General features: G+C 47.7%; 2 protein-coding genes and 1 pseudogene across 2 annotated transcripts; 1 reads left to right on the forward strand and 2 right to left on the reverse strand.

The window, feature by feature from the left end:
* Nucleotides 1–19,777: 19,777 nt before the first annotated feature.
* Nucleotides 19,778–39,535, reverse strand: LOC144100435 (protein argonaute-2-like). The gene is made up of 6 exons (XM_077633395.1): nt 39,416–39,535; nt 34,840–35,255; nt 27,732–29,765; nt 23,219–23,446; nt 21,891–22,243; nt 19,778–19,911 (listed from the first exon to the last, which is right to left on the reverse strand). The coding sequence occupies exons 1-5, from the start codon at nt 39,471–39,473 to the stop codon at nt 21,929–21,931; spliced, it is 3,051 nt and encodes a 1,016-aa protein (XP_077489521.1). The 5' UTR covers nt 39,474–39,535; the 3' UTR covers nt 19,778–19,911; nt 21,891–21,928.
* On the reverse strand, nt 37,259–37,401 carry LOC144116827 (U2 spliceosomal RNA; annotated as a pseudogene).
* A 2,697-nt stretch (nt 39,536–42,232) lies between the features above and the next one.
* Nucleotides 42,233–56,409, forward strand: LOC144100445 (uncharacterized). Its single transcript, XM_077633403.1, has 5 exons — nt 42,233–42,533; nt 44,337–44,466; nt 50,023–50,086; nt 50,678–50,846; nt 56,083–56,409. Exons 1-5 carry the CDS (start codon nt 42,448–42,450, stop codon nt 56,222–56,224), a joined length of 591 nt encoding a protein of 196 aa, XP_077489529.1. The 5' UTR covers nt 42,233–42,447; the 3' UTR covers nt 56,225–56,409.
* Nucleotides 56,410–63,391: the final 6,982 nt, after the last annotated feature.

The following is a 63,391-nucleotide window of genomic DNA, read 5'->3' on the forward strand; positions in this document are numbered from 1 at the left end:
AGCAGGAATCAGGTTTACCCTGGTTTTCATGGTTTCTGCTTCGGGTGCACAAACTAGATAATATCGTGCTTTAACTGCTAATGAAAGGCCCTAAATATTGCTAAATTTGATTTATAGTCTTCTCTTACTGTTGTGACCTATCTTTCCTCAAGCAGAACAGTGACCTGAGCTAGGTCGCTGAGTGGATTTGCATCACCTGTTAAAGTCAGATTAATTTTTTTCTTGTTCTAACTTTCTCAGCTGCTGAGGGCCATTATTGCCAGTGAGGTGCGTACTGTATACAGACGGGGAAATCGCTTAATTCAAACCTGCGGTATTCACAAACTGGCACTTCGCTCCCGCCAAAATCGCGTATTTCAGTGCGAAAAAGCTGCCGGCAATATGAGCGTACGCAACGGCCGTACAGCTTACCTGTCCTGACTGATGAAGAATCGCAGTGCAGCATGCTGCATACGGCCATCGTGGAGAACCACTCGTCTACTACCCCCAGTCACACGGTGCTTTCGAAGTCCAGTTTCTCTCCCCAGCTGCACTCCTGTTCCTGTCACGACGTGGGACCAGTTTATTTTAGCACATGCGGGGTCGATAGAGTGGAATCTATGAGGCGCTACTATTAATGCTATCAGTGCTAATGAGCGGTCGCATGAGAATCAATAGAACCTTACCAACCTCTCTGGTCGGGCTCTCTTTATTCTGAACTCGGCATAAAAGAACTATTTTTCGGTCCCCTTAACCTTCGTTTCTAATCAGCATAGTTTGAACAAATTTTCGGTCGCTTAATAGTTTCAAGTATCGAGACGTCGAATGCCTGATCATTGATACGTGGCCATATATATATTTCCCATCCATGGCGCACGCATAATTTGTCCCTAAACGTAATGAGCGTTGGATATATTGTCTTCATCTTCAAAAGACTTGCCGCAAATCTCAAAAGTCTATTATAGCGACAAATTTATATATAAGACTGCTCAAAGGGAGCACGGCTACAAAACCACCGCCGCACACACGCGTCCACTATCTTGGCGCTCTTAATTCAGTTCCAATAGATTGACCGAAAGTTTGAGCTATAAAAGCGAGCACGAAACAACGAGAGTTCATTGTGTGAGCGTGTGTTTGAGGAAGGATTGCGCATAAAAGGTTTTACCACAAAACGCACTGATCATGGTGCTTGCATGCGGCACAGCGAAACGGCGATATCGATACGAGATAAAATTCCGCAGCTGGCGCTTCTAGCCCTCGCAATGAAAAGAGGCAGGATTGATTTTTCCCTTTGCAAAACAAACATCCAGTAGACCTCCGCTGTTACATTCGCGGTTGATGCCTTTTTCCCGGTGCTACGTTTTTTTTCTCCATATGAGCCAGGTAGTCCAGCTGCCACAGAAACCCCTGCAACTGAAATTCGATCGCCTATATCTGTTAAAGATCCCCAGGTAGTCGAAAATATTCCGGAGCCCTCCACTACGGCACCTCCTTATTCCTTTCTTCTTTCACTCCCTTCCTTATCCCTTCTCTTACGGCGCGGTTCAGGTGTCCAACGATATATGAGACATACTGCGCCATTTCCTTTCTCCAAAAACCAATTATTATTATTATTATTATTATTATTATTATTATTATTATTATTATTATTATTATTATTATTATTTTTATTGTCGGGGCCTATAGACATACAGCGGGGGCTTAAGCAAGGATGTCCTCTGTCTGCTTTTTCCATTTTCCATTGCAATAACGGACACTTGGGCGATTTCGCGCCTTCGTTCTCCATTTTCTTTCTGTTACTCTCCTCTCTCAGTTTCTAGGAAGGAGCCTTCTTTTTGTCTCCGCGACGGAACGCGGGGCGGAGGCGCCCTTCTGACGCAAGGCAGCGCGGAGACATTTGCGCTTTGCAGCGCCCGGCTGCTGGATCGGGTTTCTGCTGTGCGCTTGGCCGGCCGCACCGCCGCCGTAACTTACATTTTAACTGTTAACAGCCGCACCCGCGGGGAGCGCATCGCGCTCTGAGGCATATGCGCTCAGTGTTGTTTTCCGTTCCTTTGTTCTTTTCTTGCTGTTTTCTTGTTTATGATATTTTCATTCCTCGTGTTCGAACCTCTCGCTTCCGCCGAAGGAAGCTTCCCCCCCATAATAATTCATGTCGGCGCCCCCCCCCCCCCCCCTATTTCCCATGCGGACAATTCACCCCTCTCCGCGCCCGCTGTCTCTAACCTCTGCTTTCTATTCCCCCCCCCCCCCCCCTTTCTTTTTTCGTCTGCTCCTTTGACCACCCTACTCCTTTCCCTCAGTCGAAGAGAGGAGTCTGGCCGCTCGCTGTTTGTCTCTTGTGTGATCTGTTTGTTTGCTCGAAGGAGAGCGTTTTTCAAAGGAGAAAGAGAAATAAAGAGAAAAAGAAAAACGCGCTGTCGCCCCCCTGAACCGCGCCGTAAGGGAAGGGATAAAGGAGGGAGTGAAAGAAAGGAAGGAGGAGGTGCCGTAGTGGAGGGCTCCGGAATAGTTTAGACCACCTGGGGATCTTTAACGTGCACTGACATCGCACAGTACACGCGGTTCAGGTGTCCAACGATATGTGAGACAGATACTGCGCCATTTCCTTTCCCCCAAAACCAATTATTATTATTATTATTATTATTATTATTATTATTATTATTATTATTATTATTATTATTATTATTATTATTATTATTATTATTATTATTGTCGCCCCCTGTCCACGGAGCAGCCGCGGTGAACGGGCAGAAAAAAAGAGAAATAAAAAAAGGCAAACGAGGAGCAGGAGGGGAGAATAGACGCCCTCAAGGCAGAGCGGCGGCTAGTACAGTAACAGACGGTGGCGGATTCGCGGAACAGATAAGAATTATAGATGCATGTACTCGCGTGCCGCTGGCCAAGACGAGTAAACAAATAAACAGAATCAAACGCAGACAGGGCAGACTTCTCTGGAGCCTCTTCGGCAGGAATAGTCGATGCGGAATCAGCGGCGCACTTAGCTTAACTAGAGGCACGTGCACACGTGCAAGATGCGCTTTTTTTTATCCTGCGCGCGTTGGAAAACGTGGGGAATTCCGAGTGAGTGAGTGAAAAACTTTTATTGAAGATTTGCGTAGTTCGGCGGCAGCAGGATTCGCGTCGTCTTCATATCAGGCGATCCCGGATCCCGTCTTCGCAAGGTCGGGCCCTCATTCCAGGGCTCCGCTGAGCCGCACTGCCTCGTAAGCGTGCTGCACTAGGGTCCTTTGGACCGTGAGCTCGCTGCTGACGAGCCGGCTCTCCCATTGCTCCGCACTTGTGTGTTTGTGTTGGGGGAATTTTATGTTTCGCTCACACTCCCATGTGATGTGGTACAGCGTTGGTACCGCCCCGCTCCACGGGCATGTGGCTCTGTATTGTGTCGGAAACATCTTGTTTAGTATGTGTAAATTTGGAAAAATACCCGACTGCAGTCTGCGCCACCCGGTAGCCTCTTCCTTTGTTAGTGCCTTGTGTGGCGGAGGATATTTATACCTTAAGCCCCTGTATAGGGCCAGGTGCTCTGCATACCCCCCGTCGCAGGCTAGGGTGCAAAAGTCGTCCGGTAATCCCGCTCGGAAACTCATTACTCGAGCATGGCCGTCCGCTCTTTCATTTCCCTTAATACCTGCATGTCCGGGTATCCAAACCAGGCTGTGTATGTGTTTTGTATCTGAGACACGCGCTTTTCTGAGTATGTTCATGGCTGCGGCACCTATCCTTCCCCTAGTGTAGTTTCTACATGCCTCTTTCGAGTCTGTAAGTATGTTTAGAGATTTGTTTCCCTGGGAGCCGCAAGCGACCGCTAGAGCTATGGCAACCTCCTCGGCTTCTGTTGCGTCCGCAGCCTCTGCCGCTGCACAGGTGATCAGTTCTCCCTGGTGGTCGACTACTACAGCCACGGCCATGCGCTTCCTATCCATCAGGTACAGCGCCGCGTCCGTGAAGACCGTGTTTTCCAGATTGGCTAAGCCACGCTCGATATACTCGGCTCTTGCTTTCCGTCTTCCTTCGTGCAGGTTCGGATCCATGTTCCTGGGCACGGGTGCGACCCGAATGGCTTTTCTAATTCCATCCGGGACGTCCCTGTACCTGTCAAGGCGCTCTTGTGTTTCCACCCATATTCTTTTCGGCAGTTCTCGGCCTGTTGGCGTGCCTCGGTGTCTCGTATACTGTGCCCTGATTTGGGCCTCCCTCAGCTCTTGGAAGGTGTTACTAATCCCTAGCTGGAGTAGTTTCTCTTTCGGTGTGTTCCTAGGTAGATGCAGGGCGGTCTTATATGCCTTCCTTAATATTACATCTATCTGTTCCATGTCGGCTTTGGTTGGTATCTGGTAGGGCAGTGAATAGGTGACTCGGCTGACTATCAGGCTGCTCACGAGTCTGAGCGTGTCTTCCTCTTTCATGCCGTACCGCCTATGCGAGACTCTGCTGATCATTCTTCCTACCTGCTCTGCTGCTTTACTTATTAGGCTGATGGTGTGGCTGCATTTCCTGCTTCTTTGCAGCCACATACCTAGCACCCTTATCATGTCTTTCTCTGGGATCCTCTGCCCTTCCAGGTAGACTTCCAGCTCCGCTTTAGTGGGATGTCTTCCGACTCTCAGCAGCTCCGATTTCTCGGTTGAGCATCTGAGGCCTCTTTCTCTGGTGTACTTCTCCACGCACGCGGCTGCTTCCTGTAGTCTGTCCTCCTTCTCCCCCAGAGAGCCCTGGGTGACCCATACCGTGGCATCGTCGGCATACATTGCGTGTTTTATCCCTGGTATCCTCTCGAGTTGCCGCGCAAGCCCGATCATCGCAACGTTGAATAATATCGGTGAGATGACCGATCCCTGGGGAGTTCCCTTGCATGGTGTGCCGAAAGGGTCGCTTCTAAGGTCTCCAAGCCCGACTGTCGCAGTTCTATCGCTTAAGAAGGCCCTGACATAATTATGGACTCTTCTTCCGCAGTTGGTGTTATTGATTCCCTCCATGATGGCGTTGTGGCTGACGTTGTCGAAGGCCCCCTTTAAATTCCGAGAAAAACCTAGGGAAAATGTGTCCCCAACAGGACATGACGTCATTAGAAGTCACGTGACCATGACGTTCAAACGTGACGTCACGGGTGACGTCACATTTTTAAAACCAATCAGCGTTTCCAGCCTAGCGACCCGCAAACGCTTGTGAGAAAACGTGTCTGTCTCCAGCCGGACATGACGTCATTAAACGTCACGTGACCATGACGTTACAAACGTGACGTCACATTTTTTTGACCAATCAATCAGCGTTTCCAGCCTACCGACCCGCAAACGCTTGTGAGAAGATGAGAAACGCGACGTTCTTCTGTAGGTCGTTTTCACCTGCCTCGCTGGCCACAGCTACTCCCTAAGCAGAATTCTTTTCGTCAATCTGTCTCGAAAACGAACACGGAACAGCTGGCGACACCTTTTGTGTGCTGCGGAAATCAAGAAACAGCGCGAACTTGGGAATCGAAATTGCATTGAGGAGAACAATGCTTTATCTTAGGACATTGCAACGGAAGAAGGCGCTTGTTGATGTAAACTGCGTGGAGAGCGGAGTAAGCCGGTGGGATGGTAAGTTGATTACATATATGTTTGTTTGAAAAGTGAGAGCTGCGAATGACCGGAAACGTTTTCGAAATGCCACTACATTAAACGTGTAGTTGTTATTCCTGTGGATGACGCTCGAATGGAGTTCAAAAATGGCGTTCGGTAGGGATGGGCGAGTAGCGTCTGTTTAGTTCCGGTGTTCCAGCGGGAACCTTCCGTGGTCCAGGCTTCAATTGTACAAGGCAGTACTAGAGCACCGCCATATTGAGTTCTTCTGATGAACTTTGTTCATTACCTTGTGCATTTCTGACGGCTGTCTAGGGTTAAAGCTCTACGACGATAAAAGCAACGCATCCGCTGCAGCAGTGGCGAAATACCCCGCGCTCTGCCAGGCAACGTCTCGTGAGCTAAGAGAAATTTTTCATGCCTAAAAATTTGTCCACAGTTTCATGAAACAACGCTACCAGTTGTACTTGATTAGGAAAGATCTGCTCCACGATAAAGCCTAAGGAAGGATCTGTGGTGGAGCTAGTCGAGGTGAAAACCGTTGCTACAAGTGTACAGTCGCGAGGTTGAGCATCCGCCTCGCATGCAGGAGGTGTGAGGTTCGATCTCCAGTGTCGCTGGGTGCCGAGCGGTGATACAAAGGGTACAAGCTTTCTCTGGCCTGCTGCTCGGCTTAAACAGGGTGAAATGCTAGGAAAAATGGGGCTTTGATCCCATCTTGAGCAAACGAAAATACCTTGTGCCATGGCGACAGGCAACGTTACTCTTGAACTATACTCGGATGCAACTCAATAACAAAGCGACAGATGCCCCTCAGAGGAGTCACTCCGGCCAATGGTGTCGACCGATTCTCCCCTTGACCGTTTACTTCTAAGCTGCCAGCGTGAAATAGCAGATGGTGGCAGAAGGATGGGAAATAACCACGGCCAAATCGGATTAACTGTGGCGTCATGAAAAACCGGTCAACGCCATTGCCTCGAGGGTCTCCTTTGACGGGCGTCTGTCGCTTCGTTCTTGAGTTGTATCCGACTATAGCTGGCGTCACCGGCGTCAGGTCAGTTCAGCAAACCTTGTCTTGAGACCCGATCTCGGAGGCCTTAGCTTAGTACAAATGCTACTCGTTTCATGCTTTGAAGTGTGGCTCTAATTCATTGTCTTTCGTCGCTAAAATTTTGATACGTATAATTTGACGGTCATAAAGATAATACATTGACTTCGCGTTGAGATGACCTCTTAGTGGAGACAAGTGTTTCTACTTTTAACAGCTGTAGAATTCCTGAATGTTTACAAACAACCGAGGTGGCGCTACAATCGCTATCGGGCTCGAGGTAGGAAAGGGGCCGGGGCGTCATCATGGGGTAGCCCTGAGCACCAGTTTTTCAAGGCTTGAAGGTGCGTTTTCAATCAATGGGAATCACAACAGTGGTAGATGTTTTGCATGGGTTCGTGTTGACCCCCCCCCCTCCCTCACCCCCGGCCCTCACCCCCGGCCTTCCTCATGTAATAGTTCGCATCCATTTCATGCGGCACGAACCACAACAGCGCAGCTATAAACGGGCTAATTTCGTATGCAGCGAAGTACAACGGGGATAGCAGGGATTTATATAGAAGAGAACTTATACGAGATATACTCTGTCCTCTTATGATTGCACACTATCTTCACGAGATAACTAAAAATATTCCTTGACAGTGTCACATATACTAATGAGTCTAGAATAAAATTATGAAGGAAAGAGGTGTGAAGAAGACGGCGTGGTTTAAACGAAGAATAAAGAAGATGAAGAAGCATTCGGTGAGATGGAGAGAGATGACTGGTGGAGAAGCATTCGGTGAGGTGGAGAGAGATGATTGGTGGAGAAGAGAAGAAGGAGAAGACGACAAGGATTACGTGGACGATCCCGAAGGCTATAAAAGGGCGAGGGAGAGCGAGGCACGGTGGGGAAGAACGGAGATGCAGAGGCTGCGGCGGGTCATGGATGCTTCGGCTGGAAGAGAGCGACGCCAGCCACTGCTCCGGTGAGCTCGCGTTCTACGGCTTCGCATCGTGGACACCCTGCCGTTCCTGAGCCCGTTACGGGGAGTTAACTGAGGACGCTACCACCTGCTACGGTAAAGGATGTCTCCGGCCCTGTTGCCACCCATCCGGGTGGTGCCCCCAACGCCAACAGCACCGGCATCAGCTCCAAGGGCGGTTGGACCGGGAGCTTGTACGACGCCGCCAGCGACGCCAGCCGCAGCATGTCGAAAGCCTACTCGACGCCGACTACTGGATCCATACAACGCCGCAGCCGTACCGAACCAACCGTGAGCACGAACGCCGACCGCTAACAGTAGAACGCTAGTAGTAGACGCTGGTAGCAGTGTGCCCGTGTCGTGTGTATTTTTTATCTTTGTGTTTTGTGTTAGTTTTGTGTGCTAGTGTGTGTGTCAGGTAGGGTGTATTAAATGTGCATTTGTGTGGGTACACCTGTCACCTAGTCCATTCTTTCGGTCCTAGTGTTCTCCGGGGAGATCCGTGACAGACAGCACTGTGCCTTTACATCCGTTTAAAATGCGCAGTGTCTTCTTGTGATGCGCACTCCGTTGCGTTCGAGCACCCGTTCCTCAACTCCCTCGTACGTGCTCTTTTACTACGCGATCACGTGTCTTTCTACACTGGGGGACAGTGCCCGCGTTCGTTCTTTCGCGTGAGCGATTTTTTGTGGGTCTGGTTGGCTCGTCGGGTGCACAAAATGGCTGTAAATGTGCTTGTGTCTGCAATAGCGTACTGGCTCTTTGAATCCTCCAGGTCTACCTCACCTAGTGCGCGTGACAGCATTGGAAAGAAAATGAACTTTAAAAAAATGGTGGATGATTTAGTGGGATTAGGCCAAATGCGAATTAAGTCTGCTAGAACTTTGGCTTTCACTTCGATTTAGGTTCCAGGCTCGGTTATCAAGGTCAAGCATTCGCCTCAGACAAAGATGGGCGAAATCGGACTTAAGTTCCGCCTTAAGGATGTGACGCGCTGGCATTAATGGGCTGATGCCCATGTATGTGGAATTGGTCACTCTCCACTTTTCATTCATAGATCGCTAGTAGTCCTTGCACCACTGCTGGCGCAGTGGTGCAGCTGTTAAGCGATGCGCTTCAGCCCTGCGATGGCAGGTGCTGCCACCTGTGAGGTTTGCGCGACCCAGGTTTCTCTTACCGAAAAAACTCAAGGTTTCGGTCAGACAAGCGTCGGTGAAATCTGAGATTGGGGGTATTAGTGCTGGCGTACCAAAAAGATGCTTGCGCCGAGCCGCCGATAACAGGCGATAATTCCAAGCGGACATATCGTACACCCTACGTCATCGCTGAATGCTTACAAGCGACGTAACATCCAAAGAAGTGCAAAAATTGTAAATGCAAACCAAAGTTGACCAATACAAAGATTCTAGGCAGAAGTCGTCACACTGTGGCACGGTAACTACTGGTAGCGTTTATCAGAATAAAAGGCTGATACGTGTATGAGCGACACTTCAGTGCGTTTGAAACGAAAAATCATTTCTCGTGGAGTCGTGCGTAATATTGTGAAGATTTTGATATGATGGATGACTTCATGACTGTATATTTGCACGCGCGTTCTTTGTGAATAAAGAGTTGTGAGTTAGCGCGCCTGTATTGTCCCCTTCGTGTGTTGCGCTAAAAGTAGTCCCACCTTGATAACGATACAAGTGCATAAAGATTTCTACGCTGACAATCTTTCTTGTGTTGTTGCTTGCGTGTGGATGAGATCAAAACAATGAACAGTAGGCATGAATTCCTGCAGTGGGGTAATATAGGTGTAGCACGGATTATCCTGCAATTTTTTAATCGACCAGCGTCGGCCGCATTAGGATCAAGCTGAAGGATCAGAGTCACATAAGCTCGCACTCCCGTACAGCTTTTCTTCAGGGTTCCCCTCTGCTTCCTGCTGCTGCCCACCCACCCCTCGCCGTATTTCACTCATCCGCATGGAACGACAGCCGAAAAAGCGTGTTGGCGTGGTGCTCACGTCACAATGAGACAAGGCTTTTCGTGGACAGTGATACGAGTCGGTAACCAGGGGCTGATTCATGTGTTACTCTTGGAAATACTGTTCGCACTTGAACCGTGTATTTCTTGGACTTTTTTTCGTTCAGATAATGGGGTGCAGCCTAGCTGGGGTGGGGGGCTCCCTTTACTCCCATAAATACGCCCCTGTCGGTAACCCCAAAGATGTGCCATATACAGCTCCAACAATCTAAACACAAATAAGCCGATGTAGGTGTAAAAACAGAGTAAGCTGTCTTCTAGTGCGCTCACATTTAGGGGCAGGGTATTTTGCCGAAGCTCCGTAGGAGAATTCGGTCATTAAATTAACAGAATGCTTACTCGTCGCAACGCTAGTATATTCCCACTCCAATGCACGGTAATTTGATGCAGTTGTCAAAGGAAGGAGGCATACAAGGGCAGCGGCAGAGGCCCTTAGGCTTGCAAATACAGGCGATTGAAACCTCTCGGTTAAAATCTTCGTAAGTGCTAGAAATTCGCTTGTTTTTTTAAAGAAGCAATTTGTTTCCGTTCCAAACCTCTAGAAGTTGGTATTTTTGGTGACAAAAATATACCCCAGGACATGGTTAGCGTACCCTGCCCCTTAAATGGAGTGTGCCAGAAAACGGCCTACTCCCTTTTCACTCATTTCATGTTTTGAGTGACTGTAAAAATTTCTTTGTGAACTGTCTGCAACCAGCCCAACTCCCAGTGCTGTTATAAGAGGAGGATGTTTCGGGTTTATAAGAAGGCCTTGTATTCCGCGTAATGCAAAGAACAAGGAGAGCGGTTACGTATGTTCCAATAGACGGCGCAAGACCGCATGCTTATATTTGCGGACCCAAGCTCACGATGGGCCGAAGGATTAGAAGCTTCCCCTTCAATCACTGCGCCAAGAAAGAGCTCCTCCTGGTGTTTTTCTCATCGCTTGCACGTTTCACAGAACAACGTGGCCCACCACTGCGCAACACTGATTCTCTTGGGAGCACACAGAGCAGTTCTGCGGCCATGCAGCGCTCCTACACTTTGTTCTCATCATATGTCATGCGATTAGAGCCACCTCGATTTCAGTGGAATAACGCTGTCCCCGTGCTGAGATAACAGCGTGAATAGCGTAAGCTTTCTCGAACAATGTGCAGGATACAAAAAAGAAAATAAATCAAGAATGAAAATAACACCTTTACATTTTGGCTAACATTCTTCCATGTTCAAAGTGCATGAAAGAATAAAACACGTTATCAATGGGTCACACACAACAAAATCCGTATACCCAGGCTTACGCCGCACAGCAAATCAAGATATCGGATCAACATAGTAAGATGCCCCGAACAGAACCACAACAACAGAACACTAAGCTACGGTTCCAATTCCAGCCGAAGGTAGAGATTGCTGCTTCCGGATAATCCGTGTTCCCTCAATGCCCCGATGTATACAGGATCCACGTATCCCGCAAACACAACTTCCTTACCCAAATTTGGAACGACATATTTTCCGACTGGTCGAATTGCGCTCCTTACAGTTAATTGTCTCGTGCAGTAGCTAGGATCGATGAGAACTAGCCTAACCTTCTTATCCGTGGGCCAATTCACGAATTTGTCGATCAAGCCCTCGAGTATGTAAATACGAAGCCAAACACAGAGGCCGTCAAAGCAAAGGCACGGAACTATAAGGTATCCATAGTGGTAGCTAAGCTGGCCATCGCTGCTGGTGCTGTATGGCGAAGAACGTGCTTGGGCGAGAAATTCATGCCAGTCATCTATGGTTCATTCGAAAGGAACTGACTTGGCGAGGAAGTCACCACCGATGTTCCGGGAAGCGATGGCCAGCTGTTCCACAGCTTTGGCCTCGTCGTCTACTGACGTAGCCTGTTTTCCAGCAGACGCCGCCGAAGCTGAAGATCCGGCATCTCCCAGCGTGCGATCTTCATACAAGGCCTCTACGACCCTGTCCTTCATACAAAACGCTGTCCGCTCACACTCCCGCCTGACTACCTCTTTCGTGGCCCTCTCATTTCCAGCCAGTGCGTCCCTGATTTCCGGTGCTAATTCGCGCCTGTGTTCAGCTAATTCCGTCTCGGCCAGGGTCTTGAGTCCCGAAATCTTGTTTTCTAGAGCGTCTGTCACTGCACTGGCGATAGTCGTGGACTGAGGTTCTACGGTGCTTTTAGTCTCAGGGCGCAGACACTGCTCGAATGAATCCAGCTTTATGCGCAGGGCAGCATTTTCTTCCTGTATTTTTCCTAACGCTTCTTTTACTTGCATGGCGACGTTGGCAAAGTTATCGTCTAGCTCGCGTGCGCGGGACGGTACACAATCGCGGTCCAGATGTTCCTCAATGACCTGGTGCAGGACCATCTCGGTGCACATGGGAGAGGTCAGGGCGTGGAACTGGCAGGTGTTGCCGAAGTGCTCCAACATTGCGGATGCCACGCACTCGGCATCGCAGCCGTGCTCAGCGTTCCAGCAGCGTACCTTTCGGCCGAGAAAGTTGCCCCGGCGGATGGTTGTCCACGCCACGTCTCCCTCCTGGAAAGGCTCTTTGTGCAGTGGGCAGTGGCTGCGCTTAGATGCGGCGCCATTGTAGAAGGGCTGGCATAGGGAGTGCCGGCATGGCAACTCTGCCGCCAAAGCAGGGACGAGACCGCACAGACTGCACACTTTGCTCGAAGGGAAAGGGTTCAAGAAGAACGTTGGCCGCCGATCGAGGCCGGTGCCGAAACCGAACACTACCGGCATGCATGCGGGCGCTATAGCCTGAGGCATGTAGTCAAGTGTCTTGAGAGGGAACATCCGGCGCACACTCAGCTGAGACTGCCGCCTGTCTGGGCGACCGTTATTAAAATTTTCAGTCGTCCTTGTCCTGTCTGCCCTTATTACCTCAAGGTAGGGGCGTAAAAAGTAGACTATACTACAAAGCTCACAGCGCGGCTGCGAGTGGACCGAATGCAATGTCCTATTAGTTTCTACTCATTGCCGAGGCGTAACCCTGACCGCGCTAAAGTGATACCCCATGTCCTTCGCTCTCGCGCCGGCGTCTTCGCATCGCGAGAAGGACCCAGAGTTTTCTGGAAGGCGGTTTCCGCGCTCGACCAACGGGGTCGCGCGCCCGGCGGGAGAATGTGAAGGAAATTGTGCAGTTGATACCGCATGTATGTGCGCGCCTGCCTTGAGGCAAAGAACGAACAGACGCGGACCGCACCTATAAATGAGGGCATTAACCGCTGTCGGTCAGCCCGAGCCGCCGTTAAGCTTCTGACATGCGCGCCCGCTCTACTCCCGGGAGAACACCACTCGACCCACCACGGACCAGCGAAGCAACGTGCGCCAGTCCGCGGATCAGCCCCGTCGTGCTCCTCAGGTCGTCAACTGTCGCAGTGCCCGGGGAACAAATTGTGTTTTGTTTGTTTGTCTCTCTGTGTGCTAGTGCACTTTAGGTGCAGGGATTTCGTTGAATTGTAATCTCTCTTCATTGTTACTTTGCATGAGTTGCACTGTATTTGTAAACCACTTTCTATGGGCTCGTACGAGTGATTCTGAAATCCTCTGTATCGTCTCTCTGCTGTATAAACTTTGTTTTGGTTTGTGAACCTTTGGCTCCGACCCATTGACTAACTTGCGACCGGCGAAAGCTGGACACCAAACGACCAACACCCTTGTCACTTGGTAGCTGGTCTCTGGCTGAGCTTGCCACGTTGGGTCGAGGGAATCTCCTTTGTGACCAAGACCGCTACACCCACACGCTCTAAGGGTGTCTGGGAGAGCACACAAAAGTGCGCGAAGCAGTGACACCCAGGAGCACAACTAATCGGCCCAATATTGGAAATATATTGGGAAATTTTTATCACCAGAGTGAAACGAGTCATTCCCAAGTGTGGCCCGATCGCCTGCGCGGCTTGGGAATTCACTACTTGACGAAGTCTAATCGGCTGACCGAGTTTGCGCGGAGCTTGATTTTGAGTGTCAACCTTGGCGCATGAAAAAAGAAAATGTAAGTATTGCTGCGACTGGGTGATGAACCCGCGGCGGGCGAACAGATCAGCTTCGCTCGCCACTGCACGAGAGCGCTATGCTATCGCCGCAACCAATCACACCTCGCGTGAAAAAGCCACGCACACTCGTGCTGTGCACTGCACGTCGTCGTCTTCATCAACGTCCATCTGCGGCGCGAACAGATCAGATCAGCTTAACCTCGATCAGAGCTTAACCTGAGTCCAATATCCCAGCAAAGCAAAACCCATCCAGGATTGGATTGGATTGTAAAACTTTATTTGTCCAACAGATGTAGGGAAGGCTTTAAGCCTTCCCACCTAGACGACGGCCAGGAGTCCTTGGACCCTAGCGGCGGTTTCGGCCAGTCGGACGGTCTTCAGTTGAATCTCCGGATCGGAGCTGAGTAATAAGGTCTCCCATTGTTCTAAAGACTTTATGCTTCCCTCAGAGGGAGCCTGTGGGCATTCCCACAGAATGTGATTAAGATCAGCCCTGGCTTTACATAGCTTACAGTGGCTGGAGTACTGACCCGGGTAGTAGAGGCTGCACGACACCGGGCTTGGAAACGATTTGGTTTGCAGGCGACGCCAAGTGGAGGATTCGCTCTTGTTTAAGGATATATCAGCCGGAGGATATTTAACCCGTCCTAGTCTGTAGTGTTGCGTGATCTCTCTGTAACACACTAAGCGGTCCCGCCCCGTGAAGCCTTCGGCTAGCCCACCAGCTCGTAAAGTAAGTCCTCGAGCTAATTCGTGGGCCGCCTTGTTCCCAGCGAGGAAGGCGTGCGCAGGTGCCCAGATTATTTCAAATTTTCTGCTATCTCTGCAGGTCTGCAGGATTCTGTTTGCCTCGGGAGAAATTCTGCTTCTGGCAAAGTTCATCACCGCAACCTTAGAAGCGCCGACTATAATTTTGGCTGAAGTACTTGCAACTTCAAGTGCTATGGCAGATTGTTCTCCAATCTGTGAGCAATCCGTTGGAACAGTGCCACTGGCTAACAATCTAGTTTTCAGCGCTCGCTACAGCTAGGGCCATGCGGCCGTTGCCATAGTCTGCAGCATCAACGTAGAGCACGTCCTTCGAGTTTTTGAAACGCTTTTCAAGAGCCTCGGCCCGTTTCTCTCTGCGTTCCTTGTGATGGATTGGGTGCATGTTTTTAGGTAGTGGTGGGATTATGAGTCGGTTCCGCACGCTTCGCGGCAGGTCGACTTTGATTCCTTCCTGCCCTTCATAGTTAATGCCTAGCCTAGCTAGGATTTTCCTGACCGCAGGGCTTCCCGCAAGGCTATCATACTGCGAGATCCTCACTGCTTCAATAATCTCCTCAAGAGTGTTGTGGAACCCTAGAGCTAAAAGCTTTTCATTTTCAGTGCGGACGGGAAGCCCCAGCACGTTTTATACTTTTACGTATGATGCCCTCAATCTTCTTCCCGAAGGACCTAAAGCTGAGGAAGGGAGCAACATAAGCTATTCTACTTATAACAAAGGCCCGGACTAGCCTAACCAGATTCGCTTCTCTCATCCCGGACCGCCTGTTGGTAATCCTGCGGATGAGCCTCATGGTCTGCTGTGCGCAGCCGTCTAGTTTCTATTGTTTCGCCATTAAAGCTGTTGGCCTGAATCAGAAGTCCCAGAACTCTGATTTTGTCCACTTTTGGAATGGGGATCCTCCCAGCTGTGAGGGAGATTTGCGTTTCCTCCTTACTGGCTCTGCCTTTCGGCTGGTATAGAAGCAGTTCCCATTTTTGCGGTGAACATTTAAGTCCCCTAGGTCCGACGTAACCTTCAACTTCCTGGATAGCCCTTTGGAGGGTGTCCTCTATTTGGGCATCGCTGCCCCTAGCTATCCACAACGTGATTGTCATCAGCGTACATGCTGTGGTTTAGTCCTTCAATAGCCTCCAGTCTTTCAGGGAATTTGATCATGGCCACATTGAAAAGAAAGGGCGAGAGCACAGAGCCCTGTGGGGTCCCTTTGGTGCCTAATTTAATCTCATCCGATTTGCATTCTCCAATCTGGATTCGTGCTTCTCGGTCTGACAAAAAGTCCCTTATGTAATTGTAGATTCGTTTGCCTACTCCCAAGTCCTGAAGGTTCCCCAGAATGGCTTTATGTGTGACGTTATCAAAAGCCTTCGCTTGGTCAAGCCCCAGGATTGCCTTTGCGTCCCCGGCTTCCGCATCGATGGTTTGGTGTTTTAATTGCAGCATCACGTCCTGGATGGAGAGCCTGGGCCTAAAGCCCACTATCGAATGCGGATAGAGGTCATTATCCTCCATGTAGTTATTGAGCCGCGTTTGAAAAACGTGCTCCAAAAGCTTGCCTGCACAAGAGGTTAGAGAGATAGGTCAAGTTCTATATCTGGAGTTTCTTGCCTGGTTTTGGGATCATCACCACCTTAGCGGTTTTCCACGCTCTTCCCAGCACTTCTGCATAAAGTTAGTTAATGCAGTTATAGAGTTATCGTCTAGATTGCGAAGCATTTTATTGCTAACGCCATCCAGGCCTGAAGCTGACTTGGTTTTGAGCCTGGCAATCTCCGCCCGGACCTCCGCTTCGCTGATGGGTTCGTCTAGGCTGGAGTTGCCTACGCCTTCCTAGTTAGGTAGCGGTTCCTTGCTAGTGTCCCCTATGTATCGCCCCTATATTTCCTCAATTAGATCTACCTCCGTACCTTCGTACAAATGAAGAATTTTTTGAAGGTTCTGTCGCTGCGCTGTTTTGCAGCCCTGTGGATCCAGCAGGTAGCGGAGTAGATTCCATGTCCTAGCTAGGCCTATATTTCCATCCATCCTATCGCAGGTGGACTACCAGTTCTGCCTGGTTAGTTTTAGTGCGTAATCTTCTATATTTTTATTGAGCCTAGCGATCCGTATCCTGAGATTGCGGTTCCACCTTTGCCTCCTGAGCCGTTTTTCCATGCTGAGCTTAGCTTCCCACATATGGAGGAGGTGGCTGTCCGCCATTTCCAGTGCAGAGTCCTCCGTTATCTCCTTGGTTGCGTTCTTTAAGTCCTGTCCCAGTTTCTTAGCCCATTCATCAATATCTGTTATGTCACTCACTTCTGTCTCGCTTCTTATTTCGCGAAAGGCACCCCATTCAACAATTAGCTGGTTTCTGCCTTTTCTCCTGGCAGGGCCTGCGTTCACCACTGTTTCGAGAATAAAGTGATCGCTGCCTATGTTTTCCTGGATATTAACCCAGGTTGCATCTCCCACGTTTTTGACGAAGGTGAGGTCGGGTGAGGAGTCTACGCTGACACTGTTCTCCGTTCTAGTGGGGGTTCGGGGGTCGGTCATTAAGGTGAGCCCCTCTTGCTGTGCATCCAGCCAGAGTTCCCTTCCCTTAACTCTTTCTTTGTGTACCCCCAGGCAGCGTGTTGGGCGTTAGTCTCCCACCACTACCAAAGCTTGCCTTTTGGCAATACGCAGAGTTTTTTGGAGAAGAGGTCCAAATCGGGCCTTCCTCTGTTTCGGGCTGCTATAGATATTAAGAACAAAAAGGCTGCCTTCTTTCTTTTTTGCTGGAATAAGTTCAACAAGGACGTGGTCTACGTTGATAACCTCCGTGTCATGCTTAACGACTGCTAAGTTTCTCCTGATCAGGGTGGTTACCCCGGATCTTCCATCATCTGTACTAAATGATATGTAGCCCGATAATTTTGCCATCCCCGCAGTTTCTTGTAAAGCGATTACGTCTGGATTGTCTTTGCCAAGAAGGAGCTGCTGTAGGACCGCCCTTTTGCGACGGTGCCCGCGGAAATTCCACTGCCAAATCGAGTGTATATTGTGACTGGCCATGATTGGATTGTGGATTGTCACCCAGTGGTATTAGGGTCGCAGCCGTCTGTGATCCACCATGTACCTTCTGCTCTGTTTCCCTCTGCCAGTTATTATTGCTCAGCAACTCGGCCCTAGCTGTGTTTCTGGCTTTCTTCCGATAGCGCCTGGATGGCTTGGAAGAGTGCTGCGAACTCTGCTTCCCAGCTCGCCTGGAAGTCGTCCATTTTCTTGCATGGATCTGCCATTGTGGGCTCTTGCGACGCGTTCGCGCCCAGTTTCCTTTTCAGAGGTGGGGAGCGGGTATCATCTACCTGCATCTCCACAGTGCTTTCATCGGTTGAGTGGGTTTTAATCGTGTCAGCTGTTTTGACTGCGTTAGCTACTTTCTTCTCCCTTTTTAGCATAGCGTTATCCTTTTCGAGGTCATCTACTCTTTTAGTGAGTTTCTCTACCATGATTCTCAACTTGGCTAGTTCCTCGGACTCCGTATTTTTTGGGGAGACCTTATCTACCCAGCTCACCTCCCTTTGCCTGTTGGCTTCAGTCCTCGGCCTTGACGATGATCTTGCCCTGGAGTCGGAGTGGCCTCTGGAGACAGAGCGACCCCGGAGCTGGAGTAGCCCTTGGAGCTGGAACAGCCCGGGAGATCGAGGCGAGGGAAGGAGTCGGATCGGCTCCGGAAGCCCTCCCGGCTCCTTGAGCGGCTTTTCCGCCCAGGCGGGGGTGTTTTCTTCGCCTCCTCTTCTTGGAGCTTCCGCTCCCGCTGGCGTTTCTTGACGACGTACGGAGTTCGGTAGATCTCGCGACACTTCTTGTTTCCCAGTTCATGTCTATTTCCACAAACAGCACATTTGGGATCGCACAAGTGTCCATCCGGTGGCTTCACCGTACCGCAGCCACGACACTTGACGTTGTCCGGGTCCGGACACACATCAAAGCGGTGCCCAAGGTGTCCGCATGCGTTGCACGCTTCAAACTTCTTTTTGTGGAGGAAGCACTTGAGGAGCCCGCCTCCATAATAAATCCAAAACGGCACATTCTCATCGACGAAGAGTAACAGAACTGAGATCGATGTCTTCCCAATTCTTCTGATCCCTCTGATTTTGGGGTTCCTTGAACAATCCAGGTTGTCCAGAATTTGTGCTTGCGTGTGTTCCATCGGAATCCCATGAATAACTCCTTTGCCACTACCCTCGGGGGATGACAGGTAGTCGTTTACGTCGTACTTTTTCTGATCAACCTGAAGTGTTTTTATCTTCAGGTACCGATGCATTCTTTCTTCACTCATGGTGCCCACGAAAATGGTGTTTTGCTTGGTGTTAAGTTGAATAATGTCTTTCTTAGCCTCCTTCAGAGTCACGCCCGCAGCGGCTCGCACAATCTCATAATCTTCACGTCTCCACCCAAGGATAGAGCTTTCAATCCTCCGCTCGGTCTGATTATCACCTTATGCAGGCCAGTGGGTAGGCGTGGTTGCTGTGACGCCACGGAGCAATAATAATAATTGTTTTTTTAGGGGAAAGGAAACGGCGCAGTATCTGTCTCATATATCATTGGACACCTGAACCGCGCCGTAAGGGAAGGAATAAAGGAGGGAGTGAAAGAAGAAAGGAATAGGTGCCGTAGTGGAGAGCTCCGGAATAATTTCGACCACCTGGGGATCTTTAACGTGCACTGACATCGCACAGCACACGGGCGCCTTAGCGTTTTTCCTCCATAAGAGCGCAGCGCCAACTTCCTCTCTGCCATCTTGATTGATTTGGTGCTCACGTGGCCGCCATTTTGTCTCCTTCCTCGGTCCGAGCCGACACCTTGGCCTTCTCCCTCGCGGCCGCCATCTTGGCTGCCGCGTTGCTGGTTTGTGTTGATCGTGAACCAACCGACCTTTTCGTAAAATTCTTCGGGAGAAATATCCTCCCCTTGAACAACAACCTGCATTTTCGCCGAAAATATCCGGCCATGCTAAGCCCCAGGGGTCGGCGGCGAGGCGCTAGGTCGAACGCAGCCGCCGGGACGACGCGTCGAAGTCGAAAAATAGCCGCAAATTAGATCCACTTGCCGCAATTTCGGTATCCAGGTGATCCTGGCGACTTCCGCTGATGATTCCAATCGAAGTTGGCTTGAGCACAAGCATAAATCCGCCAGGAACATCGAAAAACCGGGGAGCGCACGCAATACACGTCCGCACGCCTCGGCATCCGAGGCCAAAAACCAACCCATCCAGGAGAGCAAAACCATGAGCCAACCAAGCTAAACACATGCTTTCACACGTCTACTCGGTTTAGCTACGTCTCGAAACCCGATCACTTTTTTAGCATGTGTTGTAGCAGAACAGACTGGCTTCGGCCAACGCATGGCCAATGCAAGCGCCAGTGACTGCAAAGCAAGGAAACCTCATGTAACGGCCAACTTTAATGTCCAATTTTTTTTATTGCAAATTATAAATTTCAAGGTACAGAAACAACAAACAACAATTTTGGCACCCGCACTCTTCGGACAGCCCATGAAACAACAAAACCAAGGAAATCCTTCGCCTTGCGAGCCTGCAAGAAAACGAAAGGTGCAATTAGTGGCGGCGTGGCTGACTCACGCTAACCTCGAAATTGTTCCGTCGAATTTGAATCAAAGCAAGCCCGAACCTCTAACAAAGAAATCCACCGATTAGTAGTTGCTCATACCAGGCTCGAGGAACTACAACTGAAATATACTGATCATGCATTTCTTCCAAGAAAATAAACCCCTTTTTTCATCGTCTCCGATTGTTTGCCATTGTTTCTGATTGCAAAGAACGGTTTTTGATCTCTACGTTAATCACATTGGTGTCTATAGAGAATGCTGCAAAACAGTGACAAGTGGCACATACAGCAATCTCACAGAACGGACTCCGAGATCCATGCTTCCGCTCGAAAAGGCCAATGTCATCAAAATAGGCAAATAGCAAACAAATCACCGCTATAAATTGAACTCTCACCATTATGCACTATTCATGCAGTGAACACTGTCAGCCCCTTCGTGGGAGATACTGCGCATCACCATTTAATATCTTGTAGCGTTACTTGTCCGTGCACCTGAGTCCAAATTAACTGCCCATTTATGCCTTGATCATATTTATTCTATTTTATTATTTTACTTCTTTAAAGACATTTTCTGCGCTTCTCTCCTTGAGACTTTCTTGCCCCACGCAGAGTATGCTCTAAACAGAAAGGAGTAAAAAGGGAGTAAGAAAGGGGAGTAAGCTTTCCTATGCGCTAGAAGGCAGCTTACTCTCTTATTTACTCCCATACGGGCGTATATTTGTGTTTAGAGTGTAGCATGCGAGCTAAAATCTCTTGTTTAAATTATAGGGCTTCTCCCTCTATCTATCGCAAAGCGACACCCGCGGGGCTTGACAACTAGCTGACGGCTATGCAGTTGAACGTCGCGAAGGCTGCGGTTTTTAAAGTTGGATCGCATTTTTGTGCAGCTACGAAATGCTCTCAAGCAGCAGAAATCCGGTTAAATCTAGTCCAGGTTCTTCTCTGCCTGCAATACATACAGCATATATGAGTATAGCAAGTCGGGACGCAGGCAGCGAGGAAAAGAGAAAATATCGCCGGACAGTGGTCAATAACATTTTGTTAGGACAAGACAAAAAAAAGCATATTAGGCGCATTTACATTTTACGCAGAAATTTAGCTGTGCGCTCATAAAAGATGCACAGATGAACTAAGCGCAATTAAACAAACACGTGAAAGCCACACAACACAGGGCAGGCGCTGTGTGTTCATGTCCCTGTTCAGTTGCGCCTCTGTGATGTACGTGTAGCTTACAATGAACGAAACTGAAACACTTTAAATTTCGATCATAGAATTTGGATCAAAATTCTATCGGTTTTAATTTCGTCTGGTGGTAAACTTCTTGTTTAGGTAACACAAAAAGAATTTACAACCGACTAATTTTTTTTCTTCGTGGAGGAATTCGAAGCAGCAGTCCTGAATGTGAGCGGAGCAGCACTTCACAGTTAAGTCGTCTCTCACTACGACAAAACGCATTAAAAATTGTTGCTATACGCCAAGAGGAACGGGAGAAAATGTCCACTTCGTGTCACGTATATCTTGTCCTCTACGTGTTGCGCACATGTCCAACATTCTTGGACAAAAAAAATGAAATTTCGGAAACTGTAAGATTCTGGTATTGAAATATTCAAGGTCCATTCTTCCGATATCTGGAAGAACCTTCCTTTTATACTGTTTCCATCGCTCGCATCGAGCAGTTAAGACTGTAATAGAAAACCAATGAGGAACGCTTTGGACTGTAGCAAAAACGTTAATAGCAAAAAATGCAAGCCTGCAGGCGGGAGGTTGGGGATATATTGATCGTTGTAGTAGAATCTTACAAAATATGAGGAACACTGCGCTCATAATACCCTCCCTATACCCTATGTAACACCCTCCCTGCAATGACCTTTAAACGCTTTCCCGTTCAAAAATGCTTTTCTCCAGAACTGTTGGGTATGACGTCAGTGGTACTCCTCCAGGCTCACCGTAACCAGAATGCAGAGGCAGCGGAGAACCTCCTCCATTACACGAAGTACATGGAGGCCTGCAGTTCCTGCAGCACCTTGACGGCCTCCACGTATTGGGCAGTGGTCAACACTGCGTCCCCGCCGCCCTCAGACGACTGGCTGACCGCGCCTGACGTCTCCAGCTTGCTGGCGATGTGGTGTTTTGCGCGGAAGGCGGCCAGGTGCGCGTAGTACACAGGGGCCGGGATGCTCACGCTCCTTGCACACCGGGAGTATGTGTGGCACAGGTAGAAGCTGAGCTTTTGCAGGTCGTCCGCGCTGAAGTTGGAGTCATCCCACACGATATAGTAGTGGGCCGGCCGGCTGGTGCCCTGCGGGAGCGCAAAGGAGTAAAGTTATTCACATGCCCAGATTCCGAGTGCCATGTCGGGCTGGGTCGCTTCGCATCGTGGTATGTGGTGGTGCGGTGTGGTCCTGCTTGTGGTGCGATGTGATGTGGGATGGTGTGTGCGGTTTGAATACACTTATTTTATTAGCACACATTACGTGGGAAGGAGAGTGTTTAAACGCAATATACAAAAAACTGGCAGTGCCTATGAGCACAGCACGTGCTCGCCTTGCTCTTAATGCTGCATGCACAACATGTTTCTCTCTTTATTTGGCCTTAGATGCCCTCGCGCCATTAAATACCGTGAATAACTATTATTTCCTGCCTGGCTGTCATCAGCGCATTGGTCGGTCATCGTCATCTATGTCGCTGTCCCGACTTCGGTACAGCATAAAAAACGAGGCATACAAGCCGACACGACTATTTAAAAAATCAGTTTTTTGGCCGTTTCTTGAGACTGCAAAGCAGCGTCCCGCTTTAACGTACGAGCAACCAGGCCCAGCCGAGCATCAAGCGCTTCTCTTTTCACCCAACCCCATGCATTCATTGTCTGAGCAGACGCCATCCTGAAAAGAAAAACTAATGACCACATCCGTATGACAGCATCAATCCGCACTGGACATAAGGCCCCCCGTGCGCAACTTCCGATACCGCTTCCTCAAGGTCGAACGATGACGTTACAGTCACTCATAGCGCTCCTGGTGGCCTCGATGTGAAGCGGAATGCTTCCGCCACGGTGTCGCTTGCAGGTGATCTCGGAGGCCATGCTTCCCTTTCCTCAAGCTGCGGAAGGCCTCCACCGCAGGCGCTCCTGGTATTTGTAGCGCACTAAAGACGCGACGCGACTGTGGCGACGCCGGCGCCCGGACTATTTCCTCCGCAAATTGATAAACGAAAACACCGCGGACCATTTCTTCCCGCTGACAATAGCAACAAGGGCGGAGAAGAGGTCGCCTACCTGGATGCCGAAGTGGCTGCAGAGGAAGAAGTCGAAGTCCAGCGGGTGCGTGACCACCGAGTCTACGGTCGTGCCTGGTGGGACGTTGCGGAACTTGCCCACGCCGTCGCGGTCATTGGCAGGCATGAACCTCGTATGGTGTCGCTTCTGGACCACGATGAACGTCAGCGGTGGCTCGTAGGTCTCGGTGGGACACATTTCCGCACACGCCAGCCGGATGGCGCTCACCTGAGAGATTCGAGAGCGGAAACAAAGAAAAACTTGGTCAGGGTTTAAAGGCCATTCGACGAATCACGGTATATACTTGGTACAGAATGTAAACAAAACGCTTTGGACCTTCACGAACTCTGCTGTCCTATCTTATATAATTGTCGTTTGGGAAAAAAACTCTATGGCGAAGAGCAGCGTTTTTTTTAGCAACGCTATTATCGGTTGTAATCTGGTTAAACGAGCAGTTTCAGCAACTGTTCAGCTCAACGGAAGTGCAGCTTTTCCAACCAACGCCGAAATGAACAGCAGTCAGCTGCAGTTACTCGCACACTCCGCTAAATTGAGTTCACGCGGTCCACATTCTGGATCACATGATCGGTTTATATACATAACTCTAGGCATTGACTTACTATTTGACTTCACTCAACTAAAGTTTCTGTGCAAGCGTGGCGTTTGAGTATGCCGTCAGTGAACAACCACACAAAGCCAAGAAAATTCAGTAGAGGAACGCCCGGCTTCACCGCTCAGCCGTTGTTTTCCAGGTGCCACTTCGTGGCATTTTTTTTTGTGGCTAAACTAATTCCAATAATACAACTCAAGAATGAAGCCGCTTTTCCCCGTAAAAGGACCCCCTTCCAGTAACTGGCGTCGGCTGGTTTTCACGAACCTGCAAGGTGGACAATGCAGCGAGCGCGGTGACAATGACAATAGTCTCTCCTGTGAGGGGGGAGACTAACCCCTTCCTTTTGCGACTTCCTACATGGTTACCTTCGGAGGCTCATGAGAAATGGTCTACGCCATTGGCTGCAAGAGAGTCCTTTCAGGGGGAAAAGCCGCTTGGTTCTTGAGTTGTATCCGACTATAATGGAAGTTGTAGAGTGAGACTTATATGAGCCAGGATAGCACTCGGCCGATGCAGCGGGTCAGTGGACTGGTCTAACTGCTACCCCCTACTGAGCTGAGATCTCAACTGCAGGTGGCGATGCCTTTTATTACCCGTGCAACATGCGCACTAGAAATAACCGCAGATGTTTGTAGCCTTAAGTTTGCCTATGCCATTATTTTCGGAGCTGGCGCTACACGTCCAGATTTAACGACATTACAATTTATTGGCAGATTTATTGATATTACAGATTCGCAACTATAACAGAGGAGATTACAATCCAATCAATGACGATCGAAATTCAAATGTTTTCTGATAATATTCTGACGCCCTCTTTTCAATATAGGTCGTATTAGATAACCGCGGGTTCAATTTAGAGACAAGCTCGCCTAACATGTAACCAAACGTGTCCCGCTTGTCACGCTATCAAATCATAAATCTAAGCTTTGCTTTAGAAGAAAGCATCGACAAATGAGAAATAAGAAAAAACGGTTGTACAAAAATGCATAGCACGAATGTTCGCCCTGCACGCGGGGTAAATATAAAACCTACCTAAAGCTGTGTTGTTATGGCCTTTGTGTCGAAAAAAATAAATATTTTTTTCAAAAGCCCTTCCGGCGCTACTTAGGAACAATAAAAGCAAGCCCTTCAAAGCAATACGTCCGAACAGTGTCAGTAATGATATATCAATACATGATATTCACAGCGCCCCCTACTTCGATGCTGAATGTCCTAAAGCTTTTAATTCGTTTTTCGCATATATTTTCACCAAGAAGATAATCCTAACATCCCGTAAGTACCAGATTTTGGTTACCCGTACATGGCACCGGTTGACATTACACTTTATGGCTTAGTACACCTGATAAATAGCCTAGTACCCTCTTCTTCTGGGGTTGATGAAATTAACTGAAAATACTAAAGAAATGCCATTTCTGTCTCCAGCATCATCTTCCTTCCTATCTTTAAGCAGTCAAAATCTACAGGTGAGGTTTCCACCGGTTGGAAAATAGGAAAGGTTGTACCGGTTTTCAAAAGTACTAACAAACACTCGCACGGAAATTGATGACTTGCACCTTTTTGGACTTTGCCAAAGCATTTTATCGGGTAGAACATTGCCGACAAAGATCTAAGCTTTGTGCTCTAAAATTAAATTCTTTAACTCTGTCATGGGTCCGTAGTCTTCTTTCTAACCGCCAGCAGTTCACCGCTGTTAACAATCATTAATTTCCTGTTTCCGATGTTACATCGAGCGCGGCACTAGAAAGCCTCCTCGGTCCATTACTATTCTTAATTTACATTAATAACCTGCCAGCAACAATCTCATCTTATATGCGCATATTTGCTGACCACTGCATTATTTATTCACCAATAAAATTTACTAATGGCCACCTTGAACTTCAAAGTGACCTCGATTGCATAAACGACTGGTGTAAAACTTGTCTAATGACTTTAAACATTTCTAAGTGTAAGATAATTACTTTTAGCCGAAAATCAGTCACTTCGAATTTTCCATACCACAACAATAACGATACATTGGCTCGGACTACGCAGTATAAGCATCTAGGCGTCCATATTTCACCAAACTTTTCTTGGGCTGAACACATAACCATCACTTTCGCTAATGCTTCCTGGTCACTAGTTTTCATTCACCGTAACCTGCAATGCACTACCCCTCACGTGTGTGAACAAGCCTACATTACTTTTGTCACACCGCAGCTAGAGTACGCTTCATCCATCTGGTCACCTCATCAGAAATATCTGAGAGAGAAGTTGGAAGCTGTCCACAATGGGGCTTGTCGTCTCATTTCGCAAAATTGCAGTTATCAGTCTAGTCTAACCCAACTAAATATCAAACTTTCGCTCTATGCATCCGTTGCAAATTCGTCGCAAGACTGCCCTTATCTTTCACAAATACGTCCATGCCACTGATTCACCGCCAGCACATCTGCAACGTCCTTCCTACTTATAACATAGATTACATAATAACTACAGCTATGCCGCATTTATGGCAACACACATGCTTTCAAGTTCTGGTCACTCCCGCGTGCCATCCGTCTCTGGAAGAATCTTCCTGACTGCATCGCCCTGCAGGCTAATCATGACACCTTTTGCGAACATCTACCCAAACACTTCGCTGATAACGGTTAGCACGTCATTTATATACTCCGGATTCGTACAACTTCGTTTTCAGCAGCTTGAGACCTATTGCCTCTTTGGTTCCGTGGATGCGCAACTATGCTCATTTATGCCTGATATGTTTTCTTTGGCTTTTGTATAACTCGACTTCGTGCATTTCCCCTGTTTTTGTTCCATGACGCAGTTGTTTTTACTTTTATTCCTTTTTGTGAACTGCGATATCTTATCTGAACTCACCTGTTTTTTTTGTGTGTTTTGCTGCACTTTTACTATTTTTTTATTTGTAACATATTTTGCACAATGTTCTGTACTTGACCCCCCCCCCCCCTTTTATTTTTACACAATGCCTTTGCGGAGACCTGTGAGGTGTCTTTAAATACATAAAAAAATAAAAAAAAAGAAAGAACGAAAACAAAATTTAAAAAAGTCACGGTGATGATAACGCCTTCAAGGGGCTAAAAAAATCACCTGATTATAAACAGTTTCAATGAGTCAGAACCTCAGCAATGTCATTCAAATATAATATAAAAATAAATTTGTAGAAAATGCCACTGTTCTTGCTTGACTAGTCGTAAAACTCGAACTGGCGTGCCAGCTCACAGGCTAACAGTGCTTCAGAATTGCTGGTAAAAATACTGCTCTTTATGAATAAACCATTATCCACAGGATAGTGACTTTTCACAAAAAAAGTTGCATATCTTTCTGCATGCGGAATGGGGACAAGATTATGCACTGCTGTGGCGAATGAGTTCTGGCGAACTCAGTAGGTCGCAAACAGCATTTAGTCTGTCTAATGCCATTAAATACGAGCGCGTGACACTGTTCCGATGGCGTTAAAACCTGATCACTAAGTAATTAATGACATTAAACATGACCTTGTGAAACTGGTATAGCACCTCTAGCTGTCGTTCAGTTCAACGGACGGTAAACTGCACAGCCGTTAATATCGCCCGTGCATAAAAGGGGTGAGACACGGAGCGGGCACGCACAAAACCCAACCACAAGCCTCAGTCTTGGATGTTTACCACCTTTTGAAGAGAAACGATCAAGCTGACGTCAACTAACACCGAGAAGACGTCTCCAGAAATGAATGTCCCGAATGTCCTGAAATTGTAGCGCTGTGGAGATCTATTTGGTGCCGTTACGTATATGCACAGGAAGTCCGCTTGTCATAAGACAAACAAAAGGTTATCCAATGACGCTAGCGGCATTGAATGCGGTATAGCTGTCTTAACAAGATGAGAGTTTAGTGGACACAGTATTGTAGTAGGCGCAGTTGCTTACCTCATGGTTACGGACTTCCAAGAACTGCCCCTCGCTCACTCCGTCCCTGTAGAAGACGATCCCCAGGGGCTTGTGCCCGGTGGTGCGGTAGAAAACCAGTAGCAATTCCTTGATCATGTCCTTCAGGTCCTTGATAATTTCCACACGCGCCTTAGCCTTGGAGTCTTCAATCTGTACCCGAATGGTGGCGTGAAACTTGGACGGTACAGAGTCTAGGCTTCCGACGCACGCGGCGATGGATGGCCTGATCTTGTCTCCAGGCGATGGGTGCGACACGTCTGCTCCGATGACGATCACGGGCCTATGTAATAGCTTCGGCTTCTCCTGCAACAGGAGACTATTGTTGATGCCGCCCATCTTGGCGTTGATCTTTTGGCACAGGTTTTGGATGAGCGCTGCGTTACACTTTTGGACCACGTTGTTGTCCAAGATGCATTGTGTGCGCAGGGAGAGCTCAGTCTCTGCCACCTGCTTGATCTCAGCGTAGTTCGTGGCTTTTGTGATCACAGCCACAACCATCTCCAACTGCGGGTGCTGCTTGCGCTGCTCCGTGAGAACGGTCCGCATGGGCTTGCGGTTTGTGTCGAACGTGATGACCGCAAGCGGCTGCGCAATGCGCATGCCCAGTCCTTGGCCGATGCGGACCAGCATCTTGATGAAGTTGTCCAGGCAGTCCTTCTGCGCGAAGCGGCTCACGTTGAGAACAATCCACTGTGTCATCGACATCGCCTTGTAGAAGCGCTGCCCTCGGAGATCCCACGTACCGTCGCGCGGCTTGCACATGCTGTTGTTCTCAAAAACCAAAGACGGCGGGTCGAGAATTCTGCCCACAACCTGAGTGGGTTCGGGGTTGATCTTGACGCCGAACTCTCGCAGGTACTTGTCCGAGGTGCTGACCATGTCGCGCACAGACTGACGAATCTCCAGGAAGCGCTTGGCTGGCGGCTTGGCCGTGCGCTTGATCATTTCGGCGGTCTGACTCTCCTCGAGTTTCTTCCGACAGTGCTGGCCTTCGGCCAGCTCGCACACCTCCAGAGGAATGTAGACCGGATGCGTCGGGCTGCCACTCTGCACGCAAGGGAAGTTCGGGTACGACAAGCGCCTGTAGCGGCTCTGGAAGTAGTCGGCGACGGAGATCTGACTACCTTCTGATTCAAAATAGATGTCCTTCGCAGCTTCCCTCGTGATCTTGACCACTTTGTACTTGCGCGGGTACGGAAGGTGCGTCACTTTTACGCGGAGTCCTTTGAGCTCCCTATTCAGCCGCGCGTACTGGTTGTCGCGCAATGACCGTAAGTCCGCGGGTGTCAACACACGCCGGCTGTCGCTGAAGAACCTGCACATGAAGTCTACCAGTGGAAGCGACTCGTAGAATGCTGTTGCTGACATGTCGACGTTAAGCATGGGCTTCCATTGGGCGGGTCGAACACTCGCGTAGTAGCCAAACCACACCTCCCGGCCTCCTCCGAGGTGATTGTGCTCGTTGGGTCCCGGCGGTCTGAAGAACGAGCGTCCAACCGGCGCAAGGTTGATCGAGGGGCTGTGCCTCAAGACGATGTCGATGGCCTGGAGGACTTCCTGGGGCACAGTTTGTACGCGCTTTTGGAAGACGCCATGCAGGGCATCCAGGTTCACGGTGGTTGCATACTGGATCTTGATGATAAACTTCTGGCTTCTCTGGTCTTCATCGAGGTCGACTGTGAATGTCCGCTCGCGGAAGTTGAGCTGGCGGCGCGTGTACAGGTTCTTGTGGCCATCGAAAACCGGGATGCAGTTGGCCAGGTCTTGCCGGTACTTCTTTACTAGGAGCTCGATGACTATCCTGTTGATCTTTGTACTGAGGCATCGGTAGTTTTTCTGCTCAGGAACCTTGGTCTCCTTGGCAGTCTCCGAGGAGATGTCGACGTCGTAGTGGTAGACGCTGCCGGTCGGTATCTCAATGCTGAAGTGGTTGGCAAGAAGTTGTATGGTCCGGCCCAGCTGGCCGTGGGCGGGCCTCCGCGGGAAGTGAGAGGGCAGGGTTCGCTCGAGCTCCTGCGCCGTGATTGGTGGTAATTAGAGCAGGGCATGAAGAAGTAAGTATGCACACACTGTTTCGTGTGTTGAGCGTCACACAAGTTTGGCCGAATGGTCTTCGATCTACACTACAGTGCAGGACCGGTTCCGGTGAGTCTTAACGGGGAAAGCCTCCTGCACCCCGTGTGTTGTAGCGAGCCTATTAAAGGACGGCGCTTGAACATTAATATAGCTCCCCTGAGAATGTCTTAAATGTTTTGTGCAAGCGAAGTTATCTGCAGTCAATATCTAAATTACAGCGTCTTCTAGCCTTTCTATCTCCTTTCATCACTCTTTTCATGCTCACAGGTCGGCGCTCTTCAGCCAGCCCTACCCACTCGGCCACACCGCCGGCTGCAGACGCGTTCGGGAATTTTCCCGGTAATGGTGGGGGGGGGGGGGGGGGAGGGCTTCCTGAACCGCCGAAACGACACTTATTATTGGCAGCGGCCACAGTAGCTGCCATACTTCTGAATCTAACCGACAGCCACATCAGAACAAAAATACGCAGGAGCGCGAGGCGGAGAAATGCGCGGGCGTGAAAAAATCGCTGGAAAGAGCTCGCCAACCTTCGCTCGGGATTGTGGGTTCTGTGCTCAATGTAGGAATATATGGTTCAGGTGTTTATGACGAAAGCTCGTAGTACTTGAGCGAGGTTATGTACACGGTTGGTCAAAAGTTCCGGGGCCACAGGGCTTGCTCCTTTCATCGGTATATCGTGGCATTTAAGGTGCGATTAAAGCTATCAAGGTTCGCAGAGTATAGAACGATACCTCTTCCGCCCTCTACGGATATTTTGAGTCTTTGGGTGTGTCATGTCTGCCTGATTATACAGCTCAAAAGCAGACCCTATGGCCTGGGAACTTTTGACCTACCCTGTACTTTCCTCGGAAGGTATTTCAAAGCCTTGTGCTATCTTGAGCACATATGACAGGGGCGATCGGGTCGACTGCAAAATCAAGGAACCGCACTGCGTGGTCGTGGTGTACATCAAAAGCGAGACAGTCAGTACTAGTTCTTTCTGTGCCTTAATTTATTTATTCAGGGAACCCAGCCCATGATAGCGCCAGTGCTGAAGTATTTCTTCCAAGGTTTCAGAACCACTCAAAGGGCAACTGTGGGCGAGTTTGAATGTTTTAGACGCGGTATTGTGTTCCTATTCGCATAACATTTCTTGGGAGTCAATTCTCTGTGCCTTTAAAAGCGTTTTTCAAAATACTGAGTAGAAGCCCTTTAAACCAGCAAAAGCAAAGAACACCGAAACTAAAACTGGGTTTCTCCCAAAGAATGACGTCAAGATAGAAGCTTGTCGTCATGCATACTGTCACAAAAACTTTCGGCGCGTTGACTGACTAAACTGGAGACTGTAAGCGACAGACCACTGTTTGCGTGAAATGACCAAAAACAAAGGTCTTCATTTTCTTCTTCTTGCGCAAACTCCAAGCAAATATGGAAGGGCATGCAGCTGGTGACGTCACACGTGCAAGGTCTCCCGCAGAAATCGTCCCGATTGGGGCGACAAAATTGGAAACATTTAATTATTCGTGCTGAAACAAACCGACGCCCGGCGGCGAAGCTCGGCAACTACCTTGGAAATTTCGGCATTCGTGGAGGCCAAAAAAAGACGTCGCAGCTGCCCATTAACAGCGAAAGATGAACAACATTCACACGAATTTTTCTGTGAATTGAGAATGTGCAGACGCGTAATTTATAAGCATCAACAGCTGCAGTCCAAGGAAACATCAGTTTGCCAGAGTGAATGTTCGGGCTCGACGGTGCACCATTTCGCTTCGAGTTAAAGAGCATTTAACGAGTGACTAAAAAAGACAATACACTCACCGCGGTGGCTCGGTGGTTAGAGTTCTCGATCACTGATCCGGCGTTCCCAGGATCGAACCCGACCGCTGCGGCTGCGTTTCGATGGAACCGAAACGCTAAGGCGCCCGTGCGCTGTTCGATGTCAGTGTACGTTAAAGATCCCCAGGTGGTCGAAATCATTCCGAAGCCCTCCAATACGGCGCTTCTTTCTTTCTTCTTTCACTCCCTCGCCTTTTTGTCCTTTCTCTTACGGCGCGCGGTACGGGTGTCTGCCGATATGAGAGAAAGGTGCTGCGCCAATTTCTTCCGCCCCACCCAAGAAAATTTAATGTGGATTAGCCCAATAATAATAATAATAATAATAATAATAATAATAATAATAATAATAATAATAATAATAATAATAATAATAATAATAATAATAATAATAATAATAATAATAATCGGTTTTGGGGGAAAAGAAATGACGCCGTATCTGTCTCATATACCGTTGGGCACCTTGACCGCGCCGTAAGGGAAGGGGAAAAGGAGGGAGTGAAAGAAGGAAGAAGTGCCGTAGTGAAGGGCTCCGGAATAATTTCGACAACTTGGGGATCTTTAACGTGCACTGACGTCGCACAGCACACCGGCGCCTTAGCGTTTACCCGCCGCAGTGGCTCAGTGGTTAGGGCGCTCGGCTACTGATCCAGAGTTCCCGGGTTCGAACCCGACCGCGGCGGCTGCGTTTTTATGGAGGAAAAACGCGAAGGCGCCCGTGTGCTGTGCGACGTCGGTGCATGTTAAAGATCCCCAGGTGGCCGAAATTATTCCGGAGCCCACCGCTACTGCAATTCTCTCTTCCTTTCTTCTTTCACTCCCTCCTATATCCCTTCCCTTACTGCGCGGTTCAGGTGTCCAACGATATACGGGACTGATACTGCGCATTCCCTTTCCCCCAAAATTATTATTATTACTTAGTGTTTTTTCTCCATAAAAACGCTGCCGCCGCGGACGGGTTCGAACCAGGGAACTCCGGATCAGTAGCCGAGCGCCCTTACCACTTAGCCACCGCGGCGGGTTGGATTAGCCCCGCTAATCCAGGATATACAAAGCGAAACCGAGCTTGAGGTCTCCACTGAACCACGGAACCGATTGTGCGCTTTTCGTTTCGTGAAAATGAACGGTCTTTGCAAAGTTGTCCACGCCAATGAACTCTATGAACGCCGTCGGCTCACTTGTTTTGTTTGGTTTTTTGAGGAAAGGAAATGGCACAGTAACCGTCTCGCATCTCGGTGGACACCCGAACCGCGCCGTGAATTAAGAAAGAGATAAAGGAGGGAGGGAAAGAGGAAACTAAATTTAAAGTTGGATTTTGAGGAAATGTGCGGCGGTGCGCAGCGGCTGAACACCTGTGGCTCGGCGCTACTAGTGGCGCATGCGCAGTAGTGAGTAGGGATCGAGAGAGAGAGAGAAATGCGCCATGTGTCGTCACTGCTCCTCGTGCATGCGCAGCACGGCTCTCCAGGAATCACGCGAAACTGCTCAACCTGCGGTCAGTAAAGCTTCCGCTTTAAAAAGAATTTCACACGCTGGCAACACAACACTCAGCCGTTGGTGCGTAAGTAGTGAACCCAAAGGCTAAACCTGACGACGCAATAATTCCTCGAGCCACCCTTTATCCAGGCGACGACTGAGGCCCTGAACCTCACAGAAGAAACTGTGAGAATTGAAAATTGGTTATCGGGGATAGGAAATGGCACTGTACCTTTCTCACATATCGGCGGACACCTGAGACGCGCCGTAAGGGAAGGCAAAAGGCGAAAGTGAAAGAGGAAAGGAAGAAAGAAATGCCGTAGTGGAGGGCTCCGGAATAATTTAGACCACCTGGGGATCTTTAACATACACTGACATCGCACAGCACGCGGGTGCCTCAGCGCTTCGCTTCCATCGAAACGCAGCCGCCGCGGTCGGGTTCCAACCACTCATCGAAATACAAACTTTCCTTTTAAATTTCGCCCACTCGCCTTGTCTATATCATTGTTGACGAAGGAACTCATTGCGGTTCCCAAACGTTCTCTATCTTGACTTTCTCAGCGGTTAAATCTGATGTTTCACTTCCAGAGCGCCCTATACGTCAATCACTACCACGATGCTTGCTACCCACAGAACTTTTTGTTAGTAAAAACTAAGCCCTGCATAGTCGGCTGCAATTCGAGAAAGAAGCGACGGATGCCCTACCAAGGAAGCCTTGCAGCCAACGGCGTCGGCCGATTCTCCGGACGCCGCTCTCAATCTGATTAAACGGTGGTTCATCTCCTTTCATATGCCACTCCCTGAGATGTCACGCAGGTCCTAGAGGATTGACTAACCATGAAGTCATGAGAACCAGTCGACGCCTTTGGCTGGAGGGCCTCTTTCGAGAGGAACATGCTGTTTCGTTCTTGAGTTGTATGCCCCGCCGCGGTGGCTCAGTGGTTAGGGCGCTCGACTACTGATCCGGAGTTCCCGGGTTCGAACCCGACCGCGGCGGCTGCGTTTTTATGGAGGAAAAACGCTAAGGCGCCCGTGTGCTGTGCGATGTCAGTGCACGTTAAAGATCCCCAGCTGGTCGAAATTATTCCGGAGCCCTCCACTACGGTACCTATTCTTCCTTTCTTCTTTCACTCCCTCCTTTATCCCTTCCCTTACGGCGCGGTTCATGTGTCCAACGATATATGAGACAGATACTGCGCCATTTCCTTTCCCCCAAAACCAATTATTATTATTATTATTGAGTTGTATTATACCGGGGTTTGGTTCTCGTACCGTCTGTGCAAGTCGATATTTTGGAAAGGTGATGTTTCCTCTTGCCTTGAAACTAACAGTTAAAGCCCTTTGTAAAGAAGCGGTTTATAACGAATCAACTGATATAACGAAGAAATTATGATTGCACGTGGAAGCTCAGCCAACAGGAGCTATAACGAAGCTACCCTTACAAAGAAGTTATCGCCGGAAACTTTCAACTTCGTGGTAAAGAGGTTCAACCGCTTTAATAGGTGCAACTTTATATGGACCCCTGGCATAACAAGCTGCACAACATGGTTTATAACGAAATAATGGATATAACGAAGGAATTACGATTCCCCGTGGAAGCTCGGTCAACACTGCATATAACGAAGTAACAGCAGCGAACGAACTTTCTACTTTGTTATAACGAGGTTAAACGAGCTACATGCCATGGCCCAAGGTTAAGCCCTTTTCGGAAAACAGTACGCACCTTGATACTGACATCGCCGCCTGGAGTGGCCTGGTCTCCAGCTTCGGGGGTCTGCTCTGTTACTGCAGCCGGCGGCGTACATGGTGGCGGCGGTGGTAGGGCAGCTGCTGCCGGCTGACTGCGACTCACGGCGGCTGCTGCGGATGCAGGCCGCGGGCTGCTGGCCGCTACGTTGGCGTCACCTGCGGCGGCGGCGGCCCCGTAGCTGGGACGGTAGGCGCTGGGCTGAGCGGTGGGCTGCGCGGTGGGCTGAGCTCTGGGCACCGCGGCAGGGGCCGGGCCGCGGCTGACGGCGCGCGGCTGCGGACTGGGCGCGGCGCCCTGCTGCAGTACTTGCGCGAACAAATCCCGCGACGTACCGGCGGGCGACGGAGCAGGAGCGGTGGCTTGATTGCCACCGCTGGCCGAAGGCACCGCTGCGAGCCGAAAATGCCCGTTTAACGTAGCGTTCATACATCTGCTGCGTTTGCGATCATAGCGATCGCTACGACACGCATATATACACCGCCGAAAGCTGAAGACTGGACAGCCGTCGCCGGAGCTCCGTTGGTAGAGCACCGGACGCTAAATTCAGAGGTAGTGGGTTTCGGATACCAACGGTGGCATGTGGTTGTTTTCCTTCTGCTCTATAATCAATTATCTTTAAAAAGTTTCGTTTTTTCTTCATGGGGGTTTAACGTCGCAAAGAGAGAGACAGAGAAAGACGGAAAGGCAGGGAGGTTAACTAGGCAACACCCGGTATGCTACCCTACACGTGGGAAGTAGAACGAAGGGAGATAGAAAAGGGAGAGAACAAAGGGATATGATCACTTTTCCACGTGTCCGTCGGCCGTTACTTGCAGGGTACACAGGGCACACACTGATTGTTCACAATCTTGCACTCAGTCCTGAGTCCTTCAAGAACTTTAAAGGTGCCTTCAAAGCTGTCCTCTGCGATGAAGGCGTACTCCAAGGACCCAGACTCTTTAACAAGTTTTTGCCGTATTAAGACCCCACGGATGAACACCACATATTATTAAAAAAACATCCCTTATGCTTCTTGGTTCGGTCACTGATGGCCTCCATCATGTATGTCATAACGAGCACCACTTGTCCCTCAACTGTAAAAGACAGATGGTATAGAGTACCTAGTCGAGGGTTTGACGGAATGCCGTCTGGTCAGGTCAGCAGAATGAATCTTCGGTTTACTGAAAATGTGAATATGGTCAGCTGACTTCAGCTAACATATCTGACATGGTCAGTGACCGAAAATTCAGTATACTGTGGTCGAGAGCATACGTCGCAATGGCCGTCCCAACTAAGACAGCTGTGCAAGCCGACAATGGCATGCTCTGTAACTACACACGACTAAACACGCAGCGCCCCCAAAGAGCGTCGTATACCCTTTGCACGGAAGAACTGAGTGCGAGGCCCTAGCTGTCGCACAGGGTCTTAATTTTCACACAAATGCGATCAGCGCTCCCCCCACAGCAACGAAGAAGCAACAAATGTCCCGCCGCGCATTCAAGATATTTGCGACACACGCGCACGCTTTCCTTCTAGTTGTATACTTGAGAACAAAAAAAAAACAATTTTAAATTTAACTTCGCTAACCCTGGAATTCAGCGAAAACAAGGACGCTTGCTAAGCACCTGTGGCTCGTCCACGGCAGCGCCTGCATGGACCGCCGTTCTATAGTATATACACACACGACCACGTGGCTTAGACGTATCTCATGGTCTTACACCCCCATCAAATGTGTTCAGGGTCAAAGGTGAACCCAAATGTCACCTAATGTCAAAGGTCAAAGATCAGAGGTCAACTAAAGGTCATGGGTCAAGGGCAGAGGTCAAGAGTTCCACGCCATAACTGTACCACGTACGGTCATACATGGCTAACATGGTTGGGATGAAAGTCATTGAAGGCTATTCTCCGGCCTATGCGACTTCATTACCAACGTGGTGAAGCTTTTCGCTTCGTGTTCAACTGCCGTGACTTCTTTAGTTTCATTCCTTTTAGAGCCCAGTTCGCCCGTTGCTGCGTTCCGCGTCGTAGTCGCTGTAACATGCTACCTGACAGGTGACGTGTTACGGAGTGTGACAGGTGACGTGTTGGCAGGTAGCAGCAGAGCGAAGCGCCACCTGACACACGAGAGGAATGGACAGCCGGAAGGCGGCTGCTACGGGACGATGCCGGAGGGTCGCTAGCAACGCAACAGGAACCTGCCAAGCGGTAGCAAGCGGCTTGCGAAGAGCTGCGCTCAAATTCCGAATTACCGTCTGTCATAATGGGTCGTCTGTCTGTCTGTTACTGCCTGGAAGAAAGAAAGGAAAGTGCACAGGCCTGCTCACTGGCTCAAGCCGAGCCACAATCGCTACCACGTGCAGATAGTAGGAGAGTTGAAAGATGGGACAGAAAGACAGGATAGTAAAGACGCGCTAAAGACAAGGCCGATCCCGGAGGTAGTGCAATACTGGGCCAACCGGTGGCGGGAAAGAAGCATCCTTCAAACTCCCCGCCACATTTCCAAAAATAAGTCCAACTTGGACCCGTAAGAGATACTCCACGGGTCCGGACAACTATAATGGGGCGTCAATTTTTTTTCATTTATATATCGGGCGTAAAGAATGCACCTTTCGTACCGCGGACAACGCTTGCTGTCACGGAGAATGTCAACACATGCTGGTTGTGAGAAACGTTTCCCCAAATCCCTGCCTTTCCTCAAAATCGACGGAGTCCAGAACATCGTCAACGCCAATGCCAATGATCACAATGAACGCGGCGGTGGCGGCTGAATGACGTCATAGCTGTCGCGTGGTTTCTCCTGGGTTCAAGGTAAAACTCTCCTACACGGCGAAGCAGCTACGCAAGGTAGCAGTAAAGCATTCCCTTCACAGGAAGGGGACGATTAGATGGCTGCCCGGCCCTATTGAGCTGCGATGTAGGGGCTGCCGCACATGTGGCGAGGGCTGCTTGTCACCGGAAGTACCTGTTGCTAAACCGTCGTCGTCGCTTCAGATGAGGCGGCTGTTGCGAGTCCTTTCTGCCAATCTTTTCTCTCAAATCTCGTTTAACTCTCCAAATGTCTGCCCGTAGCAGCGATTATCTTCACGTGTCAGTGATTACCTGCACGTGGTAGCTACTGTGGATCAGCTTGAGCTGGTGGGCGGGTCCGTGAACTTTTCATTATTCCCTAAGTCTCAACAACGACAACAAAACTCTGCCACACATCGCACCACACAGCGGGACGCCAAGCTGTTAAGCCGGCTTGATTTCATCCGGCAGCCCCATAGAGTGCGCACTCATACCTAGAAACAAGAGACACGCAGTCGCGATAAACAGCGACCACAATCCGGGGAAAGACAGACCTTTGCTGAAAATTGAAAATTGGTTTTTGAGGAAAAAAAGACGCAGTAACCGTCTCGCATATCGCGGCGCACACCTGAAGCACGCCGTAAGGGAAGGGATAGAAGGACTGGGTGCAGAAAGGAAAAAAAGAGGTGCCGTAGTGGAGGGCCCCGAATAATTTCGGCCTTCTGGGCATCTTTAACGTGCACCGATATCGTACAGCACACGGGAACCTTTGCGTTTCGCCTCCATCGAAACGAGGCCGCCGCGGTCGGGTTCGAACCCGGGTACCCCGGATCAGCAGCCGAGCGCCCTAATCACTGAGCCACCGCTGCGGGTAATCCAGATAGCCCAAGCAAAAAATGCAGCGCAAAGAGATTAAGGAAGCTCAAAAGCGATACCCGAAAGGCGCGGGCTCGATTCCGGCCGCGGCGGTCGAATTTCGATGGAGGCGAAATTGAAGAGGCCCGTGTTATGTGCGTTGTCAGGGCATGTTAAAGAACCTCAAGGTAGTCGAAATTTCCGGAGCCCTTCACTACGGCGGCTCTCATAGCCTAAGTCGCTTTGGGACGTTAAACCCAAATAAACCATAAAGAAATCGTAAATGCGCTTAGGGGTTTAGGGTGCGGAGCTGCGGAGGTGTTGCTATGCGCCAAGAACGGACTAAAACGAGACGGCAGCGCTCGGAAACGTGCCGTGGATCAAGGCACTCATCAAGCGGAAGAGCGTTCCACAGCACCTGCTCCGTGTCAGGTCAGCAGCATGGCCGGACCATGCAGGCGCACGGGCGACGCGTGCAGAAGCGCGTGCCGCCGCGGCGCACAAAGCCGTTTCGAGCCATCGCGGCGGGGGAAGCAGCCAGAGTGAAGAGGTTCCAAAAATATCGAAATTTTTCGCTGCAACGCGCTGCTCAATCGCTATATTCGCTCAGTCGCTTGCACGTGAACCAACCTTAACGCGATATAAAGGCTCTCGAGGTCGCTTCGGCTCAACCAAACGCGGTTTTTTTTTTCTCTCAAGTCACGGCCACTCACGCTCAAATAAAAATGATAGCGAAAACAAACGGGTAACGAAGCTCGTGAATTCCGTTCAGCCTTCTCGCAAAAATTTAATGCTTTAGAACAGAATCATCCTAGCCCACGAGGTTAGGCCTACAGCGCCCACCATGTGACGCCAGACGAACAAAGGGATCGAGCGCCCAAACGACAGCGGCGGAGGCCACAGAACCGAAAGGAAATTCGCTACGCACCTGGAGGTCCACCAGCTGAGTCGTTTTTCTTCTTGTCTTTGCGCTCTCCTTTCCCCATTTAGATAGCGGGCCACAAACACAAATGGCAGTCACCGGAACGGACGTCTTGACTGCCTGCCGAGTCCCTTGAGAAAGGCAAAAAGGCTGCGTTGTTACTCTTTTATAGTGACCTTTTCCGCTCCGTGATTCGCTCATATGCTTCGCCACGAGCTGCACGTGTTCCGTCGTCATTGGCTGCGATTGGAGACGTCATGCGCGTGCCGGCGCTTCTGCCTCCAAGAACGCATAAAGAAAAAAAAAACAATGGATCCAAAGGAAATCGTCGTACGATACCGCGTTACCACTGCTCCTTATGGGAACGCAGTCCCGGCGCGTCTCGAACACGCGCGCTGTGGAACTCGAAGACTGCAAATGGACACTGTTAGAAAATTCTGTAAAACTACGGAAAAAGCTGAACGGCTCCCGTCCCGCACGTCGGCGTAATCGCCAAAGTGTAGTTTCGGTTTCGAAACGGGAACTGCTACGCTATAATTATATATATGTGCAACTAAAGTGCGAAAGACTTGGTACATTCGTGCTATTATGCTCAGCGCTACACAGAGCGATTGCACGCTTATTATAAGCGTCACGCACTCTCAGGCTGTTCGTAAGCGCAAATAGCGTCTTTTATTCTTCGAAACATGATTGTCTTGCGGAGTGATACCACCCCTGGAGCCGCAGCACACAGCGCGGAGTGCCACAAAACGCGGCTGCTGATGCAACTAATGGCGCGTGAACAGCACGTCGTCTGACGGCGACTGCAGCTGTGTGCCGAACAAGACAGCATTTCTTGGCCGGACAAAGCAAGTGCTGCTCGTTTTCAAGGTATGTATACATTCAGCTTTTATCAGCGCTGCGATTATCAAGACAGCACTGTCAGTTGTCGCGGCGAACAACTCACTGTAGGGATCGGCAGCTGCAACGAGAGGAGAAAAAGAAACCATTCGAACGAGTTAGCGCGTACTGTCGCGTGAAATGCAAAGAAAACATATATGCATGCCCCAAAATGGCCCTCGCATCGGCGTATCAGTAAACCTGGCCAGTTCGAAATACAACATGATCGAGTATCGTGGCTCGTTACCGTATACATGCGAAGCGCGGGCGCACATGGTTTCGATTCGCCGTATTGAAAGGTGATGGGCACATGCTATACATACCGTTATTACATTTTTTTTTTTGCGCCTGGGAGGTAATCCGCTCCTTATCCTGTCTTCGACAGATGAGGCAGCTATAGGACAACATGTACGCATTTTTATTTGTCTGCATAATTTCGTGAATCTATATACAAGTGAAACCATTTGACAAGTGAATCTCTTAGAATTGAACATGTCATTAAGTGCGTGCAATAGCTGAATCGAATTCATTATTTCAGTAATTAATTAATGTATTAATTAAGTGAAGTGCAATACTCGTCTCCAAGCAAATTGAAACAATTAAATTGAAATATTCTGCCGAATTCACTGAATTTATTTACTGAGCCGATTTTTCATGTTTGAGCATTATTTTTATTATTCTTGATACAAATTATACATTGTTTTGCCATTGTGGTGTTGTTGGTTGCTGCTGTTGCGCCTGTTTCTAAACATTTTGAACCAATTATGATACTGCGGCTTGCATTGTTTTGTTTCTCACCCTAATATCTTTTGTACAAGACATATTTTTTATAGCAATGTGTAATGTGTATTTCCTTTGCCCCGTAAACCTGTATAATGATGTTGCAATATTTTAATATATATGTGCATTTATTTTTCCTGGAAAAACCTGCAGTTCAGCATTGTTCTTATGTATCACTTTGCAACCGCTCACTCCCCTCTCTTACTGCCTCTGCATAGGCCATGAGAGAACTTGAGTAAATTATAATAGCTAATGCAGATTTGAACTGAATAGGTTAATTTGGTTGTATTTCATTAATTAAAATGAATGGATAAGGGTTGCCATTTTTGTATTACTGGTATATTTCCACTTCTGAATTTCCAAGTGTTCAATTGTTTTGTGTTTGGCACAATAAATGTTCAAGTTCTGACGCGGCTTCTACCACCGTTCTCGCCAGCACCAGAAAAATTTAATGAGCATAACATTTGAATTTTGTGTATTGGACAAAAGTTGTCATTTTAGTAGGTCTGCTATACATGTTCAAAGCAAGTGGTCATCAGTTTATTTTAGCATCTAGCGAAACCACCCAAACATACCCCCTTTATATGCCCTGAGGCAGTAACATTGCTTAAAAAAAAAAAGATGGGTGCATGTAATATAGCTCATCTAAATTTTATGCAGCTGACTACATGGGTTATTTCATGCCAAACGCACCAATGTTTGCTCATAACCCTCTTTGATTTTGGTCCAAAAATTTGTCTTTTTATTGAACTCACAAAAGAAATTTCTCTTAATATCGAATGAGAAAAAATTTTTCTCATCATCTGACAGCCCTTTGAATTTTCCAGACTAGTGCAAAAGTAGGTCTCCATACAAAATTCATGATAAAATGTTTCTTTTCTTTTTGGCCTCCAAAATTTTTTTGGACAACTTATATGAGTTGTATTTTTTATCATGTGTCAAGACAATGCCTGCACAAGGTTTTTGTTTTTTGTAGTTTGTTTTTTAGCTCAAAATGCTTCATTTCGGAACTTTTTTTAAAAAGTCCACACAACATTTATGAGCTATATAAAACTTTTCATTGCCTCGCCAAAACATGTACTACATGGAGAAATTGTTTACACTAAAATTAAACTGAATAACTTTCACAAAAAAAATTCCAAAGTTGCGAAAAACTGCATTGTGCTGTGTATCCAGACAAAAATATGCTGTAGTGCTCAATGCAACAGTGCAAAATCAATTCCTCAGTCAATCATCGATGCAAAGTGCTGAAAACACACAGTGAACAGGTGGTCTGTGAGATTATTGGGGCAGCTAGGATTATTCAGACTACGAGAACAATGCGTCAGCACACCGTCCCTACTGCTAACAAAAAAAGAACTTGAGCTGTCAAACGTGCAATGATTTTCACGACTGTGCAGGAGTGCGTGTGCCACACAGTGTGCAAGCCACGTGTCCTTGGAACATGTGGCGACTTTATGGAAGGGTATATGAAGTTCTGTATTTCTCAAAACAAACATTGCAAGTCAGCGCTTGTTGTGTCACCTTCTCATCTCGTGCACCCGTCTGTGTTCTGCGCTGTTACTTGGGAAATGCTTTGGTGTGCTGTTTTTATAAAAGCCATGCTCTGCGAGGTGCGAGGACAGAATCAGGTGGCTCGAGGGGGCATCCACAAATGCGAATATGATCATGCCTCGGGAGACCAGAGTCTTACCTTACGAAGGCCACATCACGACACCTTATCAGCTTCTCACATGAGCAGATGCTGCACAAAGGAGACCCTCTGGGTTCCGGAAAGTGCAGTTCAGAAAAAAAAAGTCCAACTCGATCACAGCTTTGGAATGGCTGGCTGTTCTGGTTAAAGGTATATGTGCATTGCACTGTTTTAAACATGCATCTCTCAGTACTGTTCTTGTTTAACTCATCATTCTCAGAAACAGAGGGCATAGTGTACTTGATCCCCGTGAATTGTGGCTATGTTTACAATGGTAAAACTGGCAGGTGTGCCAATGAGAGGTTAAAAAAGCGCCATTATGATGTGAACAAAGCTGTGAGGGAGAATTTGATGATTCACTGTCGTGATTACGATCATTTGCCAGATCCTGAGAGCTGTGTGCTGGAATTCATGCGCTGTATTGTGCTAGACAGACACAGAGAAAAGTTGATGTGTGAGATAATCAAGGCTACGAAAATTTTAAAATAACCACAATCATTGTGGTAGCGCACCTTTTGTGTCACTCACACTCACTAAGAAAGAGTTCGTGTGGTTAAATGCCCCATAATCAATTTTTGTTTTGTTTTCAACGCGTCCAGTGTGAATATGTAAGGCATACCTTGTTCATTGTTTTTTTTTTTGGGGGGGGGGGGGGGGCGCAATGTATATATTTGACGTGGTTTGCAGTAAACCTTCTTGAAAGACAGCGTTTGTGCCATCGTATTGTTTCGTCATCCTTGTCTGTGCTATATTGTCATGATTACTTGACCTCCAGCTACCAAATTAAAAATGACATATTTGATGCCACCAACACACTGAAATGGTGATTTCGGGGCAAAATGCGGCAGAACCGCATATCCAATGGCCACCATTTTGCTCTTGTTTGAAAACTGCCGCTCTTCCCTACATTTAAGCATTAATTAGTATGGGGAAGTTCTCTAGGAATATCTGCATTCTGCCATTTTCTGCGGCCTCTACAAGGGCCTCTAAAGTGCCTGGCATGCGCATCTCAAATGCAGTTTTTTCCACTTCGTGTTTTTGCCAACTTGATTACCCTTACAGATGCTTTCATTATGCTTTTGTGGTGCAATTTCAATTAAACTTATACTGTCGAGATCAGAAAGAACTGAACCATGGAGCTATGCTATATTTTTGTAGCTCGGTCGAACATATCAAATTTTAATGTCACCTAATTATATTTCGTAATTATGATGCTTTAACAAAATTGAACATTTCTGTATGATGTTGTACCTCAATAACAATACAAATAGCATAGCTTTGCATGGGTGAGGGAAAGTGTCTGAACAACCTGTAATAAATTACGTAATTAGGCTTCAGTTATTTTTCCATAATATGAAAACCGATTGAGATGTACTGAAACTAATTATATGTTCGAAAATAGAAGGAAGTATTACATATCCACAGCTAATTTCTTTACTTTATATCTTGTAATAAACATTTTCATTTTTAAGATCCACATCTTCCCTTTAGCCTCGAGATCGTTAACCAGCCTGCTAGACTGTATGGATCCTTGCTTTAAAAATTCACATTCTAAAATGTCCTTTTTTGTCCTAGGTATTTCTTGAAGACGGCACAGAAGTTGATGAGGAAAGCTTTAAGTACATTCAAGAAAACTTTGGTGGCAATTTGGGCTGCACATTCATACTTGGCTCCAGTGCTTTCACTTCAGATCGTTTCAATGCAGGTATGATGCTTTCAGTGCATGCAACACTCTGTCGCTATTCATAAGCACATGCACCACCTATCTTCTGGCCAAGGTAAATTTCAAGCCCTGGTACTCAGAGGATTCACAGATGAGGCTGACAACATAACATTTCTCGAGTGTGCATTGAAGTGTGTTGTTACACATTGCTTTGCATTCATTAGGCTGGTATGGCTTGTGATCCTGAAGCTGCACATGGGCTAAGAGAGATGCCTTAGTGCAGGGCTCCGAATTAATTTCAACCATATGGGATTCTTTAATATACAGGCACTGGCATCGCACAGAATGCGCACCTTTTGCATCAGTAGAGTTATGCGGCTCTATGGGTCTGACCTGACTAATATGCATTCTTATTATACCCTGATGTAGACAAAGGGCAGGCATGTTAATTATGAAGTAATTTAGATTTGCTATCAGTATAATTGATAACTTGAAGCAAGCATTAGCCTGAGCATCAAGTTTATTCTAGGCTAACGATGGGGTCAAGTGATCAACAGCATCTGTTTAGTGTGGTGGACTGTAGTGGTTTAACTGTATTTACCAAACTATGTGCACAAACAGTTCTGCTTTAATAATTTTTTTCTCATGACTGGTAAATCTTGAAGCAAGCAAACTGCATGCCAAGGATGCATTGTTGTAGCCACTACACCTAGTTATATTGAGTGAGAAGATCCGTGAGTTTTGATTAAGAGCCCTGCTACTGCACTATGACACCAGAGCTCCGATGTGATGGTTGTACAGTCATTGACAAAAGTTTGCAGGATGCAGATTGGCCGAAAAAAAAAAAAAAATTCTGCATTACCTCGCTAGAAAGTCAGCTATTCATTCCAGCAAATGGAGCACGCATATGTCATCATGCGTGTGTACTTTTCATTGCCGTGCTTTGCCTGGCTACACAGGAATACATTTATTGCCACGAATCTGCAACACACAGGCTTTTGTGTATGACTGTACATGTGAGCAAGCTGTGTAAGAAAACCAGAAAAATTATAACATAGTGCTATAGTTGCTATACTTTTCTCTGGACCAAGACGTCTCTCAGAGAAAAAATAAAGGTGAAAAAAAGGAAAGGCACTAGAGTTTGGCATACTGTCATCCCAAGCTTGATTGTATCCTTTTCTGTTTCGAAGAAAGGAAAGTGCTACAGAAATGAGTGGAAAGCAGGTTGAGTGTAACGAGAAATGCCAGTGTAGTCATAATCTGAAAAGAGAGCTGGAGCAATTTCTGCCAAGCAAAACTTGTACTATCACAATATTATTTTGGTGTGGCTGCTGTTATTAGCTTTTTTCAAATGACTGCACCTGCTTGACATAAGGCCAGAGTAAATTAAGCAAAGGCAGCTACAAAAAGCAAAGCTGCATCCTGCTCATATAATTGACTTCTGCTGCCCCTATGTTGGGCACAGCAAACCACATGTCCTTGCTAAAGCAGCTCATTGTAATTATTTAAAGGCGCCAAAAACACACACAAGAGAAGATAATGGGACGGAGTGCCACTCACAACTCTGTGAGTGGTCAAGGGTCAACGAGTTCAAAGGTTTGATTCCTGGCCATTGCAGCCAAATTTAAAAAGGGTAAAATAGAAAACCGCCAGTACACTGTGTGATGCCAGTACACATGAAAGTTCCCTAGGTGGTCAAATCATCTGAAGCTCCCCACCACAACATTTCTCATAAAGCATGGTCAATGACCTAGGCAGGCAAAGTAGAGCAGTGCATCTAAAAATAATATGCAGAAATGTGGTTAAGATTGGAGCTGTAAGGAATGCACCTACTTTGGACAGTTAGTGACTGCAGACCTGGATTATGAGAGTAAAATAACTAGGAGAATAAGAATGGGGTGGAGTGCACTTGGCAGGTACTCTCAGGTGATGAATGGCAGTTTACAAGCATTTCTGAGGGAAGTAACAGCCATATCTGTACTCTCCTACGGGGCAGAAGTGTGGAGGCTAACAAGTTTGGTGAACATAAATTCAGGGCAATTCAGTAAGCTATGGAAAAGAAACTGATAGCTGTAACATTCGGTGACAGAATGAAACAGGTGGTATTTGCCTACAACTGCTAAATAATTTATAACTGAATTTTTTCTCTAATGTGTTTCGGTTTCATTGACCGAACGAAGACTCTGACGTCAAGTGAGAAATCATTTTTGTCATTTCAGGTCTTGGAAGAAGCTGGATTAAATGTCGTAGTGAATTAAATCTACATATCTGCTGATTATGTTAGCTTTTCTAGTTGATCACGTGACCAAAACATCAACTTGATGTCACAGTCATCGTTCGGTCGATGAAGCCGAAACAGCATGGGAGAAGAAATTCAATTATAAATTATTTAGCTGTTGTAGGTTTAGTACCATCTGGTAATTCATGTATTCCATGTCTGATGCATCATTTGAAAAAGAAAACGCGTAATAAAATTAGTTGTCTATAGTCCTTAAAGGGTAGTGCTACAAGTGCTAGCATAACAGGAGACGAAGTCAGGAAGGCAGATGAAATTAGAAAGTTTTCAGGGTTAAAATGGCCGCAGATGGCACAAGACAGGGTTAATTGGAGGGATATGGAAGAGGTTTTTGTCCTGCAGTGGACATAGAATGATGGTGATGATGATGATACATCATGCTGAACTGACTATCCGACTTGATCAAAAATATGGGGCAGAGGTTTAAATGATTCTAAATGCTGTGCAATAAATTCCATCTTGCAATTTGTTCGGCTGCTGTAGGTACTGGTATTGTTACCACTCAACTCCTTTGCCAAGTATGATTGCATTTGAATGTTGTTTACAGAGGAGCCTTTAACGTCGTCCCCCCAGCTATCACTGGAAGCTTTTCACTCATTGACGATTCCATAGAACTCCCTGTCTCATGAAACTCTAACAGCCCTGAGTGCATCAAATCCACTTGAACGAAGTCAATATCAAGAAGTAGTAAGACTAATAGCAACAGCAATGTGCAAAGCGGCCTCAAGGCCAACTGCAAAGCAAATCCGGTCAGTGGCCAATCGTGTCGGCCAGAAATATTCGTCAGCACTCTGTGACGCACTGTCCACCTCTTCAGGGGGTAAAACGTTTCATGGACTTGCTTACAAAATTAAGTGCCGAATTGAAAACGCAAGGCGCGGATGTAAGCGCCTTTCTGAGGAATTGTGCGGAGGGCCTCTGAAGAGGGCAACAGCAAGGACAACTTATGGCTGCACAGAATGGCAGCCACCAGTCACTGCCATAGACTTCAATGATTGTGAGGAAGCAAAAAAAAATGCTTCTTGCTGAAAGCTCTAGAGGAGCAAAACATTCCTCTGCAAGAAGAACTCTTGATGCGTGCTTATGCAGCAATTCGAGCGACCATCAACACTAAGGGCAAGCGAGCTTGTGATGTACAGAAAGAGTGGCCCTTGCTGTTCACGCAACGGCACTTCCTGGCCCATTTTAGAAGGCATGTATGCAACTGTATTTGCAAGCTGCATGTCAGTAAATTGAACTGTTGTTTGAGGTTTCAGGAAAAGTAACTGTTGCTGAGTGTGTGTTAAAGTAATGCTGGATGCCGAATGTGCAGGGTAAGCCACGTATTGGATTAGGGCACTTCTACTACCAGATGCAATGTCAAAGAATAACTTCCAACAATTAGTGCAATAACTTTTTAAGTAATAAGGAATCCATAAATTACAGGCTGTGAGCATTCATTATCATGTCTGAAAAGTGAACAAAATTAAAAAATTGGGTTAAAATTTTACTTAATTTGAAACTCGGTGCAGCAGTAGTTAATATAGTCGGGAGTAGACTGCACCTATGGGTAACGGAGTGGATTCCAAGAGAAGACAAGCATAGCAGGGGGCGCAGAAAGTTAGGTGGGCGGATGAGAAGTTTGCCGGGTACGGTGGTCACAGTTGACAAAGGACAAGGTTAAATGTAGAGACATGGGAGAGGCCTTTGCCCTGCAGTGGGTGTAGTCAGGCTGATGATGATGATGACTGCACCTGGTGCAGTTGCCTTTGTAAGTCTGTCGTGCTGCCTTCTGAGAGCCTTACCTTGCAGTACAAGATCAACAATTTTTGCAGTCCATTTATTCTTGTTGTTGATAGTATGTCGCAGTAGGCATGAGGTATTAGTGTGGTCATGCATATAAGTGTATACCAGATATTTCAGGGAAGCCCGCATGTTAACTAGTTAGGTGCATAACTAAGTTCTGATAAAACTCTCACAGTTAGCACCTGGTTGCAATTAGAGATTTCTAGCTGGTCATTACTGATAGCCATGTCAATTTTTAGAATTTTGAGACACGATTACCTTTGGCGCTGTGACATGGAAAGTTTGGCTATTTCGAATATATAGTTACGTGCACAAGAGGGATTGGTTTGTCTGCATGCATTTCAAAAGTGCTTGTATCTTGGCATGATCTAGCTAAAATTTGCTGGGCCACAAAATCTAGAGTAATCGTGTTTTCGAAATTCAAACACTGATATGGCTCTTAATTACTAATGACCGGCTACAATTTTTAATTACTGCCAGTTGCCTGACTGCGATAGTTATGAATTTAATTATCAGAAATTATTTAACCAACTTACTAGCAGACTTTATTCACCTGTTTGCATTTCCCGCTTACACTGGTATTATTCTGCCGCAGAAACAGTCTTCATAACTCAAAAAGCCGATTTTTAAAAATTAGTGGCAGGCTTCCCTGAAACACATTGCATATGACCATCAATTTCGCACCAAGATGGCAGGGCCAAAAAATGAAGGGGTAATGCATGACACAAAGAAGAGAGGGCATACCCTGTAGATGTTGATAAATTGGTCAGCACTGGATCGTTAGGTTGAAAAGGGTGAAAGTCTTGTGCAAGCACACAAATTGCCTTTCGCTCACTGTTATGGTTGTTTTCAGCGATGTCAAGAAGGCTTTACAGCTAAACATCTTTTTTTTTTAGGCTAACGGACACGCAGCTGGAAGGATTATTTGTCAATCAAGAAATTGCAGACCTCGAGGTCTTGTATGCATTCCTGCGGCACAGCCTGAAGGGAGACGAGGCACTTCAATGGCTCCTTATGACAGACAGGGCAGGACATGGGCCGTCCAAAAGCTCTGCTCAGTGGGGTGTTCCCATTGCTGTGCATTTTCTTCAAGGAAAAGACAGAGTTCCTATTTAGTGTTTTTTAGGTGAGATTATTGCGGGGATGGATATTTGGTAGCCTCTCAGCATTAGCATAATTTCTGCTTTATGACCGTAGATGAAACTTTCACATATCTCTGTAAAATTCTAGAGCACTTGCTCCATCATTTGAGTTCACAGAAATTGTAGCCAGTGGCAACGAAAAATTAACAATTAACATGCGTCATTGTTCCAGTAGAATTTTATGGGCACCACCTCAAAGTTTACCAAAGTGCAAAAAGCTGTGAACTTTCCTTTTTGTAGTCCTGCTGCTGCAATTAGCCAGGTGTTCATTATTCCTGTGATTCTTCAGCACACTTGTTACCTGTGTGCCCTTGTGTTGAACATGCAGTTTCCTTATATTCATCTGCTTATGATAATGGCTTCTTACCTCCACAGACATCAACCTGTGTTTCTGAACTGATTAGTGACCTGCCTCCTACACCAATGGTGGTTGTACTTGGTAAGATTTTAATAATTTTCTGAATGCTTTGAGCAGAGTATAACCTTCTAAAAAGCATGGAAGTATGAAACCTCATTGATCACAAAGAATTAGAGCGTGGTAACGAAGGAGGTTGTTGTGAATTACCCTGTATGTCAGACTCAATGCAGCTTCAAGAATTCGATGAGGCATGCCAAGCAAGCTAAATTAACCATCCTCATGCCACAGTCTTCTCTTTGAGATTGTACCTGGCAGCATAACCCGCTGCTAGAACCTTGTTAGTGTAGCTATAAAATTCAGGTTTGTGGCCTATAATATTAACTTGAGAATATCGCATGCATTGCCATTCATCCATCTGCTCTTGTCCGTTGCTTTATAAATACCTTCAGTGTCTAGCATTTGCATCTACATAGAGGTGCCGTCATATTTTTTTTGTGAGCTGTGCTGACATGACCAGCTATGTGAGAAAGATTTGTATGCCTCATGTTCGTATTATCATGCTAAAAATTATTCTTCTGAGCTGTAGCATTAAAAAAAACGAATTGCTCCACAATTGCTAATATTTAATCCGAACTCAGTTTTTGATGCAGTCGTTGATAATTTTCTTTTCAGGCACAAGCATCTTTGACTGTGATTGTACGTGCATTGTGACACTCGATGGAGCAAAGTGCTTTGAAGGACTGAGCTTTCTGGCCGCCATGGAGACCCTGTATGCTGCGTACTTTTGTCTCAACATGAAATACAATCAAGAAGTGCAAGCCACATTGGAATTCATTCAGAGGTAACCACATAAATTTTTCTCTTGTGTATAGACAAGTTTTTATCATATCTATCTCTTTATGACTGTTGCAGTATATACTCAGTAAGACGTGAGGAAAAAAATAGCATGTAAACTGCATATGCCTGGCATCCCTCCTGCAGCATCTCGACATTGTTCCGATTCAATGTGCACGTGCATTTTGTGCATAGTTTGACAACCTTAATAACACGAACTGATGGGCGAGTTGGTCTAACACTATGGTGAAACAGTGCAGTGGCACACGGACAAAAAAAGAAAGTAACTACTAATCTTCACTAGGTGGCTGGATGGCACATTCTCTCATATGAGCTGAGCATACGTGAAGCCACTGGAAGTTGGATGGCTTGTGTCAGAAGACGGAAGGCTGCTGTGCTTTTCAGTGAATGCAACCACAGCTTTCATCCTTTCGTACATAGTTTTTATGCCACTCTCTGGTGGCAACTGCTGTTGTATCACAGAAATAAGAAATATGAACACGAGAAATGTGAGCATCGCTTGTCATACCTTCCAGTTTCAGGGAAATCCAGGAAAATATCCATGCAGATGCTGCGGTAAAGAGGTGCTTGCATAGCACTCTGCGTTCTTTTCTTCAGAGTGCAATGGAGTACTAGTAGAATGACAATGAGGCTAACGTCATCTTATAACTGAATTTTCGCATAGCAGAGAATAGGCGAACCATGACAGAAACCAGGGCACCCGTCCTTTGAACAGCCGCTCGATTTTAAATACTTCAAATATACAGCGCTAGAAGTTGCAAACAGCCGATGTCTCCTGACATCGATGGTGGATGAAAATGTTTATTGCTTTAAGCGTTCATTTAGCTACCGGACATGCCTATAGCACAGCCAAGTTTATCTAGCGGCACCTACCTGAAGCACGCAAAATAGTTTTTGGGCTAGTCATGAGCTAAAGGAACGACTTGTGAGAACGATGAATATTTACGGCAGCATGTGCCATTTTAGATATGTGCAGCGCGAGAGAAATGGCCAACAGGAGAGAGTGGTAGAGGACATGCACTGCTTTAAGCCAACTGCACCAAGCCCCATGAATAAAAGCCCATTCAGGCATAGTACTTTTTCTGCTACAATACAAAGCAGTACTTGATACCCTCGTGTACCAGGACACCACTGACGTCACATTGGGTACTAGGTACATCCTTTGTCGGCTTCGCTCAAAAGAATACAACTTGGCAAAGTGGTTGGCTAGCTGCGGAAATTTTCCACTTACTACATGACAATAAAAATCAACGTTTGCAACCTGGTAACTGCAACATAATATGCAGTATCACGCAAATTAGAACTTGAATACTAAGCAAAACTTCATGCTGGGCTTTGTGGTGCATATTATTAGACGGGTATTTTGTAGTGCAACAGGACGACACAGAGCCTAGGAGACAAGGCTAGTCTTCTTGCATAGTTGATGGTGCAACAACCACGCATTGTTGTGAAAAAAGGCAAAAATGACGGAAAGACTATATGTGTAATGAATGATGCGAAACGGAAACCTCAGAACTTTGCTGATGTCTCATTCAGTGTACTGTGAAAGGCTGGCTTCTGGGACAAGCCCATTCACTTACAGTGACTTCATGCTCAGGCATCTTTTGCATCATTCAGCCCCTTAGTGGAGACCAGTGGATGTAACGCACTGATTCGCTAATGTACAGGAGTGCTATGCCCTTTCTTTGCTTTGTTTGCATGCCATTGCAATGTTTCACCATTGTGTTAAGACAACCTGCCAGGCAATGTGGTTTAATTACAGAATAATGTCAAGTTGGCTGCACCTTATTCGGAGTCTTTTCTGTAGCCCTACATCAACTTTTTGCAAAGAAAATGTGTGCAGGATTTTCATTTCGCATTTTCCAAGCTGTCATTTGCTGTGCTTGAGGTCACAATAAAATTTAAGAACGCGTTGCTTTCCATTTATGTTGAAAGAGTAATGTGGTGCATTGGAAATAACGTTCCATACTGCAATTTAATAACGTAAGTCGAAGTGCTACATCTAAGGTGAAATTTCAGGCTCGTGTCATCTACTTGAAACGTATATTCTGCTGGTGTGAATGCTACGGGATAGCCAACTCTTGAAGCTGCATAATAATGTCTAAATGTTCAGTATAATATTGAAGTGCGTACTTTTGTAATACGCATCTCTATGTTTAGCTATCAGATTACATGATTTGTGCTACCATTTTCAGGATGAAATGCATAAAGACAATGGACTGGTAAAACAAACTGAAGTTTATGTAGGAAGGTGTAATGGGCAAATGCCTTGACTTCGGTACTAAAAAAACTATACCCTCTATAGGTGTCTTGTTTGCGAAGAATGCTTCTTCTATTAACTAAAAGAATAAGGAAACAGTTACTCACCTGCACTTGAGCACCCTGGTTATGATTAACGTCATCGTTAGCTAGATTTTCAAGCTCAACACAAGTGTTCGGAGGTACATTTCGCTGTCAGTCTGGATGCTTAACTGTCTGTAATCATCCTCAAGATGTCTTTTCTGTTCTTTGAAACAAGTATAACACGACTTTCGTAAATGAAAGAAATGCTTCACAGTTGTGATTTTTTCTGTAAGAATCAAACATCTGTCATTTCCTTATGTTGGTGTCTCAAGTTCAAGGAACATGGCAAAGAAAGGAAAAGTAAATGCGTGGGAATGTGTGCCCCAGCATAGCTATCACAGGCTTATTCCAATAATTGACAAAAAAATACCAAAGGTACCAAAGGCCAATAATATACCAAAGCAAAAAAATACCAAAAGCCAAAAAAAAGCCGAAGGTATAAAACCCTGTCCACTATGTTTTTGTATGCTAATTGAAAATATGCCATTCAATTTAATTATGTTATGTAATATGTAAGATTTTGGAGAGAAATTGTAAGAAATTTTGCTGGAGGAAACTTGATAAAAGGCATGCCATTCATTTGTAGTGACGTCATGGAATGCAATAAGGGTAAAATTATCATCTTACTTATCATAGAAATTAAGTTGTTGGTGTTTGAAGTTGCCACTTCAGAAACGGGAAGGCAAGCGTGTACATATTCTTGTTTTTAAAATGGCAACACAAGAACCTTATAACTCAAGTTATATGATAGGCAGGATAATTTTACCTTTCGTTGATGTCAAGACAAAAATAATAGCATGCGTTTCAGCAAATTTTCTGCAGCAAAATTTCTTAGTTTCTCTCCAAAATCTTACTTAACATATAAGTGCACAAGCACTAGATGTCTATAAAATTCCATGACATATTTGGAATCGCCGCATAGAAACACGTTCCATGGAATTTTCATAGTTGTGACTATGATTGCAAATTTTTTTTCTAAGACCAGCTTCCCTGCTTACATGGGTTGCATGTGACATCACAGATGCCATGATTGAGTCCAAGGCGTAGCTTCTGCAGTGCAGGTCAGAGCAGGCGGTAACACGTGGATTTAAAAATGCTCAGGTTTCCACAGTGACTGTTTTCAAACATGGAGCTGCTATGATGGTGCAACACATGTACAGTGATTTATAACTAGGAATCAGTGATTATACTGCAGTTCACTCCTCACATGTCGAGGCCATTGTTTGGTTCATGAAGTATAAATAGCATCAAGAAAAAATACGATTATAAATAATTTAGCTGCAATAGGGAAATACTACAAGGTAATTCATATATACTAATGCCTAATACATGATTTGAAAAAAGAAAACATGCAAGCAATATTTTGGTATCTGCTGTTCTTGAATTCATGTTGGGCATGGCTTATGTAAGCCTGCAGTTTAGCAAGGCAGCTAGGAAAGAATATTTATTTTCATATTCTTACCGCCCTTGAGCCGGCCCTCCTCGAGAGATGAGTTGTAATTTAATGTGCTGTAGTTGCAAAGTAAGTCTTGGGAAAGGTGCTAGTTTTTTTCTATTCTCCACACCCAGCAAGAGTTGTGCTAAAAGACAACATGCACACATGTGCGCTCAGCCTGTCTGCTTATTGTGTATCGTGCTTTAGGGCAGTTCTTCATGGCCTTCCTGAAATCTTGAAGGCCAGCATTTATGTGACTATGGCTCAGTTAATAACTTTCTTAAGCTACATTAATCATTTGGCTCAGTATTAAAATCTGAGCTCAACTGCATTGCCTAGTCATGTATAAGATCCCTAGTTTTTGAAAAAAAACCCCGCTGATTTTAGCATTTCTGTGCAATGGTGTGCTAGCAGCCACATTAACTTTTTTGGACGATATTGTGCCTTCAGTAATCAGTACGATGACGTAACGATAGGAATGCTATTTTTTGTCACGTGACTTATCATGAAGGGTACAACCTGGCAATGAAAAAAGTTCAGCTGATGCCTTGATATATTTGCTACCGTTCTGCTCATGCAAACTAGCACAAGTGCTGCGGCTCTTGCAGCAATGCTCTCACACTCTTGTATGAGGTTTACAGCACGGGCACCTGCCAAAAGCAGTACTACCATATATGCGCAAATGCAGCACGAGTTTATTTTTAAAATCATATGCTTCAGAAAGCACCTCACGTTATATTGGATCCAAGGTATGAATACAGAGCAATTTTTTTTCTAACTTTTTTACGCCCATAGCGAGCTCACCCAACAGACTATTGAGCTGCGAGAGTAAGCCAACTTTTTGGTGGCCAGGAATGTGGAAAGGAAACCGTGCAGACTACTGAGAAAGAATAGAAGGCACTGAAAGAGCCTTGAGTAGTAGGGAAGGAAAAAAATTGCTAACAAGCACAGAACTGTGCCGCATGGACCATGAAGCAGTGAGAAAAGGAAGCGATGGCATGCGAGCTGTTGCTGTAAGGCCGCGGAGAGTATTGCAGATTCTTCATATGGAATTCACAGAATTCAAAACTTTTTCTTAAAATTAGAAGCTTAGGCATGTGGCAGCAACAGCATGCACAAGGCATATTTCTGGCACCAGAAATTTGCTATGTAAAGCATGCTAAATCAGAATGCAGTGAGTAACTGCAGTATTGCTATTACTGTTGCCTGCCTAATGCTGGAGGCATTTGCTTTCTTGGCATCACAGCATCTCTTCCTCTGTGTTTTGTGATACGTGGTTCTTCTTGAAAAGCTAGTATAACCATGTAAATGATGTTAACATGAACCCTTATTTCCACAGAAGTGGCACAAAGAGCAAAGGCGGATCTACATTTAGACTAGCCCTATAATTCTGCACGTCTTAATTCGGATGATCTAGCTTCTTAATATGTCTTGTTCTTTTCAGGCAACTAGTGGGCATGAACCCAGAGGAAGGGAGCCAGCAGTTGAACCGGAGGATCACCTCAGTCCACCCAAAACTGCACAGCGCCCTTCAGCAGCTTGACAAATTAAAAAAAAAGTGGCAAGATTGCATGTCTCGGATTTAGTGTGTTTGTGAACATTGATCTTTCATTTTGGATTTATTGCGTAGCTCAGATTACGAATTCTGATATTGGAAGTTAGATATTGGAAATTAGATTCGATTTGCAAGTACATGCATAATGTATATCATTTGATGTGTAGCTTGTTTTTGCTATTTTTGTACCTTTTTGTGTTCTTAATTAAAACTGTTTCAAACTAATTCACTTCTATGCAATTTTATCACTTCCTAGATTGTGTTTGAAGGAGGTGAAAAATACCACACGCAAGCTATTTACTTTCAAAGTGTGTTCATTTTGATACGTAATCTGTGTGCAGAAAAATTTGTTTGCATGCTACACACATGACGCATTTACCATGCATAGCATGCCTCTTACCTGAACGTGGGCCTGGCTCCGATCAGAAAATACAGGAGTGTAATATTGCGTATCATGTGCCATCAAGCATTAAACAGCATGTGTTCAGTCAGCTTTCAGAGATGAACATGGGCTGCTCAAATGCTACGGGACATGCGTATGTTAGCATCTTTGCAGTGGAATGTACAGTGCAGCATGAGAGCAGAACGTGATATGTAGTCGTATAACACAGATCCTGTCATGTTAACTTGGTTACAGCATGCATGCTATACGTTGTTGTGATGGTTGGTGTTATGTTGACATAATAACAGCACATACACCGTGGCATACAGGACATTTGACATCATCACAGGGTACGTAGCTTGTGTGCGCTAACCTTGTTTCCGCAAAATGCACCGCACCACTTTACCACGGGTGTGTGCACAACGGAGTGGTGCAGCACATGTTGCGGCAACAAAGTTAGCGGCCACATGTCCTGTATTTATGCGGGATTTTTTCTTACAGTGTAGGTATACAAAGCTTGTACAGTCATTATATAAGGCTATTAAAATCTCCAGCTCCCAGGCTACCACTTCTGGGTATTCTCCTCCTCCCACGGCGAAAGGTCAGACGACGGAGGCAGCGCGCGGCGGCGACAACGGCTACAGCAGCAGCGGCCACCTGCGCTCCGCGTGACGTCACTCGGTTTCACGGTCAGACGATGGAGTCAGCGCACGGTGGCTACGACGGCTGCGGGAGCAGCGACCACCTGCGCTCCGCGTGATGTCACTCGGCTTCGCGCATGCGCAGCTGTGGAAAATCTGTAGTGTGGCTCACGCGAAGCCCGGTGCTAATGAGCCTAGTGAAGCTTTTCGCTTCAAAATATGGGGAACTGCGGTCCGCGCATTAAACCACCAGTAGAGAAGGCGCGATTTTGTAGGCTCCTCCACGTAGGTGGAGCGTGAGGCCTCATGGTGCTCTCAGAGAATGGCCTTTTGTCCAGCCGAGCCGGGGCACGGAGCGGAGAGGATGTACTACTCCGCCGTCACAGAGAGCGGCAGTGAAGGTGTTCAATGGTTTCTTCGCACTCGCGCCAGTCGGTTTAGCCGCCAGTAATACATGCCTGCAGTAAATGGCTTGAGCGCGAACATGAAGAAAGGACCGAGCCGATGCCGAAACGATGGGACTTTCCTATTTGTGCGCCCCTTGCCTGGAGCTAGAGTCTGTTTAAATAGCACGTCGACAGGAAGTTTTAACGCGACAGCGTTAAGGCTCCCGCTGTGCAGAAAATCCGGCATCGTCGTCGTCGACGTTGTGACGAAAAATCCCCGGAGAAGCAACCTGGGTGGGCTACCTAGGTCACGTGACCTTGTGGCGTAATAACAAACTGCCTGCCGGATTGTCAGAAAACTGACCACCGTGGCGGACGGCAGTTAAATTAGTGACTGGTCCCGACAGGTTGCTCGGCAGGGCAACCTAGACCGCACAAGCCCCACCGGTGGCAGCGCCTGCCATCGCAGGGCAGTGGCGCATCGCTTAATCGCTGCACCACTGCGCCAGGAGGGGTACAGGGACTCCCAGGGATCTATGAATGTAAAGTCGAGAATGACCAATTCCGCACATATGGACACAATAACTCTAAGGCCACATTCTCACAGCCGGCCTCCTCTACGGCGCGGCGGCGACGGAGCCGAAAACCGTGGCAGCAACGGAGCGGCGCGGTGTTCTAATCGAAAGAGGCGCCGGAGACCGGCAAACCAGTTAGGGCGGGTGCTCGCTCCTCCCACGTGGGGAAAAAAAACGGCGGTGGCGGAGTCCGAAGGAGATGCCGAAGGTACGGTGAAATTCGTCTGCTTGCGCGTTGCTTTGCTTGACTATTATCGCAGAAGAAACATGCGATCTCGCAAGCGGTGGCAAAAGTTAGAAGTCAGTTGAATTACTTTGCGCAATTCCACATTTTTACAGCGAAACACCACGCGTACAGCACCAAAACATTTACGAATATAGCAAGGTACCATTAAAGCGCTGCGCGCACTGCAGTCACATTATTCTGGCCAATGTGAACGAAATCGAACATGTGTAGGGGGTAATGAACTATGTTATCAATACAGGAATGGTTTGTCAGGGCTTGCTAGATTGTTCTTTATACTAACGTTCGAGAATTAGGCTAGCAAAACAGTTTGGAGAATATTTTACCAGTATAGGCTAATTGAAGCAATGAGGCTCTAAGAGCTAGCAACAAGTAAACGGGGTTTCAACGCAGCTTTCATCGCAGGAAGCGGCTAAAAGCCGTCAGCTCGGCGGGTTGGTGGCGGCCTTCGGCACAGCGCTCGTGTCGTCGTGTTTAATTCTTCCGTCCTCGTGTTTTTGCGCGCTGTTTTACCATGGATAGTAGTAACCAACTTGCTCAGCTTTCCGTACTTCTTCCAATGTTATTCCTATGATACGCTTTTTTATTACTCCGTTGTTTTCATTTCGCGTTTCTTGATCCTCTTTACTGTCTGCATTGTTTTTATCTTAGTTTGTTTTTCTGCTCTTTATCTTATCTGCCCCGTCACCTCTATCCTCCTTTTTGTCTTCTTCACCTGAATGGTTGTTCTTTTCATCAGCCATCCCCTTCTCTTCGGTTTAAACCTGGTAACAGGCTTTCCGTTCCCCAGTTCGTTACCGTCCCGAACTTCCTCTGTTCGCCATAGTCCACGGGCCGTGTTTTTTTAAAAGTTTTTTTAAGTTAAGGTTCGTTCTTCGGGCTCCACAACAGGTGCCCCACCGTCCGAGGCGGTATAACAGACGAGATCAGGCAACACTTGACTGAAGGAGGACAAACTGAATCTTTATACAGGAATTCACATATTTACAACAGAATAAACGGCGAGTGATTACGTGGAACTGGCTGAGGGAAACTCTTCCCTCCTTGGCATCGCCGAAGATGCAAGGGATCGAAATCTAGCTCAGAACAATTTTCCAGGCTCCGGAGCCCGGTTTTGAAAGCTAGGAGCCTGTCCCTCATTTGGCACCACACAATCACAACACACCAACGCATGATTTGTATACAAACTGCATGGCATGTCTTGCAGGTTCCGCAAGGTTCAAACCCCTCCCCTTAAATACTCAGCACGATAAGAGCAACAAAATTGCTTTTAAAGAATGTCATTTCGGGAACGGGCCCTCGAAATGATTGACCCACTAGGTGTAACGTGCCACGCCCCATACAGTATTACTCAAACTCTCTCCCTTACCAAGTAAAAAAGAGAAACACACGAAAATACATCAAAGACACTCTCACCTGCTGCCGGCTTCCTGAGAACCCGTGACCTGGCGGCTCACAGCATTACGGCAATTATCGATCTCAACCGAGCCGCTACAGCCGCAAGTAACAAACTACTTGTCTTCGTGCCGACTGTTGACAGGCGTCCCCCCAAAATCTGGAAAGCGGCGCCAGCCTGTCGTTGCTGTCTCTGAACGTGCGTCAGAATCCCTTATGTAAGTACACCTACGTTTCATTAACCCGGCCAACTTCTCGAGAGCCGTTGGTATGCCCCGTCCTCGGGCTTCGGCACCGCCGCGGCCTAGTGGGTTGGGCGCCCGTCTCGGCTGCGGGAGGTGGTCGGTTCGAAACCCACCGCCGGACACCCACCGGTAAAAATGGGTACAAGCGTCCCCCGGCCTGGCTCCCGGCTTTCATTAGGGGTGTTCGCTTGGGAGAAGCTCCGTAAACCCCGCTGCGCCCCACGCGGGCGAACGAAGCCCCAGTGTCGGACAAGCTCTGTGTCACGGCCAACGTGGCTCGAACCTTCATCACCTGCAGCAGCAGTCATAAAAAAAAGGGCCACAAATGGGCTTCTACCGCATGAGGCAGATTTAACTTTGTTGACGGCGGAACTTATCGCTGATCCATCAGAGCAACTGTGGTCAAGACCCTTTTCTCAAGCATCTCGCCCAGAAGAGCCGAGCACCAGGCCGGGGGAAATGTTGTACGCATTAAAAACCGGCGGGTAACCGGCGGCACTGGGGATCGAACCCAGCACCTCCCGAATGCGAGGCGGATGCTCTACCACAATGCCACGCTTCGTGGCCGCAGTCGTGACTAGTGGTCTGGGCGTCCGCCTCGGCTGCGAGAGGTGGTTGGTTCGAAGCCCACAGCCGGACACCCACCGGTAAAAATGGGTACAAGCCACGCCCGGCCCGGCGCTCGGCTTCTTCAGGGGTGTGTGCTTGGAGGAGGCTCCGCAAACCCCGCTGCGCCCCTTCGGGGGCAAACCCAGTTTCGAACAACTCAACCTGCAAAGGTGGTTCGTGTTTCACTCCCACGTGAAGAGTTCGACTCGACTCGTACGCTCTAACCAGCGTCAGGTTCAAACACTATGGTCCCTTCGTCAGAAGCGATTCAGAGTATCACTACGGTCATGGGCTAGTCCGGCTTTTCGGCTGTCCGACTTTGTGACGCTTGTTTGTTCTCAGCATCGCGCGAGCGTCCAGACCCGTCTCGCCCGGCGGTGAGGACCCCTCAGACCTAGGTGGGGACCTCTGTGTGGTTCCGGGAAAAACGCCTCCCCTCCTTCCCTCCGGCTCTGTCTGTGTCTTGGGCGGTCAACGCTCGCCTGCGCGTTGACCGGTAGCGCGAGGAATCCAAATGCACAACAGTGGTGCTACTTGAGCTCAACAGATGCAAATTCGCTTATCGTATATCCCGCGCCCAATGCAAACACTAAACTCATCGGAGACTCGTTTACCTGGAACGCCTCGTATATTGGCAAATGAAATAAAACCGTCATCCGCTCTCTGTTCCTTGGCAGCGGGCGCGTTTCGGGGCGCAAGACACGTGCATCTAACGACGGAGAAAAGAAACAAAAAAGGGGGGATGGCTTCTTTTATTGTGCCCGGTGGTGGTGGTGGTGGAAACTTTATTAGACACCGGGGAGTTTAGGACGCGCAGGTCCTTGGGCACCCGCACGGCCCCACTGCACTCAAACGTTCATGTCCCGGAGGCGCATGACGCTGGCAGCCCGGCCTGTGGCGATGGCTTGCTTGGCCGGGTACTGGGAGCCGCGCACCCACGCATCGCCGCCGCCGAAGCCGGGACGCCGCCAGCGTCATCTCTCACTCGCAGCAAGCAAGCCGTGGGTCACGTGAGGCGAGCTCGCGCTGGGATTGGCACGTTTTTTGTGGGGCGGGGCTCTGTCGCCGCCGCTCGACGGATACGTAGAGCAGGGCTAGGGTGGCTAGACTGGGGAGGTGTGAAGATCGCGGTGGTGGTGAAAAACTTTATAAAGTAGAGCAAGCCTTAATTGTTACATCCTAGTGATGGGATTGCTCTTGGATGCGTGTCGTGGCCGGAAGGTGATGCTTCTCAGCGACTTCCAAAGCCCAGTCCACTAGCTGACGTTGGGCAGCCGGGTCAGAACTGGACACCGCAGCCTCCCATCGCTCGAGGTCTGTGAGTTGCCAATCGGCTGGTGGAAGGAGCTCAGAGCAAGAATAAAGAATGTGTGCAAAATCCGCTTTCGGAGCGCCGCAGAGGGTGCATACTGGCGTGAACAGTCCCGGGTGAACCAGGGCTAAGTGGGCAGGGGAGAGGAAGGTGCGGGATTGTAGCTGTCGCCACGTCACCTGCTGCAATTTAGTGAGAGACTTGTGCGGAGGGGGATACGTTAGCCGTTGCTCACGGTGTAGAGTGATCTCGTGATACGCGACCATTCGATCTCGGGCGTCTCCCCAGGCGTCGGCGGCTCCTGCTCGGCTGGCGAAACCTCGAGCTAAAGAATGAGCCGCCTCGTTACCTGGGTGGCCGGCGTGGGCCGGGACCCAGAGAAGCTGAATAGGTCGGGTAGGGGCGGGAGACCGGCTTAGAAGCCGGAAAGCGGGTTCGGAGATGCGGCCTTTCGCAAAGTTACGGACCGCGGTCTTTGAGTCGCTGAAAATGTGGGTCGCCGATGTAGTAGCGATGGCTGAGGCTACGGCTGCCTCCTCCGCTTCCGCAGGAGTGGAGGCAATCACAGTGCCTGCCGTAATAGGGGTGTACGAATTGGACACTACCGCCAGGGCAAATGCGGAAGAGGAGGTGTAAGAAGCTGCGTCGACGTAGACGCTCTCCGGCTGTGCGCCATAGTGTTTGTGTAGGGCTGCAGCCCGAGCAGCACGACGAGCTGCGTGATGCTCGGGATGCATGTTCTTGGGGAGGGGGTGAATGGTGATGAGGTCCCGTGTGCGGTGTGGGGGGGGGGGAGAAGGTGTGGGTATAATAGCCAGGGGGGTGTAGTCCAATGGCGTCAAGAATGTGACGGCCGGCTAGGGTGGAGGAGAGCCGATCAAGTTGGGCAGATTGATGGGCCTCGGTGAGCTCGGCGAGGGTGTTGTGTACGCCCATCTTAAGAAGGCGTTCATTCGACGTGTGCTGGGGAAGGTTGAGGGCCGTCTTGTACGCCTGACGGATGAGGCAGTTGACTTTGTTCTCCTCTACTCGGGAGAGGAAGAGATAGGGCAGGGAGTATACTACCCGGCTAAGGACGAAAGCCTGGATCAGGCGGCGGAGGTCGTGTTCCCGCATGCCTCGGTGTTTGTTAGCGATTCGTCTGATGAGGCGAACGGTTTGTTGAACGGTAGCAGTGAGCTTGGTGATTGTGGCAGTGTTCTTGCCATTGTTCTGGAGAACCATCCCCAGGATGCGAACTTTGTCTACCTCTGGTATGCGGGTGGCATCAATGGTGACATCGATGCCAGGTGGGGGAGTTTTGTCCAGTCTTCCCCGAGGGGGCGAAGGACCAGAAGTTCCGATTTTGTAGGAGAGCATGCAAGGCCGACCTGATGGGCATATGAGGTCACCACATCTGCCCCCGCTTG

The sequence above is a fragment of the Amblyomma americanum genome, chromosome 1, assembly GCF_052857255.1.
Source record: "Amblyomma americanum isolate KBUSLIRL-KWMA chromosome 1, ASM5285725v1, whole genome shotgun sequence".
Taxonomy (NCBI): domain Eukaryota; kingdom Metazoa; phylum Arthropoda; class Arachnida; order Ixodida; family Ixodidae; genus Amblyomma; species Amblyomma americanum.

What these genes read in the sequence shown, in the direction of transcription:
- LOC144100435 (XM_077633395.1), bottom strand. Translation starts at nt 39,473, where the DNA reads ATGGGGAAAGGAGAGCGCAAAGACAAGAAGAAAAACGACTCAGCTGGT. An exon ending in CTCAGCTGGTGGACCTCCAG is followed by an intron (nt 35,256 to 39,415) that starts GTGCGTAGCGAA and finishes TTCGGCTCGCAG; the next exon opens with CGGTGCCTTCGGCCAGCGGT. An exon ending in TGGAAGTCCGTAACCATGAG is followed by an intron (nt 23,447 to 27,731) that starts GTAAGCAACTGC and finishes CGAATCTCTCAG; the next exon opens with GTGAGCGCCATCCGGCTGGC.
- LOC144100445 (XM_077633403.1), top strand. Translation starts at nt 42,448, where the DNA reads ATGATTTTCACGACTGTGCAGGAGTGCGTGTGCCACACAGTGTGCAAG. An exon ending in TGTGGCGACTTTATGGAAGG is followed by an intron (nt 42,534 to 44,336) that starts GTATATGAAGTT and finishes TTTTTGTCCTAG; the next exon opens with GTATTTCTTGAAGACGGCAC. An exon ending in ACCAATGGTGGTTGTACTTG is followed by an intron (nt 50,087 to 50,677) that starts GTAAGATTTTAA and finishes TTTTCTTTTCAG; the next exon opens with GCACAAGCATCTTTGACTGT.